The following is a 72089-nucleotide window of genomic DNA, read 5'->3' on the forward strand; positions in this document are numbered from 1 at the left end:
CAAGAGATGGCAAATGTCTGCCCTCCTATGCTTGCAAGAGGCAGCAGAGGATTTTTTGATAGATTTTATGAATGATGCTTATATTGCAGCTGCCCATGCACATCGAATTACATTAATGAATAAAGACTTTAGTATGGTTAGCAAACTTAGATATAGGTTTGACAAAGTTTTGAAGCCTCTTCCATTAATTGATCAAAAGGCATTTGAAATCCTCAATGTTCCACCCAGGAGAAAGTAGAAAGAGCCACCAGCACCTAAGATTGAAGAGGTTACCAATTTGTATCCTACAAGGGTTGCAAGTGAGCATGAATTTGTCATGGAGGAGAAAAGGAAAGAGGCAATAGAAAATGAGAATTTGATCTACAAGAGAAAGATTTTGAATCTTGGCCCAATGAACTACGAGAGGATGGGAAAAGTGTACGGCCAAATGGTCATGAATGTTTCTATTAGTCCTGAGAAAGAAGACTACCTCAGCATTTCTCCAGAGGATAAGATCCTATTTGAGAAAAAGGATACTCAACTTACAGATTCAGTAGTTTATTGTTGTTTGAGATAAGGTCTTTTGCTTCTCTTTATTTATAATGAATTTTTCCAAGGGTCCTTATGTTGTACTCATTTTCTTATTCAGTCTTTACTTTGTATACAGGGCATATGTTGCTTCTCTTAGCATTAATATTGCTAAGAGTATATTTGTTATTGATCCACTTCTCTCAGTGGATTTGTTTTCAAAATCTGATTCAAATATTTCAAGGTTTTTAAAGGACTTCAATAGTATCACAAACCATCATATTTTTTTTCCATATATTGAAAGGTACTTTCTTCAACATTCTATCTCTTGATGATGTGTCTTTAGGGTTATTATTGCTCATCACTGTGTTCTGGTTTGCAGAGGTCATTAGAGCCTAATCTATATCGATATTCCTGCAAGATAGGTCATTTGTATGAATTCTCTTTCAGGAATCCATGGCCAATCAAAGATGTACTGTCAATAAACACTCTTTATTTTATCTTTATTGGATAAAGTTTATAATATTCGCTAATAAGTTAATATGTGCAGTGTGCTAGACTTGTTACTACCCACTTGGACACTAGCTTTGAAAGCATTATTGATCCTCATCAAAGACCTTTCAAGTTTCTGCTTCAAGAGGTCCCATTGCAAAATGATGTACATAGTTGTGGCTGGAGAGTGGTTTCAAATGCTTCAAGGATAATAGATTCAAAGTTACTAAATGTAGAGGGGGTGAATGTAAGTCTCCTGTGCTTTATCCTTTTTATAGTGAAAGTCTCTTGCTACTTCAAATAACTTGTGTGCTTTGTTATAGTGCAGAGACTACCCTGAGGCATACATGTGGTGGATACGAGAGAGGTGTATTGAACTAGTTTTGGATAGGCCAATTATACCAGTGGACCCAGATTCCCCTCTCCCAACAGCTAAAAATTCCAAAGGACAAAGACAAGAAAATGGCAACCACCAAGAAAAAGAAGTCTCCAAGGTCCAAACAAAAGGGGCACAAAATGAAGGGCATGCCTAAGTTTTCCCATTGAAATTCAGTCCATCTCCTCTAAAGCCTAAGGAGAAAAGAGTGCCTAAGGTAATTAAGTTCTTCGAGCAACGAAAGAAAATACCTAAGAGGAAACTAGTGATGACGGATGAAGGAGAAAAGTCTTAAGGATGGAGAAGCTAAAGAATAGCCTTATAATTATCAATTTGTATATTTGTACTGAAGTAACATTCCCCTTGTATATACATCTATAGTGCAATATTCTGACCCAAAATGTAATGATATGTCATATTGATCTTACCCATGAAAGACGAATTTTTGTTCATAGAATCATAGAGAATTATAAAGCTTGTACCAAGTCTTTCCTATTAAATTGTACTGCAATTTTGTAACTCATGATATAATGAAATCATTTTGGTCCACAAACGACAATTTGTTATTCATAGAATCATTGCAAAGCTTATACTAAGTTTTTTTTTAATAGTACTTCTTAATGTGTATAATTCCATGTTTCTGGCAGCAATATTTTTTAGCAAAAGAAAGATTCTATTTGTACATGCATATTTATGGTCTGAAACTCACAACACTAAGAGGCAAATAGCTCATACATGATACAGAGCTCTCAGCTCTTTTTCCAATTATAGCACCATTTACCTTGAACTTATATCCAGGAGTAACATTATCTAGAAACTCCAAGGTGTCTCTTACATCCTTAAGACTCCACTTTGAAGTAATGTTCACCTCTTTTACTTCTTGTGCGGTAACTTGCAGTGTAAATTTCAATGTCTTACAATCAATATCTGAATCTAGAGGAACCCAAGCACCCAATCTAAGTTTGTATCTTCTATAATCAAAACCTATGATAAGAGATTGTCGAGATATATTATAGGATAAACCCAATGATTGAGGGCACACATTGCACCTTATAAAGTCACATTTTTGGTCAGTTTCCTTGACTTTCCAACATAGACCTAAAATTTTGTCCAAATCTTCCTCTGAAAATTTTCTACTTAGCCATGAAACCTTCGTCCATTCTAAACATGCTGTTTTAAAGCAAGCTACAAAAACATGCAAGGGTAAAAACCACGATAAGTGTACTCTTCTAGAGATCCTTCCAGGTGTCATAGCCTTTTGAATATCTTGAGCAATTTTGAGTTTAAAACTTTCCATTGTTGCTTCATCAGGCATCTCCCAATCCAAAGATGAGAGGCTTGATAACTGTAGATCTTCAAGGTATCCATACATACCTACTCTTGAAGGAACCACATATTGTGCATAATACACAAAAATTTCACTTTCATGAAAAAAACTCGTGGTCTGATTAGCATAAATAATGTCTACAAATTCTTTATGAATGGCATGGAATGTTCCACTGAGGCTCTCCATAGGTTGTCACTCGAAACTTGTTGATGGAAAGATATATACAACCAATAATCCATTATTTAACATATCCTTAAAATAAAACCATATACTCACGTATATTTTACAACTCAAACTTACAGTGTACTTGTTGGGAAAAACATTCCCGTGGAGCCAAGTGCATATCTCTAGCCATATAAACATGTTGCACCAAAGCAAACCAGCCTTGAGGCATGGTTTTGAAGGTAAAGATACGTCCCTTCCAATGATATTTGATATCCCCTTGTTTTGTTTTTTCACTCTGTGAGAACCCCTACAAGATGGTAGCATTATAGCCCAATCATTTATAGTAAATGTTTTGGGCTCCCATTCTCCATTTGCGCTCTTGCTATACATGGTGCAAGAGTTTATAGAATGAGAAGGACGTCTTGTGGACGCCATGTAAAAGACAATGAGTATGCAGACAATGTGCAAAGAAAGAAACCTAAAGAGAGAGGTCAAGGAGACAAATTAAAAATACTTCAAGCGCCAAGAACTTTGAAAATTCTCCCGAGAAGGATATCTTGTGGATGCCATGTAAAAGACAACGAGTATGCAGACAATGTGGAGAGAAAGAAACCTAAAGAGAGAGTTGTCAAGGAGACAGATTAAAAATACTACGAGTGCCAAGAACTTTGAAAATTCTCCCGAGAAGGACGTCTTGTGGATGCCATGTAAAAGACAACGAATATGCAGACAATGTGGAGAGGAAGAAACCTAAAGAGAGAGGTTAATGAGACATATTAAAAATACCACGAGCGCCAAGAACTTTGAAAATTCTCCCGATTCTCAAAATGGTCTTGCTTAATTTAACTTTTTCATGTCTTTGTCAGAGGTTTTGTCAGCTTTTATTAGTTAATAGGGGCTGTTGGGACTACCAAAACTTGTCAGGATTTGAAGATTTTGGCTAAATAGGAGGGGAGAACCACAAAATGAACTCTACTATCTCAAAAGCAGAGGAGACAAGAATACCATATTTTTGTCCATGTGGAAAAATCTCTTTGGCCCTTTCTTTAATCCACGGATTAACAAAAGTTTTGTTTTTAACGTTTTTCGGCCCTAATGACGGTTATTAATATTCTAATGGTTATGGTTCATGGTCCAAAGTATTGGGAATTGCCCATGCAATTATGCCATGTGGAATATTAGTTGTCACTAAGAATTGCTATAAAGAGGTTCTTGCATGAAGCAAGATACACTTAGTTTTAGGTTTCATTCTTTCTCTACCATTGGTCATGCATCACATTGGTAGAGATAGTGGAGTAGTTATCATGCTTTTCTTGATCTTTTTCCTCTCTTGGACATGGTGCTCCTTTTCCACCTAGTTTAACATAGCATCTACCTATGCACACTTTCAATCACTATCATCTACCTTTTCCTAGCACCATTATTTGATAGAGCCTCTACAAACCTATCTTTTACCTCCCATGGTATCTAGGATTCCTGAAGAGTCCACCATAGTTGAATTTCTTGATCCACAATGTCCATAATCAAAACAGATGTCATATATGAATACTACAATCATTATCGATCTTATGGTGAGATCTTATGGCCAATCTTTCCATAGTGAGGCCCTAAATAAAGCTTTGATCTAGAGAGCTAGCACTTCTTGGTACAATTATTTCTTACAATTAGATCCCCAAGCCACGTCTAGACCAAAATAGTGTGGAACTCGCTTGCTACATGCACAAAGAGTTTGTAGGCGTCCTGTTGGTATTTCATATCTTGGCCAAATCTAGTCATTTTGATACACATCAAACAAATCTAATAGTAATGCATATTCCTTTTCCTAGGTGCAAACTTGTTGCTATATTATGCTTTTGATTTAGAGTCCTTATTCTATTATTAGTTGTAGCTTTGTTACCTTTGAACACTTCCAGTCTTGGGATGCTACCCTTTAAGCCTTCCATCAACAAAGGCTAGATCAAAATTGCTAGTACAAGAGGTTTTGCCATGGCAGCCTTTTTACCATGCAATACAGATGGTTTATCCTAATCCATCCACAAATCTCAAAAAAGATTATGGTTTTCTTTCACATGTAGTAGTTATTAATCAAGCACCTTATAAGCCTAATGCAATGCAAATAACTCTCCAACTCATAGTCAAAAATGTTGTGGAAAACCAATGTCATCAAAATGCTCAATAGTAAGTGCTTCCTTTCATGTGACCTTGCATCACAGCTAGTTCTATACTTACCATAGTATTTTTGGTTCAATATGCCTAGGATATGACCACATATCTAATATTGTTAGCATATATGATGCATGTTTGTAGTTTTCCATTGGTGCTTCTTTTGTTCTCTATGTTGTATGTCATGTACTAGCTTAGACTCAAAGCCTTGTCTCTATAGGACAATTGGATGATGATGGGTATCATATTTCTTTTGGTGATTCTGCATGGAAAATCACTCGTGGTAACATCATTTTTGGTAGAGGTGCCAAGATTGGTAGTCTTTATTTGTTGCTTATCTCTAGATCCACTAATCATGTATTAGTTATTTTAATAAATATCCCTCACGTATCATTGTGGCATTATTGCCATGGGCACGTGCCTGACCCATTTGCATTATCTCTTGCCCCCCTTGGACTACTCATAGTTTAATTCTTGTGATCATTGTTTATATGGCAAGCAAATACATAACACTCATAAGGAGTTTGGTTTTACGTGCATGGCTACGCCCCTTGCCCTTATTCATTTGGATGTTTATGATCCCCATGCCGCCCTAACAATCCTCGAGTGGTGCTAAGTACTATGCCATGTTTATTTATGACTTTTCACATAAAATTTGAACATTTCCTATAAAGCAAAAGTTAGAGGGTTTGGCTATGTTTCAACACTTTGTTGCTTTGGTTCAAAACCAATCTAGATATGGGCTAAAATGCCTAAGATATGATAATGGGGGTGAGTATATGTCACATGATTTTGAGCAGATTTGGGGATGATCATGGTATTAGGCATCAATTGACCACCCCTTATACCCCACCCTAAAATAGTATTGTAGAGCATATGAATAAGACCATTCAAGAGAGGGTCCGTAGTATGCTTAGTCATTTAGACTTACCTCTCTGTGTTGAGGTAATTACTACTGCAATTCACTTGATTAATAGATCCCCATGCACTGCTCTTGGTGGTAGGATTATTGAGGAGATATGGTCTAGTAAAACTCCCTCACATGCACATTTGCGAGTCTTTTGATGTGAGGCATTCTGTCATATTCCAAAAGGCAAGCACAACAAGTTGGATCTAAAGTCTGTCAATGCATCTTTCTTGGATCCAGTAATGTATGTGACATGGGCTATTGTCTTTAGGATCCATACACTAAGAAAGTTATCCTGAGCAAGGATTGAGCTTGCATAGGGTGATCTTTTAGGAGGAGCCTCATGTTACCATATATCCAAACCTAGCTAGACAAATTGCATTTATTTTTTGTGCTCCAATGGCCTAGGATTAGCTTGTTGTGTAATATCATGTTGATGATCGACAAAGAGGACAGGATGATGTATCAGCTCCACAACTTGTCTTGCAATGCTCTACTAGAGCCTCACATCCTCCTGATCATTGTGAGTCTACTATGCATTATGTCATAGTGATAGACTCTAATGAGCCCTTACTTATGAGGAGGCTACACAGCACAAAGGTGATAGTTCTTCTTAGAAGAGGGTTATACAGTCTGAGTTTGACTCACTACATAAGAATTATACTTGGGATTTGGTTTCCTTACAAAATGCATGCATTGCCATGCAAGTGGGTGTATAAGCTGAAGAGCACCCCCGGTTGCTTTAAGCTTGAAGAGAGCAAGTCCTAAAGTGAAAGCACAGAGCAGAAGCAAGAGCCATGTTGAAAGGAGCAAGAGCAAGAAAGAGAGACATACAAGATGTGGGAACTCTAACAGTCACAATGTGTGATCGGCTTTTCCTTTATTCAAATGACTGAAAGAATAAAGAATGAAGTGATAGTGATGGGCTCTTGCCACCTGCAGTGTACAAGTGTATAAGTAACTAATATACAATGTGGCTATTGTCAGTGTAACTAATACATGGGTAGCTAAGCACAAGCGCCTTTACCCCCAACAACTTCCCACTTAAAGGCAAATGTGCCCCTAGTGAGGAGAGAATAAGAAAAAAGTGACAATGTACAAATGTACATAAGTACAGTAGGATGAGAAAAGACGTCATTTGATTCGATGACCATAAATTTCCTAAGGAAGGAAAAATGTTCCACTAAGAGACTTTTAGTGGGAAAATCCGCAAGATTTTGGTCAGTTGAGATCTTGACAAGCTCAATGGACTTGTCCTCAATGACCTCTCGAATAAAGTGATAACGCACCTCAATGTGCTTCATCTTCACATGGAAGACTGGATTCTTGGCCAACTAAATAGCACTCATAGAATCTAAATGCAATGTAGGGACCACATTAGTAATGCCAAGTTAGACGGCCTAACCAGAGAGCCTCCTTGCAAGCCTCAATGTGGCTGCAACATACTTTTCCTTTGTAGAGTAGATAGGGTTGTGCATGTTTGTGCCCTGGACATCCAAGAGACAGCATCTCCAAAAAAAGTGAAGATATAGCCAAAGGTGGACTTCCTATTGTCTGTATGTCCTACATAATCAAAGTTAGTGCATCCCACGACTCCTGTATCTTGGCCACCATAACAGATACACATAGCCATTGTGCCCTTCAGGTACCTCATGATACCCTTGATGGCATCTCAATGTCATCTACCAGCAGATATAGCCATATAGTGTGCCACAAATCCCACTACAAATGCTATGTCAATATGATTGGCTATTATGGCATATATCAAATTGCCCATTATGGATGCGTAAGGAATCTTGGCCATCTTGGCCTTCTACTCATCAAACTATGGACAATTGACCTAACTAACCTTCACATGAGAAGGTAAAGGATAGCCAATAGGCTTAACATCCTAAAGATGAAACTGCTCAAGGACCTTGTGGATGTACTCCTTTTGTGACAAGTAAAGCATCCCCTTAGAGTGATCACGTGTAGTGTACAACCCATAAAATATGTGAGTCCTATCCCATGTCCTTCATCTCAAAGTTCTTATTGAGATAGCCTTTCAGGGCATTCAACTCATCATGAGCACTCCCAAAATTAGCATATCATCCACATAGAGTATCAAAATCATAAGACTGCCATCATGAGCCTTCTTCATGTATAAACACGGATCCATATCACTATGGGAACATCCTTGTGAATGCATAAAAGTATCAAACTTGTGGTACCATTCTCTAGGTGCCTATTTAAGGCTATAAAGGATCTTTCTTAATTGACACATTAGGTGGTCCCTACTAGGTTCTCCAAACCCTAGGCTACTCCATGTAGATCTCATCATGCAAATCCCCATGAAGAAAAGTCATCTTGGCATCCATCTAATAAAGATCCAAGCCAAGCTAAGTAACCAAATCTAGTACCAAGCATAGGGTATTCATGTTTACAATAGGAGAAAAAACTTCATCAAAGTCTACACCATGTTGCCACTTGAAGCCCTTAGTAACTAATCTTGCCTCTTGTATGCCAGCTTGGGGTCTCCTGGGGGTACTTTTCAACTTGTACACCCACTTGCATGGCAAAGCACACTTTTCACCAGAAAAAGGAACCGAATCCCACTTATGATTTTTTTGTAGTGAGTCATACTCTGATTGCATGGTCCTCTCCCAAGAGAAACTATCACCTCTCTGCATGACCTCATCATCAGTAAGAGTCTCACCAACATTTGTCACCATAATATAATCCATAGAGGGAGCAAACCACTCAAGCTATTGTCTATCTCTAGTAGGCTACCTCAAAAAAAGCTATGGGGCCTATACATCATGTGGTGTATCAAGGACATGGGCTACTAGAGCATCAGTCATTGTTGTAGGCTATCTAGTTAGCTATACAATAGTAGGAGGATCCTCCTAAAATATCATCCTATATACCTCAACGACATGCTTAGGCTGCTTATGCATTTTCTTCTCATGGAAAACAATATCATGGCTACGAATAACATTTCGAGCCTATGGATCCTATAGGCGATAACCCATCTCACCTGCATCTCCATAACCAAGAAAGATGCATTTCATAAACTTAGGATCCACCTTATTGTACTTGTCCTTCAGAATATGGCAGCGATCCTCACACTCAAAGACACACAAATGAGCATATAAGGGAGGTTTTCCATACCATACCTCCTCTATAACCTAATAGTCAAGATCAGTACATGGGACTGATTAATTAAATGTACAGTAGTGGTAATTTCCTCAGTCCAAAAATGATGTTGTAAGCCTACCTAGCAAATCATACTACATACTCACACCTGAATTGTATTATTCATGCACTTAGCCATACCATTCTAGGGTGGGATGTATGGGGTGGTCAATTGACACTTAATACCCCTCTCATCATCACAAAGCCACTGGGAGGCTTTAGAGACATACTCACCCCCATTATCTGACCTTAGGCATTTCATCCCTATACCGAGATTGGTTCTCAACAAAAGCAAGCCAACGTTAAAATATAGCCACGACTTCTAATTTCTGCTTAATGGGGTATGCCCAAACCTTATGTGTATAGTCATCAATGAATGTAATGAAATACTTTGCACCTCCTAATGACTTGTAGGGCATGGGACTACATACATCCAAATGAATAAGATCCAAAGGCTCATCCATGCGTGTCATATTAGACTTTTTATGTGTATTACGTGTCGGTCTTCCATATAAACAATAATCACAAGACTCAAAAAACTTATAGTCAAGGAGTGGAAGATACTGCAAAATGGATAAGCATTTTTATTTCTTTCAAATCATGTGCCCAAGGCGAAAATGCCAAAGAGATACATGTGGAGCTACATCCACTGCCAAAACATGGTCAATTGACCTAGATACAAGCAAGGGGTAGAGAGTATTGGACTTAGCACCACGTGCAATGACAAAATTACCATTGGTAATCTTCCATGAGAAATCACCAAAGGAGACAACATAGCCTGCATCATCCAATGTGCCAACAAAGATAAGGCTCTTCATGAGAGAGCTGGTACATGACATATAGCATAAAGAATAAATATGATGGACATCACCAACACCAACTATCTCTAATGCTATGTCATTACCCAAATGGAAAAATCCAGTCATACTGTGATAGGAGTGAAACCACTCTGTACAAGGGGTCACATGAAAGGAAGCCCCTGGATCTATCAACCAACATTGAGCATATCTTAATAAGGTATCAATCAGATGTGAAGTATCAAAGAAGAAGTTGAAAGTATGAAATCATCATCAAAATCAGTCCACATGACATTAATTTCTTCAATTTTAACGCTAGACTTGCTAGGGGACAATGTTATGATCATCGTTTTTGTCTTATACTTTACCCTTGCCCTTTTCCTTGTGCTTGTCCTTACGTATTTTATGGCATTGTGGCCAAATATGTCTTTCTTTTCCACAGTTTCAACAAGTCAATGAGGACTTATGGCCACGGGACTTACTACAAGACTGTCCATGTGACTGAGAACGAGATTTTCCTCTTTCATGCAAAGGTCCATGAGTTGCTTCAGTTAGTACATTTGAGAAGCAAGGCTCTGCTTGTCATAGACATTCCAAATCTTATCCCATAAGTCCCATGCGGATTGCCCATCAAAGACAACATTATAAAAAACTTACTTAGAGAGGCACAATATGATTGTGGACTTACATAGCTCATTAATTTTAGCCCAATCATCTGCATCAATACGTTGAGCTTGACATCCTCATGTTTCAAAGGCTTAATTTCCATTTTCTGCACTAAAACTTGCCTTTGGGCCTTCCAATAACTGTAGTTGGTGCCATACAACTTGTTAATATTAAAGATAGCACTATCATTGGAACCACGAGCCATAATGGGACCAAGCAAGTACACAAAAGGGCAAAACAGGCCGTTGTAATAACCTACAACTCAGCCCCAAAACCACTACCAAATTAAGCTGAAAATTAAGGGATACTGGCCAAGTAATGAGTTGTCCACAAACTCAATGCAAAAGACTGTCAAATGGAGGTGACTGCTCGCATAAACAATGCAATAAACTACAATTATAGCATGCTAAAAATGAAGTACAATAGTAAGAAATCAATGCCAAAGAGGGGCAATCACTGATACAAGACAAATTGCAACTGCCAAGAAATAGCTACAACTAGCAATGAGTGAATATGTGACTCCCACCAAGAACTGTTAAAGGATCAACGTGTGAGACTGAGATACATCCCATATCATAACCATCATGCATAAAGTAGGTCTCATAGGTAGTAATAGAAGAGACCAACCAAAGGCACAACTGACTAAGCAATGTAACGAAAGCTCAATACATAGCCAACCAAGATGCATATACCACTGACAACAACATGACAAAGTTAGGTGCCGGTCCAAAAGCAATGTCAGATTAGGCCCCTAAGCATCAACTGCATACATAAAGCATGACGAGAGTATGTACATGTCACCAAGTCCCATAGTCTCACTATAAGACCCTCAAGCTCAATTACGTAACCAAATGCTCAATGTAACATCCAAGTGTCAATCGTGGCTCAATACATAAAGCCCATAGCTCCCACTACAACAAAAGTCGAATGCTAAACATGCAAACAAAGCTCAAAACCTCATGTGAGTAGCATCTATGCATCCAAGATCCATAGAGCATACATCTGGTAGCATAAAACCCAATATGTACTCTTCAAGCCCATAATAGCAAGGACAGAAGCAATGGAAGCATAAAACCAAGGTGCCAAAGCATCTAATGTGGCTCAAAAATGCGGCCTCAAATGTCACCATAGACATGTCCAAGCCCATACATCAATGCCAAATATGTACATTAGCATTTGTCAAACTCGAGAAGCATATAAGCCTTTAGCGCATAAAGCTTTCAAGTGAAATATTGTTGTCCACTATATATACAACAATGAACCTTGCTTCAAACTGAGCAAAAGAAAGCTCAAACCTATCCAAGAAGCATCTAAGACATGTAGCAAGCATCTCAATATCAGTGCATAAGTGTATGAGCATCAATGACGCTCAAATGATGAAGTAATGGTTGCACCTATTTGTATCATAGAAAACTATTCTGAATGTACAAGCAATGGCTGAGATATGCACTTGTGAAGGAGGCTCCAATGGATCCTAGACAATTCTAGAAGAGGTAGTAAACTTTTGTTAGATGTTGTAGGAGCTACAGGAGGTGCTAATATGTCTACAATAATGCTAGGGACAAGAGCTGAAAATTTGGCACAAATCACGTTGATGATACTGCTAGTCCTATTGCTTGCAATGATTGATACTGAGCACTTACTAAGGCTCAAGCAAGGGACTTGAAGCTCAAAAAACAAGCCTCAAGTGCAGGGAGTAACCGAGGAAGAAACGGGAGCAAGATTCATACATCAGGAAGAAGAGGGTTGAATTGCCAATGGAATCTTCAACTTGAAGCTTTTTTTTTCTCAATTGAAGCAAACTGAAGAGAAGAGCTCCTCAATGCAAGTGTAATGGCTCTAATACCAATTGAAGGGAGTGAGCCCTAAAGTGGAAGCACGGAGAGGAAGCAAGAGCTATGGTGGAAGGAGCAAGATTAAGAGAGAGAGAGAGAGAGAGAGAGAGAGAGAGAGAGAGACATGAGATGTGGGAACTCCAATGGTCACAATGTGTGGTTGGCCTTCCCTTTATTGAAACGTCATTGAAATAATAAATGATGAAGTGACAATGATGGGTATTTGCCACCTACAATGTGTACAAGCATATGAGTAATTAATACATGGTGCGGGTACTATCAATGTAACTAATACACTAGCAGCTAGGCATAAGTGCCTTTACCCCCCAACAAAGCTAGCATATAAGGCATGATTGATTGCAAAGGATTTTATACATGAGAAGGGAGTTGACTTTGATGAGATATTCTCTTGTGTGATCAAGATGACTACCCTTCACTTGGTTTTGGCCTTGATTGCATAATTAGATCTAAACTTGTACCAAATGGATGTTAAGACATATTTCTACATGGGGACTTACATGAGGACATCTATATGTGGCAACCTAAGGGCTTTGTGGAAAAGAGCAAGGAATACATAGTGTACAAACTGAGGAAGAGTCTTTATAGACTTAAGCAGACACTTAGGGAATGTTATCATAAATTTAATGCCTTCATGCATTCACAATCCTATATCTATAGTGCTATGGTTCCGTGTCTTTACGAACGAAAGAGGGCCTATTATGGTAGCCTTATTATGTTGGTATTACATGTTCATGATATGTTGATTGTTGGGAGTGCTCATGATGAGCTAGATGCTTTGAATACTCAACTCAAGAGGATCTATGAGATGAGGGCATGGAGCATGCTTCTCACATACTTGGCATGTGCATTACATGCAATCACTCTAAGTGCATTCTCTACTTATTGAAGGAGTACACCCACAAGGTACTTGAGTAGTTTCATATGCAAGGTGATAAGCCCAATGGCACCCCTTTATTTTTCCATATGACCCCAATCATGTGATGAGAGGGACCAAGATGGCTAAGATCATGTATGCATATGTAGTGGGAAAGTTGATGTATGCCATGAGGATAGCCAATAGACCTAACATAGCATTTGCAATGAGAGTTGTGGCTTGTTATATCGCAACACATGGTAGGCAACATTGGGAAGCCATGAAAGGCATCATGAGATACCTTAACGTCACTTCAGACTTGTGCCTTTACTATGGTAGCCATGATATTGGAGTTGTGGGTTACAGTGATACTCAGATTATGCTCAATCTTAATTATTTGTCTTAAAACTTCACTTAAAATATGTATATCAAAATCCATTATAATTTTCTCTTCCATGTTGTATTATGTATATTTGGTTGTGCAATTTCCTTAACAACAAGTTAAAAGTGTGTGTGCATAGATGTGTTTGAAAGTTCCGTGTGTGTATGTAAGTGAGTGAGTGAGTGAGTTTGTGTGCGTGTGCGTGCGCGTGCGCGTGCGCGTGTGTGTGCGTGTGCGCGTGTGCGTGTGTGTAATATAAAATTTTCCTCACATAAGAATGAATCATATAGGATTATTAAAATTTTAATAAATTAACACAATTTCAATCATTAATTCAAATATAAAAGTAAAAAGTACATATAAATTCAAAATTGAAGAGTTATTTATAATCAAACAAGTTCATTAGATTATAAAAAAAGTATAATTTGTCCTTTGGAATGTATAAAGTATCACAAGGTATACAAAAATTGTTGAACTTTGTCTAAAATGAGTCAATGTAGGTTTGAGTGCATAAAGAGTCTTAACTATTAACTGCATCCATACAAAGGATAAAGGTAAGACCCTAACACCTAATGCATATTGTAGGTGTCGATGTGGGACCCAATTGTGATCTCCATCACACCTACAAAGACAGTAGACATACTAAACCCTGATAATAAATATCAATTTTACATGGAAAAACAATGCAGCTTCAAGACATAGTTGATTATTCACAAAAGTTGATAAAATAACCACCACACAAGTTACCAACAAAAGCATCCACCATACCTATATGAAAATGCTACTCTAAGTACATATTGACTATGATAAGTCATTATTCTTTATAGTCAAGGTAGATATGTTAGTCTTACATATGTTGGGATAGTCACAAGGTGTTCCAATGAAATATCATATAGTTACAATATAAGTTATTATCCACCCTCAGCTACTTAATCATTTGGATCTAGTAGTGGGGAATTCAAATCTAGAAATCCTACTAAATTTGCAATATCATCATAACAACCACATGTGTAGGTACACTTATAATTTCAAACAAGCAATGTAGTCAAATATTGATACTAATATGACTCATGTAATTAGTGCTGCTATGTTTCATAATGACAAGAAAAACATCCAATTGTTGTAAGTACACTAATTCAAAGGAAACATAGTCCTTAGGCCCAAAGAAACTGCAATAAATTAAATTTATTGAGAAAATCATATCCCAAAGTATCATTTTCTAGTTTGTCATTGAACTAGCTATTCAAAGAGGTATTCATCAACGTAGGTTTATGTAGCAAAGCAAAACCATATATGAATACCTTAGAACATAGTTGATCTTATAGATTATAGTAGACATTGTCAGAGAAACCTATCTTTAGACTAAGGAAGCCATCAACACAATCTTAGTAGGTATACACAAGCATCAATGAGATATAGTTGGATCATTATGAGCCTTTTTAAGGGGAATGAGTAATACAATGTCTCTTAGCTTCAAGTCATCAAAACTAGTTTCAATTAAAATCAGCATAAAAGACCCCTTAATATAAGGTGAGCTCAATGTGTGTGTGTGTGTGTGTGTGTGTGTGTGTGTGTGTGTGTGTGTGTGTGTGTGTGTGTGTGTGTGTGTGTGTGTGTGTGTGTGTGTGTGTGTGTGTGTGTGTGTGTGTGTGTGTGTGTGTGTGTGTGTGTGTGTGTGTGTGTGTGGAGATGCCACAGAGTTGTGTGCTTCAATCCATATTCATGTTAGATGAAACAAATCATACCCAAGAAGTACATGATGTCAGTCTACTAATACGTTCAATAATTCTCACTAGTATGCTCATGCTAATATAATTCCCCTTTATTCATTAGTGATTGTTGTTTTTTGAGAGGACAAAGGTTATTGGAGCAACTTAGAAGGATTTTATATAGGGTGTATTTTACCCCATTAGAGTCATCATAAAGAAGTTAGAAGCTAGTATTAACACAATATTAGTGAGTTTGGGAATCTCCCAATTTCCATTTTTTGAATAATAAAAAGATGACACTCGGATAACATGCACATAAGTTTCTCAAAACCATATGATGTGACCTATCATTGGAAAGCGCTTGAAAAATGGAATCTATCGAGCTATAAAGCACTCGATTTGGAGTTATAGTGTTCAAGTTATGACAAATCCAAAGATTTGACCATGTGTCCCAAACTTATGGAAAATTCCCATTTTCCCTAATATGGTGTTTATTAAAGATTAAATAAATTTTCAAACTAATGTGATGAGCTCCCATTAGCTATAATCCTAAAAAACGAGCTACTAAATGATGCCAAACCCTATGGGCTAAACAAATCCTTAAACTTGAGTTCTAAAAGAAAGTTAAGCATTAAACAATTTTAATTTAAAAGGGTCAAAAAATATACTTCTTAAGAAAGGGAAAACTAATATACTTAAGCTAGGAGTTTAGGAAAAACACAAAGGGATCAAGCATTGTTAGTATGCTCTTTACATTAACTATGTTCTTATTCCATATATTAAAACTGAAGGTGGAATACAACAATTGTAATCATGTCGACCAATCATTCATATCTTTTCCCCTCTCTCTCAAAACCAGATATAAAAATCATATTAGTACATTGATTCAGTGCTCCATCCTCAAGGATAGTAATCAAACGTCTAGGTCCTACTTATTGTTGGCACATATGGTATGCAATCACATATGCTTCTAGATGGCATGGCTAGCCATAACAAATGACTAGAGTAGCACTGCGACATTATTCAATTTTGCTACTATTACAGGAGATAAGATGTCAATCTAGCTGACTACCAAGATCCATGCTTACCACCACTAATTTTGGCATATTATTTCTCATATTTTGGATTTAATAATTACCTAGCTTCATAATTGCAAGGCATGAACTCACACTCACAAACATGGAGCATGGATTATCCAACATATACGAGCCATGTGAGAATCATTTAGCAGGCACTAAGGTATATAATACTACTCAATTCATGATAAGCGTAATAATGCCAAAAAGGCTAGCAACTCAAAACCAATGCAAATCATGCACCTGTCAAACAAACATATCGAGAACATCACTCAATAGCAATATGGAAATTCATTCAAGTCTAAGAAGGGAGAGCTCATTTTGCAAGTAATCCATATACTAGAAGCTAACCCTTACAAATGCAATCACCTGTAGAGGGAATCCCTAATCTGGTGGCAGGAAGAGATGGAAAATTTCCATGAATAAAGGCAGGAATCTTGCCCTTGACTCAAGGCCTTTACATGGCAAAAACACAATTATTACAATGTTATGACGTGGAGTATCTATAAAAGGTATAGGTAGTAGAATAATGCGAAAATAGCTTGATTTATGAAATTCCAAATTCATCAATCAATCCTATGAGTGGACATGCTTCTAGTAACCCTCATTTTTTTGGGTCTAATTACACTCATTGAACCAGTGGAAAGCAAGTAGGCCCATCCTAAGTCAACAAAATTTGGCTCCACTGACCAAGAGCAATGGGATCTGCATAATTTCAAGATACTCAAAAAACAAGAAGAAGACAAGGAAATCCATCAAGTGGCTTATCAAAGTATAGTATTTAATACTTTCTGTGTAGGTATAGGCATGCATGTACATGCAAGATTCGTGGCAATTACACTGCAAAGCTTGGATAACAATAATGTGAGATTCATAGCAGCTTATATGCTCCTTGCGAATCATGCTAGTTGTGAGCTAGAAAACATACTCAAAATTACAAGGGGGTAGGGCACTATAAAATTTTGGATATATATATATATATATATATATATATATATATATATATATATATATATATATATATATATATATATATATATATATATATATAGAGAGAGAGAGAGAGAGAGTGTGTGTGTGTGTGTGTGTGTGTGAAATATATAAAGTTGTAGATATTTATGCATATGGATAGATGTGCTTATGCATGCATGCAAACAAAATATTTACTAAACTATCAATGGGGTCTAAAAATGTCCAAAAAACATTATATATCTTAATGGTTAAATTTGTGAGAAGGTATAGTAAAATAGCACTTATAAACTTTTTAAAATATGATGCAAACCTAGAGAGAGACAGAGACATAGAGGTACAAACTATAAAAACTCTTAAATATGACATGGAGAAATTCATCATTTTAAATGATGTATATATTGAACCAATAAGATCTTTGAAACTATTTGAGTTTAAGAATAAGCTGCGCTTAGTGAAAAATAAGAAACCCAAGAATGAACACAATGGCCTAGGCTTTCGCAAGCCAAAAAAGACTATGAAATCCTATGCATTTACTAGAACATGTACAAAGTCTTTTGCATCATCATGTATGCAAATTGTAGATATAGTACAAATAAACTCAAGTCATGTAGTAACCACATCACAAGAATTTGTGGTACATTAGATGGACCAAAACCCAATTCAATGTAGAAATGGAACAAATGAGTTTTGAGTGAGATTCTGTCAACTTGAGGCATACTTCATAATAAATGTGCATAATTAGTACCCCCATATATTGTTACAAGTTTATATACCTTGCAAATCAAATGTGATGTCTACTTAGCCACGTGGCAAGTTAGAAGAAGAAAACATTTAGAGCTCATATGAAGCAATAGATATAGAAAGAAGATGTGTCTTTTGTATGCATATAGCACACATGACACAATGACTAGGGGTTACTTGGAGTACACCACCATGTGCTACTATGAGGCAAGAATCCAATCTAAGCTGGTTAGAAGACCAAAGCCTATCATGAAAGCACACCTCCATGTATTATCATAAGCCAAGAATCCAATCTAAATCGGTTAGACCAAAGACTATCATGATAGCAAAAGTTATGCCATCATATCTATAGTATTCTATGCCACCATTTTTATCTCTACATGACCACTCCTTGATAGCTTTCTTATGACTATCTTTTATCCTCCCTAATATTACGATAGATCTCATTGGTTAAACACACCATAGAAAAATATCACAATTGGTGAGAACATCCATGTAGATTGATTGCTAAACTCGAATGATGGTAGTTGATTGTATCATGCTATACTTATGTTGTAGAAGAAATCTCTCTTGAGGTTGTTGGAAGTAAGTGGTTTCCATTGAACATATGATGGGACAAAGAGGGTGACATAAATGGTGCAAATTCATCAATCTTTCCATAGACCTCATCTAGACAATTTGGATGGTGCACATATGTGCATACTAGGTTGCTCAACATCAAAGACAATCTCTCAACTATAAGAGTTCATGTCATTAAATCTTTGGCAAAGAATGAAAGGGGATACCACATTGAAGGGAGCCTAAAGTGAAGAAAAGATTGATTTACATGTAAGGACAAAAGGGCTAAGCAAAGGCCAAAATCCTAAAGAAGATATAAAGTCTTTATGTGAAGTGTTGTAAAGTGAAGGGACACCCTTCATACATGGAGAGTAGAGAAGGTGCTATTGGGGAAAGCTATAATTTGTAAACATCATAGTGGAAATAGAGTTTATAAAGCAACATCAAAATTATAGACTACCAAACTATACATGGGACATATCATAAAGGCCACGATTGCTTTTACAATTGTACAAGAATATATTTTCTTAATGGCTAAGGGATGGTCATTTCCATAGTTATATATTATTGTTATCCACCACCATGCTATAAGTCTCTCATGATCTTGAAGGGCACTAGATGACAAGGAGGGAGACCCAAAGAGTGTCACTAGCACTATTATGGCTCAAGCATAAAGAGAGATAATGCTCACCTCCTCCTCTAGTGTTGGGTATGCTGTAACTCATTTATTTTCAAGATCACAGGAGATACTAGTTATAAATGGGGATAAAATAGGGTTGGTATGAACATCACCACCACTTTCAAAGAGTGATTATTAGATATCCAAGTCAAATTATTAAAAACCATGTTTAGGTATTTGGAGAGCCTTTGCCCTACTACCTTTACTTGTTGCACACATATAAAATAGGGATCGTATTTTCTTGGTATACCTAGTATGTTGATAGGCACTTGAGGGATCAATTATCTCCTTGGTCCTATAAGAAATAGCTTTCACTAATTTTATCATTTTGTAAGAGATATAAGTAGTCTAAGGTTACCTTATGAGTCCTTAGTCTAATTGAGGGTGTTGATCAACAAATTATGGTGCTTTTTGTTGATTTCCTTACTTGAGCAAGAATGCTTGTTTTTTTGGAGATTGCAGACTAGTAATTTGCATTGGGCGCATACGATCAACAGTACTATGGTGCTTTGGTAATTACCTTGGCTAGAAGGAGAACAAGTATATTGTACAAACGAGTTTGGCCAAGTAGAGAGCATTGAATGTTCATGTTATGCATAAGCTATAAAAATCAAAAGCATGTTTTATGCTTCTTAATGGTGAAACATCTTGTCAATAAGAGGGGTTTCGCTCGTCGCACAATTGGAGTTTCCCATGAATCTAAAAATTGTGCATAGCATTTTGCAATTGCACCAAATGTGGAACAATTATACAATAGAGGTATAGTTTGCTGTGTAAAGGTATGAAAAGAGAAATTCTTAAAGGGTTTAGGACATTTTTTGTCATTAATGTATAAGAGGCCCTATAATGCTTGTCAATAATGTGTAAATGGCCAAATAATGCACTTTACTAGTCCATGCAAGTGCCATTGCCTGATTGACACACATTTGTAGTATCTATCTTGCAAATAAATGGCTTGGTTGGAAATGGCAAGTCCTATTATGCTATTTATAAACTCGTGTTAAAGAGTTGACATGTGTAGCTTGGAAGTAGTTCCTATAGCTACCATGTGCACTTTAGGTAGTCCATTTTGTAGCTCCTCCGACATTATTTTGTGAAGGGAAATTCAAACAAGTGGTGGAGAATTGGAAGGGCATGTAATATGTTCCTTTTGCGTGGTACATTCCTACCATTCCAATTGAAAAACTAAAGGGAGCAATGAAAGTAGATACTAAAATGAGAAACCTAATCAAATGACTCGTGCCTTTGAAGGTGTTTGGTGTCTTACCTTTGTAACAAGCCATTTGGTAATGTTTCTAGTGATGATTTCATTACAAATTTTATGTGATGTGTCCATAAGTATCCCAAGTACAACATATTATGAGGCAAGATGCCCTCGAATGCACTTTAGTTGTCCATGCAAGCATCATTGCTTGATTGATACACATTTGTAGTGTTGGCTTGCAAAAAATGGCTTGATTGGCAATAGCAAATCCTATGCTATTTATGAGCTAGTTTTGTTGAAGAGTTGACCTATGCAACTTGGAAGTAGTTCCTCAAGCGTATGCACTTTAGGTGGTCCATTTTGTAGCTCCTCCCCCGTTATATTGTGCAAGGAAATTCAATAAAGTAATGGAGAATTTGAAGGGCACGCAATATGTTCCTCTTGCATGGTACACTCCTACCATTTTGATTGAAAAAATAAAGAGAGCAATGAAAGTAGATACTACCTAAAATGAGAAACCTAATCAAATGAATCCCACGCCTTTAAATGATTGGTGTCTTATCTTCATGAATCAATCATGCAGATACTCCTTTTGAAAATGAAGAGGACAAAGAAGATTAGGATCATTAATAATAGTAATTATCATTCCTAATAAATGCTAATTGTCATTGTAGACTACTACAAGGCAACCACATACAATAAGTTGACAACTAATTTCTAAAATATTGCCACCTCCATTAATGCCACAAGCAACTAAGATGTCACACAACATGCAAAACATTTGGAGAGTAAGATGAATGCATATGATGTTCATATTTCATTATTATGTCTTGCCAACAATAGTGATGGCGTACGGGTCAGTGTGCAACTTGAGATTATGACCTATATCTAGCTAGAAATGGAAAATGTTTTAAATGATGTGTATGTGTGTGTATGCGAGCTAGAAATGGAAAATGCTTTACACAATGTGTATGTGTGTGTATGCGAGCTAGAAATGGAAAATGCTTTAAATGATGTGTATGCAAGTGTGTATGCTAAAGCAAAGTCTCCCATCTACATCAACCCAATGAACTGCAATTTACGTGCGCGCGCGCGCGTGTGTGTGTGTGAGTGAGAGCGAGGGAGGGAGATTCCAACGAGTTTGTTGGCGATCTGAAGGGACTAACAAGGATGGAACTGGTGAAAACTACCACTTGGAGAGATTTTAATATTGTAATATAGAACGTGCAAATATTTTTTCTTATTCAAGGAAAATTTACACCCAATGTGTTCACTATGGGATACAGCATATGCCCAAAGTTATAACAGTAGGGCACAAAACTTGGTGTTTCTACTAGTTGGCTCCCTCTGGCTCAGGATTAACAAGTATTTGTGGTGCCGAGCCAATACTTCCTACTTAATAGGATAGCTACAAACCAAAATTCACAAAGTTAGATCAGCTAGGGCCATCTTGAGGACTACTCATTACATGATTATGAGATTAAGGAGGAGGCACCAATTGGTGTGTGTTTTTCACCAGCCCCATCCTGAGATGTGGGTTTTAGAGAGGGTAGATCTTCAGCACTGGCAATATGAAGAGGGAACAATGTGACCGCTCAAACATTGGTTTTTCTTCACATCATTTGCTTGCATATCTCTACACATTTGAGATCGTGCAGTCCATGGTCTGTATTATAATTTCTGGCATTGAGCCATCAGAACTGCATATCTTTACCATCTCAGTATGTGCAGCATTAATCAATAGTTTGGGCACAAGGACGGTGGAGTCACAAATAAGATTGGCTACACCACCACCACAATGGGCATGGTAACTGCAGCAGGTAAACAGCCTAGCTGATGAGATCTAAGGCTGGTCAAAGGTGGTAACGTTCTCATCTTTACATGGCTTCTCTTGTGCAATGGCCTAGCTTCCACTGGGCCTCCATCACCACATCCTGCCGGTCCACTGATGATCATTCCTTACTGCCCCCATCATGATTGACAATAAACTCTTTCTATATTACATGCGTGCATTATTTACAATCATGTAAGCCGTCGGATTTACGCACTCGTATATCCATGTTCCATTGTTACATCTTGAGTTGTGACATGTGATTTCATCTTGGTATCATCCTTCAAAATTGCCCAAGCTAAACATGTAACTAGTTGAATGTTGCAAAAAGGAAACACACAACATCAATATACATCAACAGAATCAGCACCCTAACTAGATATACCATTATCATACACAAACTGCTCTCATAAATACCAAATACCATATGTATGAAGAATGGACCTCCACAGAATGTACAGCTAGAAATTGGTTCCCTATTTACAAGTGTAAGTCCAAATATAGGATCTCTGGCTCAGAGCTTAGCAAGTATACAGACAATAGCATGATATGAGCCGGAGGAACAATCACCAATCTATTCAGAAAATTTTAATTTGACAGTTGCCCATTTGGATCAAATCATTTCTTACAACAAGATCCATTTGGATGTCAAAGCATCCATTGCACATTTTATTGAACAGTTGAAATTGAATAGAGAAAAAATGGCCAGTGGGAAAAATGTAGGGATTTGAATTGATCCCTCTATCTCCTGCATAAAACATATGGTCTTCTTAGAAAATTAACTTACCAAAGAGAAACCTAACTTCTCAGATAGAATTAAGAGAAACCTGCTGAGAACTGAAACATTTGAGTATGTTACAACAGCGATATCCATGTATGGTTATCTGCAAAAAAAGAACAGCAATAGATGCCTTTATAACACCTGCCTCAAAACTAACAAACAGAGAGATAAAAACCCACAAAATACAGAATACTTATGTCTACCTGGCTTAATAATCTATACCCTTGCCTCCACACCAAGGATTGACAAGTGATATGGAAGCTATTCTTAGTGATAGATGCCCTAGTTGCCGTTGTTCCTGTGCATTCATTGCAAGATAATCTTGCATTCGTCTCCTTTCGTCCCAATCTGTATTCAACCTCCTCGCAAACTCTTCAACTTCTCTGCAGTTGTATTGCATACTATGTTAGATATGCATACTACTAACACAGCAACCAACGGATTAATATACTCACCTATCAAGTGCCTCCCTCATCGAAGGGTCGAGATCATCATCTTCATCGAACTCACTATCAAAATGTTCATCAAATAAACAAGGACCTGGCTTCTGAAGCTCCAAATTAGAAGACAAGCAGGTCCTTGTAACATCAAAGTCATCACACATCTGCTCAACAGCAAGTAGCAGTATGAACACAGAATTAAGCTTATCTTGACTACACAAAGGTACCCTATGCCAAATTGACTAAGACCATCTCGTGATCAATAACTGAAATGAGAAAGCCTAACTTACAACCTTACTGTCTGAGGAGGTCTCGGCAGCCACATCCTTTGCTGGTTCTTTCTTCTTCTTATTGCGCTTTTTCTTACTTTTTTGCTTGGAGCCTTTAAAGTACACAAACCCGCTACATTGTCAAATGAAGGCTTTCAAGAATAACATTAAAGGAATGGCTCAATTTAAACATTATACATTCATTTCAGACATGTGTGGCATCTCCATTTACAGATCAAGACGCAGAAGGACAGCTTTGTTAGTAAGATCTATCATAGCACACCTAAAAGCTCGGTGTTATCAACAAAATACCATTTTTCCTCGGACCCTACTAATAGAATTCCCTTGGATGGTAAGAATCCTGATTTGAGTAAAATTTCTATTTACTATAGCCAACAATCACTGACATCATTAAGAGAGACCTGAAATTTAGTAGACTATAGAGTGTAGACCCTAACTTGTCACCATAACAGATTAAATGTTAGGGGGGTACCCCACATCAAAAGATAAGGCCCTGCACCAACTGTAATCAAATACAGTTGGAAAGGCTTCCAAGTAGTACAGGACGCACTAACTGGGAAGAGGAATTTAATATTGTCAATGAGTATCCCCAGGGATCATCTTTCTCAACTTGAGATGGACAAGGGGGAATAGATGTAAAAGCCCCTCTAATACCACCAAATTAGATAAACATCCAGTACCTAATAAATCTGACCTGCGTGAATAAGTCTGAAGTGATAAGCTGAACCTCAGAATTATACTCCATAAAACCTGCTTCATACAAGACCGCATTTATGGCCAACAAGTTTGGAATTGCAAGAATTCATTATTGTAGAACTGGAAAAATTCTGGAGCAAGCAATAATAGAGAATGAACATGTAAAAAAGCAAACACAATGGGAATACAAGCTTGTACACTGGCCTATTAGAGATTTGGTCACACCTTCAGTATGGGCATAAGCATGTACAAGGCAGATTAGGGCAGTTTACGCAGTCATACCCTGTTCAGGGCAGGTCCGGCAGAGTTTTGCAGTCACCATCAGTTTAGGGAGCGATTTGGGCAGGATGATCAGGGTGGACAGGTCGGATAGTTTTGCCATGAGGCAGGTGTCAGAGATTGGCATTCCCTGAACACATAGATTCAGATCTAAGCAGTTTCTCCAAGCAGTCCACTTGCCAGTCAGTCCGTACAGCAAGTGGCGGGGAGTGCAGGTGCCACGTGACAGAGTCGGTCAGGTTTGTTGCAGTCGAACAGTGTAGGTCAGACCAACTGCTGTCCAGTCGGCTGCATGAAATGCAGATTAAATGCAGCCGACCTGCAATATCTTTGGCATTTTTCCTAGCCTATTTATTGGCCCTGATTTCAGCAGTCTTCAACAGTTGTTTTCACAGATTTCAGGCTGCAGACCGTGGAGACTACTCTCGGGGCTGATGGAGACTGAGATCTTCGAGGTGGAGACATACACAAATATTCTCTTTGCACCCATGTATATTTCTGCAACCTTACACAGCATTCCTCACCGCAGATTTTCTACATTTCAATGTCTCTTTCTCTCTCTCTATTCTCTCTCTGTTCACTCTTTGTCTTGGTCATTTGCTTCCACATTGCCTCACTCTGACAGCAGGCAGCATTTTCGCAGCAGTTTTTTTATTATTTTATTGTCTATAGCAGTCGGCCCGATCACAGCCGCAGTTGGCCAGTTTTTACTCGCAACTTGATCATTTTTTATTATTTTTCACAGCCTATATAGGTTGGCTTGCTCCTGGTCACACATACTTCAGTTTTCATGCAAACTGAGAGAGATCTCTAGCTGCTTATACGCAAACAGCCCTTTGTTCATTCTTTGCAATATTGAGCATTCTACTCTCTTTCTCTCTCTTTTTTCCATGTTCACTTCTTTCTTTCAATCCGATCGTAGGCTTTTGCATTCGCTGCATTCTAACAAGGTATTAGAGCAACATTGAAGAGCTGATCAATAGCGGCCAGATCTAAAGAGCAAGTTTCGACACAACACCAAGGCTGCATTTTCAACATTCAAGGGTGAGTGAAATGTCCCTCTCCAATCCAACCTGCACACGAGACACAACACAAGCCAAACTCACCATAAATGGGACTGGATATCAGACTCACCTCCCAACCATAGAGCCAAACCGGCTCACCTCGAGCCTAGGAGCTAGCAACACTCTGGACCGCAACCACATCCCAAGGATTGGCGTCTCATACCACCAGCCCACACCATCTTGGCATACGGATGCATCAGCAAACAAGCCAAGAGTCCAAGAGTGGTGATCAAACAAACAATAGGGCCTAGCCCCAAGGTTCCCTTAGAGCATTTGCACTAAGTCGTTGCATGACCATTGTGACCAGTGCTACTAGCACCCATCCAGATGTCGAGGGACATAACACTTCCCCCATTATGAATTATTGTTGTCCTCAACACATAGTAACAAGGGACACCCGTCCCGGGCCCCCGAGACGCAAAAACGCCGTCCCGAGATGGGACGCCTGTGCGGGACGTGGAGGTGGAACGGGGGACATCCCCGTTCAGAAGCGTCACAAGGGGACGGCCGTCCCCCTGTCTTGGGGACATGTTGCCTGTCGGAGACAGAGGACAGTCACCATCCCCCGCTTTTTGGTTGTCTTGCCTCCCGTGCACTCCTGCCAGGCCGCCTCTCGCATCTCTCGCCGGACTCGCGGCTCCTCCAACACCTGCTCCAGCTACCAACTCCCACTCCCCCCGCAGCCCGCCTTACTGCCCGCCCTGCAACCTGGCCCACAACCCTTCTTCTTCTTCTTCTTCTTCTTCTTGTCTCCTCCTCCTCCTCCTCTTCTTCATTATCATCATCGTCATCTTCTCTTCCTTCTTGCTCTTTGCAGCTTGGGCTCCTAGCCTCCCTACATCGCGCACCGGATCTCGCAGTGAGCAACTAAGCAACCAGCATGGCTTCTTCACGACCGGCTCGTCGGGTCGGAGGGAGAGGTAGACGCACCGACACATGGTAATGATGGGATGACGTAAATGCTAAACGCCCATCAAGTGGAGGCGGATCACGCCCTTGGTCATGCAAGCTATGTCCATATCGGCGTACGAGTGGCGCAAATAAAGTAAGGGCCCATTTATTGCATGAGCCAAGATTGGAAGTGCAATTTTGTCCCAATGTCACGCCGGAGAAGAGAAGGGAGCTTCTAGATCGTGTGGCTGGACAAGAGACTCTATTTGCATCGAGGCGTGCACGAGTGGGGTCGATCCAGCTACACTTGCGGCAGCAGCGGTGGCAGCAGCTGATAGGCCTAGAGCTTCATCTACAGTAGCGAGTGTGGCATCCACAACACATGGAGTCGCAAGATTGAGTCCATATTCACCATCAGTGCCTTCGTCCTCAACCATTAGATGCCAAACTACTCTCGAGGGAAGTTGGAACCCAATTAGAAAAGAGGAGACAGATTCAGCAGTGGCTCGTTTCTTCTACCATGACCATATTGCATTTCATACAACCAAGTTTTGAGTCCTAACAAATTGATATGCTCGAATCTTTACTATTTACATTTTTTTCCCTTAAATAATATAATTTTTAAATTTATAACTTGGTTATAACTTATATAATGTAAACTTATAACTTTTTCTAAAATCATGTCATCATGATAGTTATTGTGTTTATTGTTTTATGTCCCTAGGTCGGAGTACTTTAGAGCCATATTGAAGAAGATTGGAGAGTATGGACCTAACTATGTGCCTCCCTCTTCTAAGACTTTACGCACTACCTTGCTCGATAAGGAAAAGCATGTTGTGGAGCAAGCTGCAACAAACGTAAAGAGAGGTTGGTAGGAAAATGGCATCACACTTATTGCTAATTGGTGGAGTGGCACAAGAAAGAGGTCTATCCATGGCATTGTAGCTTATTCTCGAGGGGAGATGTATTTTATGTCAACCCGTGATGCTTCAGGGACTAGGAAGTCCGCAGATCAACTTGCAGTAGAGTGGATCTCTACCATTGAGATTGTTGGGTCACATTTTGTGGTTGGTTTTGTGGCTAATGGTGAGCCCACAAATAGGCAGCAGGTGCCATTGTTAAGGGAGTATATAAGCATATCACATTTTCTTATTGTATAGCGCATTGCTTGAATAACCTTTTGAAAAATATTGGTGAGTTATCATGGGTTCTCCCTGTGATACATGATGCAAATCAAATGGTTACTTTTATTTTAAATCACCAATACCTTCGCTATGAGTTTACAAAAAGGTCAAAAAAGATATTGTTGAAGTATTCAGACACATGGTTTGCCTACAACGTTTTGATGTTGGGACACCTCACACAATGCATGGGTGTAGTGAGACAGTTGTTTGTCAATGATGAGTTTAGTACTTCTTCATTGGCAGTCACTCCTGTGGGCATGACATGCAGAGAAAATGCAGAGAGCAATGAATTTTAGGATAATGTAAAAAAAATTTATGCAATGGTTGTGCCTATTGTACAATTGTTGAGACTCGATGGTATGCAGCCATGTATTGGCAAAGTGTACGAGGGAATGGATAGGATGATTGAAAAGTTAAAAGACTTAGTGCCTGATGCTGAGCAATATGAGGAGATACATATTTTGTGTATTGAGAGGTGAAATGCCTATAGCTCACCTCTGCATTCAGCTACATTTGTTTTGGACCCTGAGTTTCAAGGTAAGAATCAAGAAAATGATGCTGAGGTCAATCTCCATTGGAGGCAAATTCTTGAGCACATGGTGCTTGATGTAGACACCAGGCGCAAAATTAGAGATCAGCTTGCTCTCTATAGGAGAGCAAAAACTCTTATGGCTATGCGGATGCTCTACATGACTAATGCAAGGTTTAGGCACCTTTGTGGTGGGAGGATTTTGGATCAAATAGGCCAGAGTTGCAGAAGTTGGATGTTCGTATCTTAAGTCAAGCAATAAGCTTCTCTTGCTTGGATCAATTATGGAGCATCTACAGTCATGTTGCTTCAAAGAAGAGGAAATGATTTGGTCTTTGTTAGTGTCAACTTGAGAATGCTTTGTAGAAGTGTTACATCACAAGCTGATCCATTTACCCAGTGGGAGATGGAGCAGGAGGAGAAGCATACTCGTTATATGGAGACTATGCATGGCACCCATGATCATGAGACTAGCACTTTAAGAGCTGCAGATGCGCATTTTGCTGGAGATGATAATGATTCCCTCTAGATTTGGCCTTATTCCTTGCTAGAGTTCATTTTGTATGTTGGTTCTAGGTTTATGGCTGGTTATAGCTTGGTATCTAGCTGCCTATATGATGTCATGACCTATTGCCACATGGCACAGCTTGTAGATGCTCATTTTGTTACAAATGATGATAATTGTTAATTTCCTTTAGATTTGGACTAATTCAATGCTAAAGTTCATTTTGTATATTGCCTTATTGGTGATTACAGCCTAGCAGTCAACTGGCTGCTGCCTACGCCCTAGGACCTACATGATGTCATGAATGATAAAGCTACTTTAGGCTTTCGTCTTTTACTACTCAATGTTGACTCTTTTTCTCCTTGAACATTTGTTTTTAGTTCCTATCTTTGAAGTTTCAAGTTAAGCTTTCATGTCACATTAACAATGACAGGTCACAGTGGAGTTTGGACGCATGCTCTTTTGTAATACATTGATTGTTAAAGTTTATCCATACGGTTTGTATTTGTCATTTGCTCATCTCATGTTCGTTATGCGATATGCCAATAAAATTCAATGAAAAATGATGTTTTTAAAGCTCAAACTATGCTTGTTTATATATTTCATTCTAGTAGAGTCCAATGTGATGAGCTGAAAACTGTTTTATATGTGAAAATGCATTTTTTTAATATGTCGTCCCCCCCCCCGATCTCGGTTTCCTGGTTTTGGCCGACCCCCATCCCCGACTCCGACCTCGTCCCTCGTCCCTTGTTTCTATACCTCAGCAATATCCTCGGGAACAAAGTGAGGAAAATAACTCTTCAATGAATATACTAACTCCTCAGTAGCCTCCACCTCAAGGCGGTTTTTCCACTTGATCAAATACTCAAGATAAACGGTCCAACAAGATCGTTTAATCCTAGGGTCAATAACCCATTTGGGTTCAAGTGAAATGTAGCGGGCAGTACCCTCAAGCCACGAGACTTCCTCAATCAAAACAATCTGCTTACCTTGTTCCAATCGTTCTTTCGAACGACTCATGTGGAACACAGGATAAACTCGGACTTTGATGGTAAATCCAACTCATAGAATATGCTACTTATCTTCTTGGTAATTTGAAAAGGACCGCGATGCCTCGAAGATAATTATAGCACTTGCTAGTAGTCATTGAATCGGAGTCTTTTGGGACTTTAAGATAGACCCACATATCTTTCTGGAGTTCTCTAAGAATACGATGTGGTTAGTATGGTGGCCTTCGCATAGTGAAGGTTCGATGTTTAGCAATGGCAATGGTTGAGAGAAAGAGAGAGAATGTGTGCGTGTATGTGTTTTTGTGTAAGCGAGTGAGATGCACGACGTGTGGATACAAAGAGTTGTACCTCTTTTAGGTTTTTGTGATAGTTATATGTAAAGTACTAAAGTACAAGTACTAAAGGTGTGTTCATACCCGAGCACGTATAAAAAGCACGATGGCCCTTTATTCCCAACAACCTTCTACCTAAAGGCAACATGCCTTATGATTAAGAAAAGAATCAACTAAATCTTAAGTGTATACAAAGCTGAAGTACAAATACTTTCCAACTCCCATCATCTGTTGGCAATGAGCAAACCACTCTGCTGGAAGACCCTTCATGAGAAGATCTACAAGATTATCATCTGTATGTACCGGACAAGCTCAATGCTTTTGTGGTGAAGTGCATCCCTGATAACGTGATACTTCACCTATGTGTGCTTTGCCTTTGCATGAAAGACAAGATCTTGTGTTAGCATGATCGTACTTTAACTATCACAATGAAGGACAAGAGTCTCAGTAATACGAAGCTCTCCCATCAGACCTGAAAGCCATAAAGCCTCCTTACATGCCTTAGTGGCAGCCACATACTTTGCCTCTGTAGTAAACAATGCAACACGCTTCCGTAGCTTGGAGATCCAAGAAATTACTCCCCTTGTAAAGCTGAAAATATAGCCTGAAGTAGACTTCATGCAATCAGTATAACCAACATATTCTATATCTATAAAGCCAACAACAAATGCTTCTGCTTTCCAAAGCAAATGTCCAAATCCTTTGTACCCTTAAGATATCTCATGATACCTTTCACTGCTTCCTAATGCTTTTAACCAAGATGTGTCATATACCTGCTAACCACTCCCATTGTAAACGCTATGTGTAACCTGCATTCCTTCCGTTGATGGATGGTTAATCCTTGATTACAACTTAATTACAGCAGCAAACAATTAGTGCAAATCTGAAAATACAAATTTACCTACTGATCTTGGACAATGCACAGCCAATTGGCACCCCTTTCAATATTTCTTTAACTTTATTGAAGAAAAAATTCATTTACAATGGGATTCTCCCAATCCCTTTCGGTACTCCCCTTGCTGTTCAAAATCACCAACAAGTCTTTAATCTGATTTGCCCCTTGATTTCAAGCAATCAATTGGCCTTCACCCGCTTTGATGGAGATGGAAAAATGCCCCAAATTCAATTATTTGCTGGTCCCTTCACTTGAACAAACTTTTTTTAAAAAAACTTCACCCCTGTTGAATCTAAGTCTTGGAGCTTCTAATTTCTAGTACGCTTCCGGAGGTTGTTTCTAAACCCTAATTTCTGTTGCATATTAGGATTTACATTAGAGAAATCTAAAATTTTTCATCAATCTCCAAAGGTCCAAATGCTGAGATCTTCAGAGCAAGACTGTGAAATGGTTGGGAGATGAGAGGGAAAGCTATAAAGAGAAAATTCAAAGTTTTGTCGCGAAGAATGACTGAAAATCAATCAAATGCACCTGTTGCCCTGCCACAATAAAATGTAGATACAAAGAACTAAAGAAAATCAGTCATTTACTGCTACTGCCCTATCTCAACAGCCTGTAGATGCTATCACCTGCTATTGATTGGTCTTCTTCTGCCCCTTGCTGCATCAGAAGGGCCTCCAATGGCTGCAAATCAGACCGGCAGACTCTCCTCCTCTCTCTCTTACAGGCTGAATCATAAAAATGCCTCTCTCCAACCTCTAAAGGCGTTTTTCAGTCTTCCATGGGCAATTTGACAAGTGTCAACCTTCCCAAATGATTTTTTCAGCATTTTTCATAATTAAATATTAATTTTTAGTCTTAAAATACTGAAAATTAATCTAATAACTATTTCAATGCCCTGAAAAACAATCTAACTAGCCAATAATTAAATTGGATAGGCAACTTCCATTCTCGAGTGTCTTTGCGCCATCTTTGACCATCAGATTGCCATTAGGTACCTGTGAAGAAAACTGCTAGGTTTTACGCTGAGGACACACAGAGTGTACGACCACGATAGAAACACAAAGAAATAGACACAAACATAGAGGGCAAAACTCAAACACAAAAACTCAAACACAAACAGAAGAAGGTAGAGAGAGAACACAACTATGAAGTGAACGAATATTGTAAATGAATGTAAGAGTATACACTGTGCTCAAGGGCAAAGCAATGTCGAGGTGTGACGTCCACCGGAGACGGATCCCAAGTCTGTGACCACAAATCGAAGTATAGGAGTGCTAAATAGTGAATGGCAGCAGACTGGTCACCAAAACGCAGTAGTCTGGAGGCTGAAAACTGGTAAACGCAGCAATGTACCACCGATCAGAGGCTGAAAACTGCGCAAAGTCTACTGTAAACAACAAGCTGAAACAGTGTCTGATGTGGCTGGTGATGACTAGATGGTCAAATCGCAGCAAATGATGATATCGCCAGCAGCTGACGTCAGCATGGATAAAGGCACCAGTACCAGGAGCAAACACGGATGGAGTGGCAGCAGCCTCGAGGACTAGACAGCCACGTGGGAGGAGGCTGATGGCTGAAATCTGCACGTGGAGTGAGAAACTTGCACAAATGAAATAAGGCTGAATGGGGGCAGCCTGTCCATTCATAGATATGGAAGGATGCCCTAAAAATTAGGGTTTCCACTGAACTCCCTCGAACCGCTCCCCGTTTTAAAATTTCCACTCAACCCTCTCGAACCACTCCCCGTTTCAAGGTTTTTACTCTAAAAGAGCATTTTTTTGTGTATTTTAGGATTGTTTAAGAGGCTAATCGACAAGTAATGCATATTTTAGCTCAACGCCCCCTCTTAGGCCCAAAACCGAGCCAAACACTGTGATGTTTATTTACCCCAAGGCGTCTCACCCCAAAGCAACCAAGGCATTAGACAAAGGGTGCATGTCAGCTGCCCAAGGGCCTACCAAGACTACAAAGGCGATGGGTATCTTACCAAGGGAATCCAAGTAGTGACTCTAGAGAGGATAGGGCATCGGACAAAGGGTGTACGATGGCTGCCCAAAGGCCTACCAAGCCCTGCGGATGGAACCACATGGAACTTTTTTTTTTGAAATAAGTGAGGGGAATTTTATGGTGTGCGGCCGATTGAGTAATAGTGACCCAGAAGATAGAATTAGGGAGGGTACACCCAACACATCACAAAACAATGCAAACCCATCTAATCAAGGTGTCGATGATGAGGGAAAATAGGTGATGAGGTATCCATGTGATGGAGGATGGTGGTGCGGTGACAAAAACCGCCGGTGGAAACACCTTAATGAGATGCAAAGTATGCTACATACTCAAGAATGCTCATTTAACAGGTGCAACTTGAACAATGTTCCTCATGGGGAAATTGTTCTCTTACCCAAGCGCCCTAGTACAAAGATGATGAAATCATGCAATGCAAAGGACAAGGTACAACAGGGGAAAGAAGCCGATATCGAAGACGAAGTGCTGAAGCCTATAGAATACCAAGAAGGGTAGGAACCCCCTCTCAACTTGGATGTAAATACCAAAGAAGGAAGAGGAGCCTGAAGTCGATCTTTGGATAGTCTCAAGAACCATAAGAAATAAAAGCAGATGAAGTGGATGAAGCACCCCGTTAGAAGAGCAAGGTAGAAGACACTACCGTAATAGCATCGAGAGAGATGCTGCACAATCCACCTCGAGAAGGCAAACCGCCATGCTAGAAGAAGAGCAAGCACTCCTAGGATGATGAAACCGTGAAAGAAACAGTATGCATCTCCACATCTCTAGCCCAGGTAGGACCAAAGCAATCTGCAAGTTAGCCCTACACAGAAAGACAAAACCCTACAAAAGAGATGAGAATTTGCAAACACAGAGGCTAATGATGAGATGCTCCAAAGCAAAACATAACAGAAAGAAAATCTAACTCAAAATAAATCAATGAATGTGTATGTGTGTGAGTAAATGCAGCGGAAGTCAAAAGAATGAAAAAGCTAAGGACAATGAATCCTATGGGCCCGACTCTAAGAGTGCGAAAAATGAATGCTAGACTAACCTAGGGTATCCGAAAGGACCTAGAGACATGCTAGTCTAAGAAGATGGCTCCCATTGCGTACATCCAATAGCAGGGCGCTGCCAAGGGAGCGCCTTACGAGGTGGAGAGAAAGGTGAGATAGATGCATGAAGTGCAACGAGATCGGAACCTGCAGACCAATCAACCAGTCCCTCAAGGGTAGTGAAAGAGATGCGCTGCTAAGGCTGTACTCAAGCCACATGTCCAATAGCAACAACGGGTGCTGAAGGAGTAGACGAAGCAGGAGCGGAAGACGTAGCCCCATTGGACTGTGTGGTCGCAGTAGTCTGCAAAGTCTTTTTAGGTAAAAGACCTTGGGCCTTGGAGCGATACTCCTCATCCACATGGCCTGCTCTCTGACAGTGTGTGCAAAACCGGTTTTTCTTAGGGAGTTGCTACCAGATAGATCTAGATTCTTTGGTTCCATCTAAGGAAGAGAGGGCTTATGTGCTTCAGCCTCACGGAAGGCAAAACACCCCTCTTGTCATGTTGTTGGCTGTCACACCAAATACAGCGCCTCTTAAAGCCTTCTCTCATGGTTCTTTGAGTTGATGAACATCCTCGTTCTTCAACTTTGACATCCAGCTTCTCCACCTTGGAACTAATTTCTATAAGATTCAGATGACAATCACCCATGCTATTAATGAGTTCATCCATAACATCATTTTTAGAAGGAACAGAAGAAGAAAGAGTTGGTTGATTAGTGAAAGGAATAGGGGATTTTGAAGGTGGAGCAAGCTCCACCAATGGAGTTGTTGAAGTTGAAGTAGAGCTTAATCTTAGTCGCATCCGCTCTCCTTGAGCAATCCTATTAACTGCATCAGTAACATTTGTCCATGCAGTCTTAACTCCTGATTCGGAGGTAGCATCTTCTAGGCAATTAGAAAACTTCTCTTGTAGAATGGGATTTGCAGCCTTATGGAATAATTAAATCTTCTGACCTTCCATACTTTGTTGGTAATCCATGGTCTTTTCCAGCAAGATGCGGATTGGGCTGCATTCAAAAAAAGTGCTACGCAATGAATTCATCTTAGAAGACTTTGGCCTAATGACAAAGAAAAGGTTCACTAATTGGGTTGAGAAACCCAATAAAGGTTTAGCTGCAATATCTTTATACCATGAATTTAAAAGTAAATTTGGACAACTTGATGTTGAAGAGTTACCCTTTGATTGGCTTACCTTCGCATCTTGCGAGTTCTTGCCACTGGTGATTTTCCCTCTTGAAGAAGAGGCAACCAACCCCCTCGACTCTGAATAAGGCTGTGATGAGGATTTCTTGTGGACTTGATCATGCAACCTCGTGTATCACAAGAACTGGCACTCAAACTCATAGAAGGTTGGCAATCTAGGGGAGATGATGTATTGAATGAAATTGAAGTACTTTTCGCGCAACTTATTCAAGAAGAATGTAACCTGATTATCATCTGACTTTGGAGAGCTAGTGGTGGCAAACTCGGCAAGTAACCGCCTATATTCAGCCGGCTTGACTTTCACATCATCCCCTTCCTTAATAGAGAACTCTTGAAGCTCAAAGTCAAGATTGATGCGCCGAGTACGATCACGAGCCGCATAGCAATCGAGAAGGTGACTCCAACGCTCTGACGCTAGCGGAAAGTGCTGCAACTAAGAGTGAAACTCAAGAAGCAATCCCTACATCAGCTCAACATTGGATGTGGCATTGCGGGCTTTCCATCGACAAAAGTAATCAAGGTGAGCTAGTCGAGGGTCCGGCATAGGCTTAGACCAATGATGAGTTCCCAAAGACCTTGAGACTCAAGCACTTGTTACATGAAATTAGACCAAGTGGTGAAATTTAACCCGTTAAAACGTGTCTTATCCATGAAGGCATTCTTGGCTGTTGCAACAAGCGTGGTAGTGCTCGAAAATGGATAGTGTGAGAAAGTGTAGTGGGGGTAGGATGGGGGAGTGGAGTACACTTGGGAATGGGCCCCAGAGTGCCCATCAAGCATGCCGGTAGTGTGCAAGGTGAATCCATAGGTCGGGATGGGCTGACTAGGCATAGGCATGGTAGCCACATGAGAAACCCAAGGAGATAGGATGGGAACACGGGGAGCAAAAGATGGGAATCCCTGCGTAGATGTAACCTAAGGAGAGTGTGAAGATGCGCCATAAGCTAAGGATGGAAACCCATGCGTATGAGTGGTCATGGGAGATGTGAAGCTAGGGATAGTGAGGGGAGTGCCCATCACAGTCTACCCAAGAGTTATGGGTGTGCTCATTTGCTGAAAGGTGAGAGGCACTGTGTTAAAGGGTGGCATCCCCCCTAACGAAGTACCATTGTGCAAAGAGATAGAGAATGGGGTGAAAAAGGAAAAGGTGCTAAGAGCGGAGATGGAAGATCCAACCCCTAGGGTGTGTAATGCAGATCTAGAGTGTAATCCAAGGTTTTGAAAAGATGATGAGAGGTAATCAAAGTGTAATATAGAAAAGGATGGGATGGGAGGGAAGTGAGAAATGTGTGTAATATGCTCAAATGAAACAAAAGTTGTACATGTACCTAAATTCCATCTGCTTCGTGAGCCTCCTCTATTGAAGTTCACATACGCAAAGCCATCCAAATCCTGTACCTCAAGAAGAAACAGGCGAGAGTTTTGATTCATGCAACATAAAAGAATTGTACAAACCTAACATTGGACCTGGCTAAGATGATGAAGATGGATCGCTGGACGTTCCGAATGTCGTATGTCCTCCATGATCGGAGAGCTGGCCAGCCTCACCAACCGGTCCGAATGTGATAGCAAAACTAGTAATAAGGGTGTAAACATCACCTTATTTGTTGCGATAGTACTCCTCAAAGTCCTCCTCCGTCATGTTAGTGAAATTTGGTGAGGTGGAGTGTCGTCCTCCTCACCAAGTCCATAATGCCGTCTTAGGGCCTCCAATGATGGAGAAACCTGATAAGACATCATAGGAACTGGAGAAGAAGGTGTCTGGGACATTGTGATTCGGTTACAAGTTGCATTGTGTGCCTCGCACAAAGACTAGCTCTCCACAATATCTGTAAGATACTATTTACAAGAACACCGGCTCTAATACCATATAAAGAAAACTGCTAGGATTTGCACTGAGAACACACAGAGTGTACGACCACGACAGAAACACAAAGAGATAGACACAAAGACAAAGGGCAAAACTCAAACCCTAAACACAAAACTCAAAACTCAAACACAAACAGAAGAAGGGAGAAAGAGAGAACACGACTCTGAAGTGAATGAATGTTGTAAATGAATGTAAGAGTCTACAGTGTACTCAAGGGCAGAGCAATGTCAGAGTGTGACATCCACCGGAGACAAATCCCAAGTCTATGACCACTAGTCAAAGTGTAGGAGTGTTGAATAGTAAATGGCAGCAAGCTGGTCACCAAAACGCAGCAATCTCGCGGCTGGAAACTGGTAAACGCAGCAATATACCACTGATCAAAGGCTGAAAACTGTGCACTATCTACTATAAACAGCAAGCTGAAACAGTGTCCGATATGGCTGGCGATGACTAGATGATCAGATTGCAGCAAATGATAATGTCGCCAGCAGCTGGCATCAGCAGCAAGAGCAAACACGGATGGAGTGGCAACAGTCTGGAGGGCTGGACAGCCACGTGGGAGGAGGCTGATGGATAAAATCTGCACGTGGAGTGAGAAACCTGCACAGACGGAATGAGGCTGAATGGGGACAGCCTGTCTATTTATAGATATGGAAGGGCGCCCCAAAAATTAGGATTTCCACTAAACTCTATAGAACCGCTCCCCGATTTAGAATTTCCACTCAACTCTCTTGAACTGCTCCCCGTTTTAGGGTTTTTACTCTAAAAGAGCATTTTTTAGTGTGTTTTGAAACTGTTTAAGAGGCTAAACAACAAATAATGCATATTTTAGCTCAACACCATTAAACGCCGCTTCTCTAGTGTCACCAACTGACACTTATGGCCAAATGAACGACCTAGGCCAACAACTGGCACCAGATACCACCAAGTACATGTGCGACATAACTTATAGCAACTTTTGCCTTTGACATCCTGTGATTTCTTCGAGTCTCGAGCTTGTAAATTTACTTTAACCCTAGTTGCACCTCACATGTGCAACATTTACTTAATCATGTGATTAAAAATTAATCCACATGTTAAGTGAAGTTTCAAAAATACATGTCCTCATGACAACCTTTCCTTAGATCGGGCAACACAAGCACAAGACATGAAGTCATCTTTTCCTTCAACTTTTCAAATGCTGAAATTTCCACTGTTGTCCATCTAAATGGCACATCCTTCTTCTGCAAGGCGTGCAATGGAGATGCAATTTCAGCAAATCTGCGTACATACTTCCGAAGGTAAAAACATAAATCCAAGAAGCTACGGATCTCATGCACATTCCTCGAAGGTGGCCATGATCGTATTGCTTCAACCTTTGCAAGGTCCATGCAAAAACCATCAGTCGATACAATATGCCTCAAAAAGTGGATTTCATGCAAGAAGAATTCACTTTTCTTGTCATTGATAACCAGCCTATGGTCACGCAGTTCATTGAAAACATTATCCAAGTGTCTTCTATGCTCTGCCTCGTTCTTTGAATAGACAATCATGTCATCAAAGAAAGTGCCCACAAATGCTCTATGTGGTCTGAAGATACGATCCATCATCCAATTAAAAGTGGTAGGAGCATTCATAAGTCCAAAAGGCATAACAAGAAACTCATACAATCCAAAAGATGTCCTAAAAGCTGTCTTTGGCACATCTTCTGGTCTAATGCGTATCTGAAGATACCCACTTTTCAAATCTGTAAGGCTAAATATGGCTGCCCCTTGCAATCTATCCACAACATCATCGATCCGAGGAATCGAAAAGCGATTCTTTATTGTAATCTTGTTCAAAGCATGATAATCAATACACATACGCCATAAACCATCCTTTTTCTGCACCAAAAGCACTGGAGGAAAAAAAGGAGATAAGCTGGGCTAAATCAATCCTTTTTCTAACAGCTCATTTACCTGACTCATAATCTCCTCCTATTGGGTTACACTGACTCAGTAGGATGGCTTATTAGGTGGGCTACTTCCAAGGATAAGATCTATGCCATGATCTTCTAGTCTTTCAGACAGTAGCTACCCTAGAAGTGACTGAGAGAAGCAATTAGCATACATTTTCATAAATGACATGCGATCCTTCTTTGACTTAGAGATGTTCCCAACATTCTCACTATCATCTTTATCCTTAGTAAAAACCAAGTACGCTGAAAGATAATTTTTCATTACTTTAGAAACGACAACTGTAGATACAACAGGGACAAATTCACCAAGTGTGAGTACCTTACCCTTATGCTGAATAGTAATCTTTTTTACACGAGAATCAATCGCTACATGCATACACTGACACCATGGCATACCAAGCAATACATCACAACCCTCAAGTGGAGCAATGAAAAACTCTTTGTTGTCCATATATCCTTGTATGTGCAACTAGAGCTTTCAAATGAGCAGTGTGATGGGCTCTACATGGCCTTTATATGCCATTCCAACTTCCCCCATGGGTTCCACTCATCCTCCTTGATCCCTAGACAAGCGGCCATATCAACAGAGATGAAGTTGGCTCATGCACCATTGTCAAAGAAAATCAATGCATGCTGATCCCTAATTTTGCCCCATGCTCTGCACAACTCAGTAGCATCATCATTGGACTGATCACTAATAACATCGGGCGTCAATCCCACTAATGTTTTAGGCTTCTTTCCTTTAGAATCTCCCTGATTTTCTGATTTTCCATCTTGCTGCCTATTGGGATAGTCCCTTGCAATGTGACCCTCCTGTTCACAAATAAAACATTTATCTGCAGCCATCAATTCTCTACTTTGTGCCAATGTTTTCGAGTTCTTTCTTCGTTGTTTTGGCCTTTTTTCAGACCGATTTTCAGATCTGCCCCTTTTCTCAGCCTTAAGCAACTTTTTATTCAACTTCTCCCCACTCTCTAGGAAGCCCGAATCCTTCCCACGCAACAAAGCATCGGCTGTAGCAGCAACCTCTATAAGCTGAGACATGCTAAACACAATGGATTTAATGCAAAAATCCTTGATTCCTTTGGGCAGCCCACAAACATATTTTTCCACTTACTCATGAAGGGGTACGGGGCAATAAGAAGTAACAAGCAACAACGCAACCCAAAACTTCCTATTATATTGCTCCAAATTCTTACATTCCTTAGCATCTAGCTTATTCCAATCATGATGTCCACCTCAAAGGTACTTGTCAACCAATTCAATGCAAACATTTGCTTGAATTGTACTCACGTTGACGGTGCTCTACCTTGCATCAAAAGAATGAACCACCATTGTAATGCATTCCCTTTCAAGAAAGTGGCTGCCTTTCGAATCTTTGAGGACTCCGTGAAGTTCCCCCCTGAATAGGCTGCATTAAACTACTAAATGAAAGTCAAAGCTTTCAGCCTATCTTGTACCCCACTAAAGGACTCAAACTTCGCTCCTTTTCCACCCTCATCATAGACTTTTGATGCCCCTTTGGGTGTCAAGTTGTCATACACTTGCTACTGCAAAAAGAGTACATTTGCTGAATTTACATCAAAACCAACGCCAAACGGAGCATTTGCATGACCAACATTCATTCCTTGAGCCCCATAAGCATTCGGGGGTGCAGATACAGTATCAAACATGCTACTTTGTGCCCCAAGCATCAAGCCAATGCTGGCATACATAGGGTTTTGCATATTTCCAGCCATACCCGTATACATTGGGCCTTGCACTCCATGCACTAGTTGCTGCATACCATAGGGATTTGTGCCATACATTCCCATATGCGGTCCTTGTCCAACCATAGTATGAAAAATCGTGCTTCCACCAAAATATCCTGGCTGCCCCATCATAGCATAAACGCCTGGCTGTCCAAAATCCATTGGATTGGCACTTCTGTGATGGCCTTGCATTTGCATTCCTTGCCCCATGGATACCAACTATTTTATTTCATTAACATCTATAGGAGCTTCAAATGAAGGGTTTGGCGTTATCTTCGGTACATCATCTTCTTGCCTTTGCTGTCCTTCTTTGGAGCATTCAAAAATTGGGTAAATGGAGAATCCTTTGCCAATTCAGTAAAGAGATTTGTTGATGTCCTCATCTAATTCTTAAACTGGTTATCAAATTTCTCTTCACTTTGCTGGTCATCAACCTCCTTATGCCCTGAAGGCCGTGTATCTTGCCCAACAGCAACATTATCAGCTTGCTGTCCATAATCTGAGCCTTGTCCAAGGTCAAGCATTGCATTTCCTTCATTCCCATGTGAACATTTATACTAAGAGGCATCATCATTGCTTGAGTCCATCTCACTATATGAAGACATATTGCCGTAATTTCTCAGCTGAGAGTAAAAATCAGCACTAGCACAAAGCTTTGGCTTGCAATCAAGTGCCTTGAGCCCACCTAATCAAGGGATTGAGTGGTATCCCAGCAATGGAACCATGTAACCAATCTTCCTTCCATGGATGGATGGTAAATCCCTGATTACAACTTAGTTACAACAGCAAACAATTAGTGCAAATCTGAAAATACAAATTTACCTACTGATCTTGGACGATGCACACCCGATTGGCGCCAATATTGGTGCCACTTTCAGTATTTCTTTGGCTTTATTAAATAAGAAGTTCATTTACAAACTCCCTTTCAGTATTCCAACTCCCCTAGCTATTCAAAATCACCAACAAGTCTTTAATCTGATTTGCCCCTTGATTTCGGGCAATCAATTGGCCTTCACCCGCTTTGATGGAGATGGAAAAATGCCTCAAATTCAATTATTTGCTGGTCCCTCCACTTGAATAGGCTTTAAAAAAATACTTCAACCCTGTTGAATCCAAGTCTAAGAGCTTCTAATTTTTTTGGCACGCTTCTCAAGGCTGCTGCTAAACCCTAATTTCTGCTTTGCAGATTAGGGTTTACAACAAAGAAATCTGAAATTTCCCAACCTCCAAGAATCGAAATGCTGAGATCTTCGGAGCAAGGCTATGAAATGGCTGGGAGATGAGAGGGAAAGCTATAGAGAGAGAAAATTCAGAGTTTTGTTGCGAAGAATGACTGAAAATCAGTCAAATGCAGCTGTTACCCTGCCACAACAGAATGTAAATGCAAAGAACTGAAGAAAATCAGTCATTTACTACCGCTACCCTATCTCAACAGCCTATAGATGCTATCACCTGCTGTTGATTGGTCTTCTTTTGCCCCTGCTCCCTCAGAAAGCCCTTCAATGGCTGCAAATCAGACCAGCAGCCTCTCCTCCTCTCTCTCTCTTGCAGGCTGAATCATAAAAATGCCTCTCTCCAATCTCTAAAGACGTTTTTCAATCTTCCATGGGCAATTTTGACAAGTATCAACCTTTCCAAATGGTTTTTCCAGCATTTTTCATAATTAAATATTAATTTTCAGTCTTAAAAATACTGAAAATTAATCTAATAATTATTTCGATGCCCTAAAAAATAATCTGACTGGCTAATAATTAAATTGGTGAGGCAACTTTCATTCCTGAATATCTCTGCGCCATCCTTGACAATCAGATTGGCGTTAGGTACCATTAAATGCCACTTCTTTAGTGTCACCAACTGACACTTATGGACAAATGAATGACCTAGCCCACCAACTGGCACCACATACCACCAAGTACATGTACGGCATAACTCATAGCAACTTTTGCCTTTGACATCCCGTGATTTCTTCGAGTCCCGAGCTTGTAAATTTACGTTAACCCGAGTTGCACCTCACATGTGCAACATTTACTTAATCATGTGATTAAAAATTAATCCACATGTTAAGTGAGGTTTCAAAAATACATTCCTCATGACACTATGTCAGGATGTATAGCAATCATTGCATACATTAAGCTATCCACAGTTGAAGCATACAAGATTTTGGTCATTTCAACATTTTCATTATCAAATGTAGAGTTGTCCTCTACACCGAGTTTCACATATGGAGGCAATGATACACCAAATTGCGTTCTCCCCCTCCACATTGAAACGCTACAAAATATTTGATACATACTCCTAATGTAACAAATAAAAAAGACCTTTCGATCTGTTCTTAAGTATATGCATGCCAAGAATATGATTTGCTTCACCAAGATCCTTCATATCAAAGCTGCTATGTAGGTTCTGCTTCAATGTGTCTAATGCCACATGAACATCCCTACCACCAATCAACATATCATCCACATACAAAATCAATATAATAAGGCTATCATCTGCTATCTTCTTGGTATACAAGCAATGATCCACTTGACTTCTCTTAAATCCTTGAGATTGCATGAATGTATCAGACTTATGATACCATTCGTGCAATGCCTATTTCAACACACACAGGCTTTTGTAGAGTTTACATACCATCTTTTCTTGCCGCTTAGCCACAAAACCTTTTGGTTATTGCATATATATTTCCTCACACAGATCACCATGTAAAACAGCAATCTTTATATCTATTTGTATGAGTTTCATATAACCACATGCAACCAAGCCCAATATGGTTCAAAAAGTAGTCATTTTGACAACAAGAGAAAAGATCTCATCGAAGTCAATCCCATGTTTCTACTTGTATCCTTTGGCAACAAGCCAGGGTTTGTACTTTGGCAAGGAACCAAAGGTAATCTTCACCTTGTAAACCCATTTGCATGGTAGGATTTCTATCCCTTAGGCAAACACACCAAATCCCAAGTACCACTTTTCTTTAGAAATTCCATCTCTAACAACATAGCTTTAAGCCATTTCTTGTTGTTCTCTCTATCCATTGCTTCCTTGAAGCATGATGGTTAACCACAATCTATCAACATGACAATCAGCAACATAACTCGCACCAAGAACAAACCTATCTGGCTGTTTGGTTTTCTGGTCGGCCTGTAGATCCAATGATCACTGTTTACTAGTTATTCAACCTGCAAATCTGCATAAACAACTAGCTGTTCAAAAGGTTCAGCATGCTGTCCTACCTATTCCACTTGTTCCAATGGCACATTTTCTTGCTAAAACTATGATATATCGTGGGCAACTTCTTGTTGATCAATTTCAGCATCATTCCTTACATTTATAGGGTCATTTACAGCAAGTATTTGCTGTTGTACAGCGGGCACTCTTTGCTGTCCTACAAGTATTTCTTCTCAAAACACAACCCTTCTCACTTCCTCTACCTTTTCAAGTTGTTTATACATGCGATCTTCAAAGAAGATTACATCATTGAGACCAACAATTTTCCTTTTTTTGGAATCCCATAGCTTATACCCCATTTCTCCCTCATTACCATATCCTAGAAAAATGCATTTATAGGACTTTGGCTCCTTTTGGGACACTATACAAGAATATTGTTTCCCTCCCTACGATCATGTTCAATGGCAAGATAAACTCCCAAAGTAAAGAGGAGTTGTGTATATGCAAACCCTACTTTAACAATGCAAAGTAAATCTTCAGAAGGCATAAGATCACACAAAGCTTTATGTTGATGAGAGAAGAAGACATTTGGAATTCCAAGAGAGAGCTAGTTCTATTGAAAGTGCCTAAGTCCCATTACTACACTCTCAAGGAGGGTAGCAGTAACAAGTTAGCCTATCATTTCTATGGGCTTCTTGAGGGATTCTCCCCCACCAAAGACCTATTTGCAACCGATTTATCAAGTGTACGGCTATCAAAACAGCCTCTGCCCAAAATCCATGAGATAATGCAGCATGAGACAGCATGGTATTCTCCTCAATAGTAATATTCATACTCTACTACACCATTTTGGGACGGATTATTAGAGGCAATGAGCTCCCTTTTTATCCCTTTACTATCATAAAAGGCCTGAAAGGCTTTGGACACATATTCCCCACCATTGTCAGAGCAAAGACCCTTTAATGTCTTGCTAATCATATTTTCAGCAAGTGCCAAGAATTTTTTAAACTTATCCAAAGTCTCATCTTTACAACAGATCGAATAAACCCATACTTTGCATATGGCATCATCAATAAAAGTGATAAAATATTTTTTTTCCCCTAGAGACAACCCTAGCATCTCACATACATTTGAATGTACCAACTGTTAGCAGATCAGATCCTGACCAGGTGCAGTCAGACAGATTTGTCCAGGTGCAGTCGGACTGCCACGTGGCAGTCTGACCTGTCCTATCAGTCGGCTGCATTTAATGCAGCCGACAGGTCTTTTTCTAGCACCCAAATTCTGGCTATTTATAGCCGAGTTTTCCAACAGTCTCCCACACTTTTCTGCTCGCAGATTACAGACTGGTGGCACGCGCAGATTCCGTCTCTGTTCGCAGATTTCTGACAGGAGACAGTGCAGACTGCAGCGGACTTCGAGGTGAACAGCAAGTTGCATCGTCGAGGTGGAGACACGCAGTTCAGCGCACTGCACCCGTGTACATATCTGCATATCTTTGTATACAGCACACTTTATACAGCAGATCTTCATCTTCCACTGTCTCTTTCTCTCTCTTCTCTCTCTGCATTCTCTCTCTCAATCCTACACTTCTGCACCGCTGCACTCTGACATGGTATCAGAGCAGTGTTGAAGGGCTGATTGAGTGCAGAACCAACCTGAAGAGGAGTTTCTATCGCGACACAAGGCTGCGTTTTCAGCGTTTGAGGGCAGGCAGGAGGGCTGCACCTCGAAACAAGGCTGAAGCAAGCGTGGGCGCGCAGGAAAGGAGTCCAGGTGGTGGATTTGCTGCTGTTTACTATTGTTTGACGAGGAGGAAGTTTGAGTTTTCAGCTTTCAAGTGCAGGTTTTGCTTTTTCATCGCCTCCGGCGGGTGAAGAAGTTTCAGGACGCGGAAGAGCCCTAGCAGGCTGAGTTTTCACAGTCAGAGGGGGCTGCTTTTGCGTTTGTGAAGGCATTACAAGTGAAGATGTCTACAGAGATTGACTTGGAGTTCCAGACGATTATGGACCGGAAGGTGCCTGTCTTACCAGCTCTTCCCACAGATCAGAAGCTCGATGGCGACAACTACTGCATCTGGCGCGTCATGATGTTGGCCATCCTTGAGTCCTATGATTTGGCGGAGCTTGTACAGGAGATCGACCGGTCCTCGGTAAGAGATGAGTCCAAACTCTCTTCTGATGCTCATGCGGAGTTGGCCAAGGCCCAGTCTCACTGGGACAAACTGAATGCCAGGATTCGTTCCTTTCTTTTTCTGTCTTGTACTACAGCCGTGATAGCTCCCATTGAGCATTTGACGGTGGCTCGGGAGATATGGCTTGAGCTTAATCAGATGTATAACCGGATGACCCTAATGAAGTGGGTTTCTTTGGAGGTTCAGATGCGGACCTTGTCCGTGAATAAGTCTTCTTCGTTGCGGGAGCACATCAACAAGCTTAGACAGCTTCAGATGCAGGTTCAAAATGCGGGGAAGCTGATTTCCTCCCAAGACATGGCGATCACACTCTTATCCCAGTTGCCGCCACGATTCGGTACTTTCTACTCCGCCCTTATTGCTTCAGGGCGGGAGTCCACTCTTCGGTGGGAAGAGTTGGTTCCTATGGTCTTGGACCAAGAGGAACAACTTAAGGGACAAAATGCTTCCAAGTCGGAGGCACTGACAGGTCAAGCCTCTCAGAAGAAGGGGAAGGACCAAAAGAAGAAGAAGGGGGATAACAAGTCAAAGAAGGACAAGGACAAGGACAAGGACAAAGAATCCACATGCCATATTTGTGGAAAGACTGGCCATTGGAAGAAGGATTGCCCTGACAAAGACAAGAAGGACACCAACAAGAAGGACACGAAGGATTCTGGAGCGGTGGTTGCACCCTCATCAGCTGCATTTCTTCATCTAGCTGTCATTGAGGACTCTGTCAGAGTGCAGCGGTGCGGAAGCGTAGGACTCAGAGAGACGAGGGGAGGTCCGGCCTCCTCCTCGTTGGGCCCGTGACACACTCTGTGATTCAGCGATCGAGGGAGTTCCTGAGGAGTGGGGACCACAGGATGGTCCGCGGCGGTCACGAAGGCACCAGGCACATTCTACGGAGCTTGTTTGCTCTAACTATTGTTTGATAACCCGTCTTATGCAGGATCGAGACCCCACCTCCGTGAAGGAGGCTTTACAGTCCGCACCATGGAAGAAAGCTATGGAAGCCGAGCTGGAGGCTATTGAGAGGAATGGCACTTGGTCACTCGTGCCACGCCCCCCGAATAAAAAGGTGATTGGCGTCAAATGGGTCTTCAAGACCAAATACCTTAGCGTTGGTTCTTTGGACAAGCACAAGGCTCGCCTTATTGCTAAAGGTTTTGCACAGCGCCCAGGGATTGATTGTCATGATACTTTTGCCCCCACTACTCGTATGGCGACTATTCGAGCTGTTCTTGCCTTGGCTGGCCGTAGGCGATGGCCTGTCTACCAGTTGGATGTGAAGTCGGCCTTCCTCAATGGTGATTTGATGGAGGAGATCTATGTCGAGCAACCTCCTGGCTTTGGATCTTCAGATGGGAAAGTCTACAGGTTGAAGAAGGCCTTGTATGGCCTCAAGCAGGCTCCGCGTGCATGGAACAAGAAGATTGATTCATTCCTTCAGTCACAGTTGGGATATCGGCGTTCAAAGGCCGATCCGCAGTTTTATGTTCACACTTCCGCGGATGGTTGTGTGCTTTTTGTGTTGTATGTTGATGATTTGATTGTCACAGGTGATCATGCACAGCAGGTCCAAGAGACGAAGTCAGCTTTACATCGGACGTTCGAGATGACGGATTTGGGTCTACTTCATTTCTTTTTGGGCCATGAGATTTATCAGTCTCAGAGGGGGATCTTCATCTCTCAGCAGAGATATGTATAGGAGCTCTTGGTTTCTTTTGCGATGGAGGATTGTCGGACCCTTTCTACTCCTATGGATCCGAACTGGAAGGCCACTTCCCATTCGGCTTCTCCCATGGCGGATACTTCCCGCTATCGTCAGTTGATTGGATCATTGATTTGGCTCCTCAACACTCATGTTGATCTTTGTTTTGCTGTTGGACTCTTGGCAAGGTTCATGAGTGAACCTCAGACGGTGCATTGGCAGGCTGCTCAGAGGATACTTCGGTATTTGCAGGGGATGTCTGATTTAGGGATTCATTATCCAGCAGGGACAGATGGTTCAGATCTTGTACTTGTAGGTTGGAGCGACTCGGATTGGGCCGATGATGTGGACCACAGGCAGTCTACTACAGGTTACTGTTTTACCTTGGGTGCAGGTGTTATCTCATGGAGTAGCAAGAAGCAGCCCACGGTAGCCCTTTCGTCTTACTGAGGCGGAGTATCGGGCCGCGTCTTCCACCACATGTGAGGATGTGTGGCTTCGGAGATTGTTGGAGGAGCTTGGCTGCCCCCAGACTCGTCCTACTTTGCTGCAATGTGACAATGAGAGTTGCATTGCCTTGGCACGGAATCCTGTTTTTCATGCCCGGACGAAGCACATAGAGATCCAATACCACTTCATCCGAGAGAAGCTTCTGGATAAGACCATCACTGTGGAGTACTGCAAGACGGAGGACAATCTTGCAGATTTGTTTACGAAGGTACTTCCCCAAGCTCTACTTCGGAGACATTCCAGATCCCTCAGGCTTCTGCCCCGCCCAGGCTCTGAGAGGGGGTGTTAGCAGATCAGATCCTGACCAGGTGCAGTCGGACAGATTTGTCCAGGTGCAGTCGCAATGCACGGTCGGACTGCCACGTGGCAGTCCAACCTGTCCTGTCAGTCGGCTGCAGGTCTTTTTCTGGCGCCCAGATTCTGGCTATTTATAGCCGAGTTTTTCAGCAGTCTCCCACACTTTTCTGCTCGCAGATTACAGACTGGTGGCACACGCAGATTCCGTCTCTGTTCGCAAATTTCTGACAGGAGACAGTGCAAACTGCAGCGGACTTCGAGGTGAACAGCAGGTTGCATCGTCGAGGTGGAGACACGCAGTCGAGCGCACTGCGCCCGTGTACATATCTGCATATCTTTGTATACAGCACACTTTATACAGCAGATCTTCATCTTCCACTGTCTCTTTCTCTCTTCTCTCTCTGCGTTCTCTCTCTCTCAATCCTACGCTTCCGCACCGCTGCACTCTGACACCAACAAGGTAAAGATTTTAATAAAAGAGACTTTTCATGTGATGTTTAAGCATGCTTGCCAAAAATACGATGATCATAATGGTCAAAATCAGCATGTCTCAAACCCAAACGAAAAAGGGCTTTCATTCCAATTTGACTCATATGCCCCAACCGGCTACGCCACAAAGACACACTTGGTTACTCACTTATAGCGACAACATAATCACGCACACTAGTTACATATAATGGATACAAAGTATCACTTTTAGAGCCTTTAGCAACAATCCTAGAGCCCTTACATATCTTCCATTTGTTATCCCCAAAAGTGGTATGATAGCCTTCATCATCTAGTTGCCCTGTGCTTATCAAGCTCTTCTTGAGTTGGGATACATGCCTTACAATATGTAAAGTAAACATTGAACCATGCAAAAATACCAACTACACACTACTAATCCTTGCAATGTAACATGCATAATTGTCCTCGAAGTGAACAATTCCATGTCTACCACCACTGTAATCAAAGCCATTCACGATGTGGTGTTGCATGGAATGAAGCAACTGAATCAAGAATCCATGTGTGCATGTCATCATCAAAATCTACATCGATGACTATGCACTAAAAGAAGAGGCAAAGAGTATATAACTGCCACTATCACTCTATCTTCACACTGCTCTTCTTTCCATGCTGGCTATCCTTTTTCTGGTCTTTATTATCATCAATGTTTTTGCCTTTGGCCTTTTCTTTCTTCCACTTAAAACAATCCTGCTTGAAGTCTCCTTTCTTGCCACAATGATGGCACTCCACATTTTTACCACAAGACTTGCTACATGCTTTGTTGTCAAAGTTGCCCTTCTACTGGAATCTACCTCTAGTATGCAATGCATTGGAAGACTTGCTTGCTGAAATATTTTGCCTATTGAGCACCTCCATGAGTAAAGAACTCTCCACATCTAAATATAGTAACATAGCATTAGAATTACCCATTGCTATCCTAAAAGTGTCCCAACTTTCAAGCAACATGCATAGCAAAAAGGTTGCCTTGAACTCCTCATCAATGTAAAATTCCAAAGCAATCAGCTGGCTGAAAATAGAGTTTAACTCATTCAAACGTACAGACATGGCTGTACCCTCCTTCATATGAAAGTCCATCAAATTTTTCAACCAATAAACCTTGTTGCCTGCACTTTTCTAAGCATATAACTCCTCAAGTTGTTGCCACATATCATAAGCCGATTTCAATTCCTCTATGTTGAAGAGTAAAGTGTCTGACATTGGAAGCTCTATGGTAGACCATGCAAGCTCATCTTACTCGTCCCACTCATTTGGATCCATGGTTGCTGGTTTTACCCCTTTTGTCTTTATAGGCTTCACCTGTTTCTCTACTCAGAGGAAAATGCAAGATGTATTTAACACTTATGTGAGTTGCCCAAAAATTCTTCATACAAGATCCATTCAGGTTTCAATTCTCAACATTCATTCTTGATTATGCATCTTGAGTAGATAACCTAAGTGGTTCTACAAATGTCCCCCTTGATTCCTCCTAATAATCAATTCTAAGGATTGGCTTGACTGTTATCCACACATGAACACATGCACACCTCCCCTCCCCCCTTCTTCACATTACTTCAAGATCTATCCCCGAATTATTGGTGCTTCTATGCTTGTACCCTACCAAAAATGCTAAGTGATCCTTGATTTTGGACAATGTTTGAGTGTCTTTCATACATATTAGATGTTCCCTAACTTGACTTGGTCATAGATACACATTGCTTTGAGATCTAGCCCTAGATTCCTATGCATTATGTACCCAAGATCCTAAGTGGCTTTCCTTGGATCGTATTAATTATGAGTAACTAGTTTCAACAAGGCATTCTTATGCATCCCACCTACACTAGACATTAGATCAATCCCCTCCACCCTTAACACCAAAATCCCACCTACACAATGCTACTTTATCACTCACAAGGTCCGTGATGGGATTGACACGCTCCAAGTTGGAAGATAGCAAGATCATGATGATTTGGTGGCAAAGCACTTTGTCCACGCACAAGACATATTGGCAGCACTCTTGGCAAACATGTTCAATAGCATTATATGTGAAGTCCCTACTCATTGGTTGACCAATAGCATTGTGCAACATCTTGAACGCTTGAGACCCCATGGAGTCAAGGAACTATACGATTATCATGTTTGGATGTGCGTGCGCTATGCTTCATGGCTTCATTTGGAGCACAAGCTCAACATCTAGACTAACAAAAGGGACTAACAGCCAGGGTGTGGTCTAGTTTCTTTCAAAAGGATTCTCTACCCTTGATCACATCTTCACCCTTAGGAGTGTCATCAAGGAGGGTAAGGAAAATGGGATGAGGATCTACTATTGCTTTGTCAACTTCCACAAAGCGTTTGACACCAAGGGCCAAACTTGTGAGGTAAAATGGGAATCCCCTAAATGAGATCTTCTACCTCCCTACGTGATGGCATTCTTAAACATTGATTTTGCATACCCGAATAGTTTCTTGGACTTGATGCCAACGCATATGCAATCTTGGGAAAACCTACCAATCACGAATACAAATGGAAGACCAAAATGTACCAATAATGGCAAGAATGGTTTGTACAATGAGCAACATCATCATATAAAATGACATGTGAAGACATGTCAATGTGTGATATTTTCCTCTAGTAGTATCTCGAGTAATGGGTACAAAACAATAGGATGTGTATCTATTCAGATGAGAGAGAAGTGTAAGCAATGCAAAGGATTCCTGGTTTCAATGAAGTGAGGGCATCTCTTGCCTTCGAATGGATTGGTTGTAGCACTTTGAGAACATCTAAGGTTGAGAGATGGAAGAGAAAGGGCCTACAATAGGACCTACAAAGGTCGAGTGCAATGGAAGGCCACAAAGAGGCTGAAGATGGGCTGAAGGTCATGCACTAGAAGGTTAAAGACAGCCTTGACGAGAGGGTTGTTCGAGGGCAATGGAAGGGTGAAGACAAAAATGGATGGGAAGAAGTAGATGAAAGGAAAAGATGGTAAGCACAGTGAGAGGATGCTGAGTGGCAGTGCTGCTAAGATGACACTAAGAGCAAGGGTGCTGAAAATTAACTGGGAAAACGAGGGCTCCAATGTTAACAGTAATTTCCTAACCTCCTTGTACATGAGACATAACGACCATTAGTGGTGTGGCAGACATGGCAGGTGCTGCATGACTGTCACATTTACCTCGTGTGCAATCTATATGAGAGTCATTAATATAATCTCTCTCTCTCTCTCTCTCTCTCTCTCTCTCTCTCTCTCTCTCTCTCTCTCTCTCTCTCAGAGTATTCAGTTCACTATCGCCCACATCAAAAATTGCCCTTTTGTTATTGTCAAAACAAACAAGGCAGACACGCACACTGATTGAACTAACCGCTGCTGTAAAGATGTTGAATCTTCCCTAGGTATCAAACAAACCAAAAACTACAGAGGAGCTTGCCTTCCTTGCCTCCATTAATAAAGGAGAGTAATTCCTCCAAAGGGCGTTCATCCTGCAAGCCCTCTTCTTGGTCTGGAGTCTGTTACAAAACTCTTTGTCAACAACTAGCATTAAGCATCCAAGAAAAAATATTTAGGTCAATCAGCATACCTTTGTCTTCTCTCCATCCAGCAGAACTTTTCTCTTCTTCGCATACAGCCGATTGAGCAGTCGAATACGAGGATCATCCGCTGTATTTTTCAAAGGTTCCAATTTCTCTTCCTGAAACATTAGCTGCTAAATATATGCTCTGAGTTTATATAAGACAGAGCATAAAGTAATCATCTTAACAAATTACCTCGGTAAGGTCATCTGGCAAATTGAAAGTTTCTCGAATCTCCTCGGCACTCTTACCCTCTATCAATCGAGCAAGAGCTCTGCTAGTCAAGTCAACCAGTGCTTTCATATGAAGACTATCAGCAGCGGAAGTGAGCTCACATAGCCTTCTAGTACTTAGCCTGACAAATTTATCATCGAATAATTTGCACTCCTGAACACAAGAGAGATAATCAACCAGCATACCTAAAACATATTTGCCCACAGAAGCCATTGAAGACCTAGACTGTTACCTTGTTTGACCTTCCTGGAAGATGATGAAACCTACAATACTCCAAGATTAACTTCAGTACATTTGAATGCACTTGTGGAGGGAGAACAATGGCCGAGTTCCTAGAGCTTCCTTTTCCATTTTCTAACACCTCCTGGCATATGAAAGGACTTATCATAGCCACCTGTTGTTCAACCTCCTCTTGTACCCCGTCACTTGTTTCTAACCAAATAAAAGAACCACTAGTCTGTAAGGAGCTTAGAGATTTCCTGCTCCTGACCAGCATTTTTGTCCCCTGGTTGCAGAGAATGCAAGCATCTCAATCAGAATCAAAATAATGTGCACCTTGTTCTAACATATGTAAATTCATCCATGCATGTACGTAGCACTATAGATGTGTCTGCATGTACGCATGTATCTATGTGTGTGTATGTTCACATCCATGCGCAGTGTGTATGTATGTACATATGCATGTGTGTGTGTGTGTGTGTGTGTGTGTGTGTGTGTGTGTGTGAAAGAGAGAAAGAGACATACTGCATATGCAGGTGACGTGTGTGTGTGTGTGTGTGTGTGTGTGTGTGTGTGTGTGTGTGTGTGTGTGTGTGAGAGAGAGAGAGAGAGACATACTGCATATGCAGGTGACTTGTGCGTGCACACAAGAATATGTGCATAAATGTACATACAGGACACAGACATCTTTAGAAGGGTGTGTGTGCATTGTCTGCATTTAACACTGCGCACAGTCAGTAGCTAGGAATACAGCTGGTAAAACTTAGAACACCCTTATACTTTACATGCATGAAACAGAGGGACCAGTGTGAGAATCCATGTGGTGCGTCGGAGAGGCAACCTGGTGTTTATCGATGGCCATGAGATTAACCGGAAGCCAGCATCCAATCGAAACGTGACTGAAGCCACCTGTGTCTGCGTCTTCTTCCTGAATTTTCGAATACGCGCAAAACGGGGGGGTCCGCACCAATCGACAAGCGTCTTATTCCCTTTATTCCTTATCGGAAAACGCAAGGAAACACCACAGATCGGGAAGGCTGGAGACCTCAGAAACAAGAACAAGATCTGCAGTAGTCCATAGACGAGGACTGCATACGGCGTTGCGGATTCTGCGCCCGATTGCACGCTCGATTCTGTGGTTTAGGGTTGTCGAAGGTGACGCAGCAGCAACGGCGAACAAAAACCAATGTCCCCCCCCTTTCACGATCGGAGATTTATACATACAGGAAAAGCTTAATTTGGAGATTGCGATTGGCAGGCAAATAAACACACAAAGCGAAGTTTTGTAACGCGGCCAATGTATTAATGGTGAGAAATAATAAGAACAATGTGCAGCATCCTATTGCATGGTACCCCAAAACCTAGAGAGGCTTTTAGCAGCGACCTTAGCTGGGTTCACACGAGCAGAGGCGAGAGATGCTTGCAGGGGCGTGTTCTGTGCATAGTAGCATCTCTCTCTCTCTCTCTCTCTCTCTCTCTCTCTCTCTCTCTCTCTATTGGCAACCCACCCCCAAAAAACCCACCTCTAACACTCCCTTTTCAACAACAAACGCGGAGTGATGTCAATCTTGCCAATAGTTACTGCTCACACGCATCCATCAACACCCTACCTTCTTGTCTCTGCCATTGTGTGTGAACTTGCAAGATTGAAGACACAAAAAGGATTTGTCTTGCCTCCATTTCTATCGGAATCCACCCTAGGGTCATGTCACACCTCATCCACTCTAGTTTGTAATAGTCTTGCATATAAGGTCAATATGGTGTGATGTGTTCTTTTGCCTCCTTGCTTAAAATTGGCTACCTTTACTTTGAAAGTCTAGCTAGGACTTTAGGTGTGACACCGCCCTTCTATCATGCTCTTCAATTCTTCTCGGTACATTAAAAAACCTTTTCACCTCCTTGAGACACTTGCCAGGACCACTCTTCAAATCATCCTTGCAAAAAATTTAGCTCCCCGTCTCATCCTATAATTCCTTATTATCAACCACACATTCTTCATGACAACTCATCCTATAATTCCTTATTATCAACCATGCATTCTTCATGACAACTCATCTTATCGCAACCCACAGCCCCAACTTTCACAATTCATGCTAGCCATATCTCTTAGTAAGGCCTGTTTACACGTAATGTTGTTTTGAAAACCAACTTTATCCTTATCTTTTCAACACCCTTCATAATTATCCTGACATGCTTGCATGCTTAAGACATATGGTATACATCCTCCTCCTCCTTATAGCCATAAAAAGACACACCATGTTTACCTATTTAAACTTCCCAACCATTCTTATGTGGGAATTTTTTGAAACAAACCCTCCAAAGGAAAGTATTTGGCTTGTTGGAAGGCAAGGAGCACCAAGTTATAGAGCATCTCCTGGCCCATATATGATTGTATCATTCAAGAACCTTTTTATCCCAACTTGCCTTAAGCTTTAGTATGTAGCACATGTCCCGTTGCCTAAAGGCTCCCCTACACTTTAGCATGTGTAGTCAGAATGCTTTATGCATAACCAAATAGAACAAGGTTTTCCCCTTCTTGACTACTTGCATTGTTGGCCATCCATCCTTTTTCTTAGGCAACACAATCCTCATCCACTTCGCCTCATTGTCTACAAGCTTGAATTCTTGCTTGATCCTTGTTTTATTATTCAATAGCATATCCCATGGGTCCCATGGGTCCACCACACTCTAATGCCTTTCTTGGCAATCATGGTTCCCTATTTTGATTTGTTGTGCATGGGGAGATAGGTGTTCTCATAGGCTTCATACATATTAGAAACCAACTAGAGCAAGCAATAATCGCATCTTTCGCCCCCCCCACAACTTCACTTGCCCAATGATTTCCCACTCACTAATGGATCTAATTACATCCAAGGCGATCCTTGCAAGAAGAAGGTAAAGATGGCAACTGATGAAGCACCTACAAGTAAGCAATTACAAGCTCAATTGACAGAGTATCGTAGCTTGTTGGAGATTCCCAAAGTACGTCAATTGATTGACAGCTTAAGGGCAAGGGAAAACGTTACTTATGAAGGACCGAATCCAAAAGATGGTGATATTGGAGGAAACACCATTGCACCAATTGATGGTGAAGATGCAAAGCATCCAATTGCTGAGAAGCTTCCTAGAAGGAAGAAGGATTCTCGAGTCAATAAGAGTAAAAAGACCTCACCTCAAGTGCGGCGGATAAAAAGGGAGTCATCTCCCTCAACAACCAGCTACTCCCTTGATTACTCAAGTTCCTCCTCCTCATCTTCTAGTTTCTACTCTCTTGGTTCTAAGTCTCGTGCAATCCGCAAACGGACAAAGAGGGACCATAAGAGGAGCAAGCTTAATAAGACTAAGACTTTCAAGTCTGGGGATAAGGACATAAATTTTGACTCTTACTCCGATAAGAGAGATCCTGTTAAGGCGTTAGCCTTTGTCAAGCAATTTGAAGTTGCTTTTTCTGATGGTAATTTCTCAGAAAAGTCTAAGCTAAGGCATGTAGGCATGCACTTGAAAGACACCGCTACCAATTGGTGGTTGACTCTCATTTTGGAGGGAAGGAAACCTACGACTTGGGAAAAGTTCAAGAATAAGTTTTATGCTCAGTGCTTGCCTCCTGATTTTGAGAATGATGTCAAGAAGGAGTGGGACTGGCTAGGCTAGAAAGAGCATGAAAAGGTCACTAGTTATGTGGACAAGTTTTGGTCTACTCTTCTCAAGGTTACTCCTTTCATGGAGATCGGTGATGAAGAGAAGAAAAGGAAGTTTGAAGCTAGCCTACTCCCTCATTTACATAGAACCATGAAGGTGTATCCACATGAAACCTTATTTCGCATGATGGAGTCTACCATCATAGCTGAAAGTTTGCATACGCCTGGTACATCTTGAAAGTTGGAGATAAGTTCTTATAGAGCTAGACAAGAGTAGCTCTATGATCAACCAAGAGATAGGACTAATCAAATAAGCTACCTTTACCCATGACCAATATTCAAAGCCAGAGGGTAACAAGAAGAAGCGCAAGTATCTCTCACCCTTTGAGATACAAAAGTACAAAGAGGAAGGAAGGTGCTTTCTTTGTGGTGAGTTAGGGCATATGAAGCCTGATTGTCCTCACAAAAGGAAGGAAACAAATATGGTTAAAGATCCTCCTCCACCATCCTCAAATTCTGTTCCGGATGTGCAAGCTAACACTCATTCAAATGAGAAGAAAAGACAACTCTTAAAGGGTTGGGGGACACTCAACAATCAACGAGTTTTGATACTCTTTGATCGAGGGTCCACAGATAATTTTGTATCAGCAGATATTGTTGAAAGGCTACAAATTCCACCGGATCGATTGGGAACACCAATTGGATCAGGTTCGGCATTTGAAGGACTTACAACCAATTCTACTCCTATTCAAGGGAAGTTGAATCTTAGAATTGGAGATTACTGCGACCAAGAATCTTTTCTACTTGCACCCATAGGTAGCTATGATGTTATCTTAGGCATGCCTTGGCATTACAAGATTAGACCTCTTCTCGATTTTGTTAAGAAGACCCTTGCATTTCAATTCAAGGGTCGAAACATAGTATGCATTGCTGATGCTGGAGATTGGCCTGTGCCAATGGTTAGTCATGTTAGCATTTCTAAAGAAATGAAGAAACCTATGTATGCATACATGATTTTTGTGAGAGAGTCAAAAGAAACTAATGATTCAAGGGCACTTGGTGCCTCTAATGAACACACAATATCAACTAATGCTTCTAAGTCTCAGACTTTAAAAGAACCCCTCTCTTTAATTGGTCAAGCTAGACATGATTTTGTTAAACAATATGAAGATTGTTTTAGTGATTCACTCCCAGGAGAGTTATCTCCTAAGTGCCCAGAAGATTACACAATTGATCTTATCCCAGGCACTTCACCACCTAACCAACCGCCTTACCGAGTAAGTGCAAGTCAGCAAGAGGAGATCCTAACACAAGTAAACGAATTGTTGGAAAAAGGGTTAGTTCAACCAAGCTCTTCTCCATACTGCTCTCCAGTCTTACTTGTTCAAAAGAAAGATGATTCTTTCCGTATGTGCATAGACTACAGATCTTTGAACAAGATCATAATCAAGAATCGTTTTCCTATCCCAAGGATAGATGATATCTTGGATAAGCTGCAAGGGGCTAGTATCTTTAGTTGCATTGATCTCAAGAGTGGCTATCACACCAAATATGGATAGCACTTGAAGATGTTCATAAGACAACTTTTCGTACGACATTTGGACTATACGAGTTCTTAGTCATGCCATTTGGTTTGACTAATGCACCCACCACATTCAATCGAATGATAGAGAGAATTTTCAGACCTCACTCAAAGTTCACATGTGTCTTCTTTGATGACATTCTAATATTTTCACGGTCTGAAGAAGAGCATAGAAAACATACATCTATTGTTTTTCCAAGGCTTCGCAAGCATAGATTACATGTCAATGCTAAGAAGAGTGAAATTTTCCTTTCGGAAATTCATTACTTAGGCCATACTATTTCTCACAATGATAGGAGCAAAACATTGGAGCAAACAGTAGGGTTTTTTGTTGCTGTATAACACGCTGAAACAGGGAAAAGAAGGACAAGAAATGAAATTTTGGGTTAAATGTTAGTAAGGGAAGCAAGATTGAGGTGAGTGTAAGCCTGGATAGGGTGATAAGGGGCCAAGTGTGGCAAGAAAGGGCACATTGTGCATTGCAGGGTTTCAGGAGAGCAGGAGAGAGGAAGAAACCTTCGTTGAGTGGATCCGTTTCGATCTTGCCATCCGGGAGATAATTTACCCAGATGAGGTAATTCTACACCTTCCCCTATATGAGTAGGTTGGATCTGGAGCTGCTCGACCAGTGGGAAGGCCTCCAACACTCGGCGCGGCGAATTTGGTGAAGTTCACCAAAAAAAAAGTGCTGCGCTTGACGTGTCCGAGTGACGGCGATTCTGGGCCGAGTCCCAGAATCGGCCCTCGAACCGCTCGACCATTCGGCCCTCGGCCCACTACCACTCGGACCACTTGACTTGGCCCACTCGACTCAGACACCCACTGCTCGGCCCGTCCGAATCGACCATTCGGACTAACTTTGAATTTTGGCCCTCGGCCCACTCGGACAACCAGACTCGGACTGGCCGAATTTGACATTCGGACCAATTACATTCGGCCCTCAGCTCTCAGACAGGCCGAATCGAGCATTCGGCCCCTGCAATTCGGACCTGTTAGGTCGAATTTGGATTTTTTCATATTTTTACATGTAGACCCTGAAACTAACTGAGAGACCATATAGAGTCGAACCCACCTCATAGATCGATCACTGGGCTGAAATCTAGAAGCAAGTAGTTCAAAATTGTCTGTAGACGGTCCTTCAAATCACATATGGCATTTACCGTAACGGTCCTGTGGGCCGAGGGGGACTGCTCCCCTCGGACCCCCGCAGAGGGCTCTGCCCCCTTCGCACCTCCCCCGAGTAGGTTGGAGAGGAAATACGCGCCGTGATAGGTCCTCCAAAATAGACCCTAGTGTAGTAATGGCTCTACACGAGCATGGATTCTCACTTGCAAAAGAGCAATCAAAACATGTACCCGAACAGAGACAAACAGAGACTCTAGAACCTCAATGGGCCAATCTAGCCAACAAGGGCAAAAAGGCCACACTGCAAAAACACACACATGTTGCATTCGGACTGCATCTAGTCAAAGCGAAAAGCAACAACATCAAGCTACAATATCGAGAATGACTAGATATGACAGTCCTGACGATAGATGCTCCTTGAATAGCACTGCACTGACGATCCAAGACATCAGTGGAGAATCCACATCTGGTCGTGCAGTTGGGGACTCAAGGGCATTTGTCAGAAGGCTTAAATTTACAAGCCAAGACCTGGAAGACGAAGACATAGTACCCTATGAATCATGGACCCTACTAGGCCAACCAGAGCTCACATCGACCAATACAACTCTTAGCCCTTACGGGGAACACCCACAAGCACTCATAGGGAAGTGCAAAATCCTTGCGATAATTGAAATTGAAAGCTTGCCCATCCTATTTCATGTTCCTCCAAATAGTGTTAATTACGGGAAGGAAACCCTCCTAGGAAGATCCTTCAATTGAAACTGAAAGCTTGCCTATCCTATTTCATGTTCCTCCAAATAGTGTTAATTACGGGAAGGAAACCCTCCTAGGAAGATCCTTCAAAAGGGCGACCAAGTGTGAGGCCGACTATGTAGCACAGAGGATATACTTGACACTACCGGGTGTGAGGATAGTCACAACCTTGAGCAAGGGTGACCTCATCGAACCTCAAGGGAAAGGCAAGGAAGGTGCTGACATAACAGTCAGGCCTACTAACAAGGGCAAGGACTTGTTTGAAGAGTTGATACAAGCACAAGTCGAACAACGAGAACTAGTGAGTGAGGCCATGTCTGAAACAAAAAGGTCAGGAGACAATGCCAAGGACGGGCTTTGGACTTACAAATATTGTAAAAGACCCCAAAAGAAGCCCAAGCCTTATAGACGAAGGCATCGATGGAGAGTCAACACAACACCGCAATGGATATCCAAAGCATTGCTACATGCTCAAGGGTATTACGTAGGTAACCGATAGATTTGGGTGCCACAACCCCTTGCTAAACCTCCTTTGTCGACTGAAGGCTAGATCGTATCAAGAGCAAGAGTAGGAGGAGATCCAAATGAAAGACCAAGTCTCGAGTCAAAAACATTGGAGTGATCGAGCCCCTCACGGTCGAAATCAAGAAACCAAACGGGACTAATCGGAGGGTAGATCCTCAGCCTAGTGTGCTTGACAAGTAGATATCAGATGTAATCGTTGAGAGTACACAAAAGCCACTAGTGCCCAATGAGCCTTTGATTCCTCAAGAGGATAATAAGCATCATATGCACAACATTGCTCATGGCAATTATAAATGCTCAATAAAGCAAATGGCACAATCATCTATAGCCTGAAGCCCAAGTCCACCTAAGAGTCCTAGATCTCCTACACACTCTTTTCCCAAACGGACACAGGAAGCACAACAGCAGTCGTCAAGGGCGGCTGCTCAATCCCAATCTCTATCTCCATCTAAGCTTCCAAATGTCCAAGAGGTGGGACATAACACCAGCCGTAGCTCTCGGCTCAAGGATATGCCTATGCAACCTAATGTGACTAGATCAACTCATGCTCGATCTACACAGGTGAATGTTCAAAGGGCAACAAAAGACACGACCACTTCCGATCACCCTAGGGACTTGACACCGCAATCCACCAAGAGTAGCCATTCCACTGGACTAGCCGCTACTACTTCCAATCAGGGATCACAGCAGTCACAACCCTTGGCCGTGACAACGCCCCTTGCGGAACGTGTCCTTAGCAGTTCACCTATGGAGGAGGTGCCACAACCAGCATCCTTGACAACTCCAACACTTCCAAGGTGCTTAAAGCCTAAGCCAGAGGAGTTAAACAAAAGGAAATTGACTGAAGAGCTAGACTCTCTAAAAAAAGAGGCAGTTGTACCCTCACAACCTAGTGAGGCTATTCAGCAGGCCACGGCTATGCCCCATGAGGACACACCAAAGAAAGAGAATGCTGAGGCCTAGCCAAGCACATCAACAAAACTAACCTAGTTCAAGGTCCCGAGTCTTCAAGAAATACACCTCGATTGCCTAAGAAAACGAAGAGAAAAGAAAGAAAACAACAACGGCAGTTGCAAGTGGCTGTAGACCCCAAGAAGATTGAAACCAATAGTGCCGAAGAGCTAAGGAATAAAGCATCAAGACCATCCAGTAATGAACCCATTGATGTCTCTCCTAATAGCGGTGAAATCTCAGACACATCCGTGTGCTCTGAAAAATCAAAGCAGTCATTACCATCAATGGTTGCTTTTAACACTCAATCCACCGATAATAGAACTCGCATTGACCAATCAAGAGTGGATACAACGCTGTCACAACAGGGTGACAAATTTATACCAGTCACATCCAAGGAGAACCATGACGCAATAACAAAGCCTCAGGAGAAACATGGAAACCTCGAGAGTATAAGAAATCCTAGCATCGATCAATCTTGCTCATTTAGGCCTGAGCCCCCCGCTATGCTAAAGCCTAAGCAAACTCCTAGAACCTTGCATGAGATAGCAACCGAGCAAGCCCTTGTTGAACATAGAAGTGTCGCAGAATGCTTAACTAAGTTGGATGCTAAGCTCAAGGTGTTCGCACGTGTCTACGTCCTTGTGGACATGGGCGCATTCCCTAAGGAGCAGCTTGGAGAATACTTGCCATTTTTCCTATCCTGGGAAGAGCAAGAACATCTTAATGAGCACTATGACAGGCTCCTGCATGAACGCATGCGACTCACCTCTGACGAGGAAGCCGACGAACTACACTTAACTGTAACATTCAATGATGTGCTCTGCCAATCAAATCTCTTAGAGATAGAGCAGTTAAACCGACAATCAGAGGGTCGAAGTCAATTTGAAAAACATTGGTTTGAAATCCGAGTTGCAATGGTCGAACTAGGAGCCCAGATTATGACAGTCTCAGAGGAGCGGTTGGCCAAATGGCGGTCTCAAAGAGACCCAACTTATGTGGCACCAACTTCCTTTCGAGTGCTGACTGCCATTCGGGGTACGAACTTAGCTAGAACTAGCCAAGAGAACTCTCTGGCTAATAAGGTTCTCACTGAGTAGGAGTCACATGTTGCCAGTAGACTCGAACAAGGTTCCATGCTACTTGATGTTGCAAAATATCTATCAGTATTGAGTAAGATGCCACGAGTACTAGATGCGTGTGTCACACTTTACTACAATCCGGAGTTCTACAATTGGCTTTTATCCTCATGAAGTGACATGGATTCGTAAATATGTATATAAATAAACAATGACTTTTGTGACCCTATATAGACAATATCAACACACACAAGTAATGATAGTCAAGCATAGGGAGAAGAGGTGGGTTTGACAGGCTAAGCTCCTCAGGTCCTCCTCTCATCACACATTTAGAACTCGTATGACCATTGCCACCTCCAAGTGGAGGGCATGCAACCCTCATTACCGCCATAGGAAGCCTTGACCAACAACTTTGATGGTGTAGACGAGGTACAGTCCCTTTCTATACACCTTTCCCCCTTTCCGATCCATCCTTCTGAGGATGAGCCCTGCCCCACTCCAGGCAACTTAGCATAAGCTAAGATCTGCAAATGACTGGAGGCAAAACAAACATCATCATGGGGACCATCCCTCTATAACAAACATTGCATGCCTCACCTCTCTCCTCCTCATCATATGCTCTTGATAACCCACTGTATAATCCCTTCCATGCGAATAATTTTATCATGCCTCAAGGCCTAATCCTTGCTTTGCATTTTGCAGGTCCCCCTACGGTAGTCGACATGGAGCACCCGGTGCAGCTGGCTTGCAAGGACGCTATGTGCCGTCGAAGGGAGCATGCAGCATAAGCTCCTCCGTCGGAACGCTACATACCTATCCTTAAAAGGTATGCAAAGAAACGAGGCCCCAAGTGACACCGTCTAGGACGTAGGCCGAAAAATCCCTAGGCCAGGGGAATAGAAGCTCGAGGGAGCACATGGGACATGGCAACACCGGTCGTGCAGGCTCCCACCAGACGCTCAGGCACCAAGTGCTCAAAAGAGGAGAGGGAAGCTTGAGACAAGCAGGAATTTGACACATTGTTTAAAAGCATTCTAGAAACAGTTGCGGCCAGGGACTACACCATTTAGGTCTCGGCCGACATTTTCCCTGCCCAGCCTCATAGAAGCCCCTCACCAGCACAGCCTCAGTTGCTCGATCACCCAGACTTGCCTCGCCTCGTACAAATAGAGTAGCCCCATGTTGTATAAAAGGCTTATCAAATGCTACATGGCCATGACTTTTTGTCTTTAAATGGTTAAGTGCTGACACGTTCTCCAATTGTATAGACTTTTCATATTTGCGTTTAATATATTTTACGTCTTTAGCAAAAGAAAAAGCTAATCAAGCACAGGTGATAAGTATCTAAGCCAACACCGTGGAATTCAGATAAGTGATGTCTCCTTGCGTTGCACTGGTTTATTATAGTTGTGGCATATGCTGTGCATGTACTCTCATGAAGTGACAAGTGGATGCAGGATGACGCAGGTCTTTGTGCAAAAGTGTTCAATGCCCAAGTCACCGCAAGACCACCGACCCCACAAAGAACCACGACAAAGCCACGCTGCCGAAAGCAAAAATCAACTGTGCGAGTGTCCACGTCGCATTTCCCAAAGCATGATCTTAACCACTTTCTCTTTCTGGGTTACATTCTGCGTCGAGCACTCATGGCAGCTATTACCCCAATTGTACCAACATCGCACGTTCCAAAGAGGGTTGCAATATCTCAAGTGTATCTCCCCATCTCAACGACTGCTTTTCTAACAATGAGGCTAGGGCACAATCATCACTGTAATATCCATTTCCTGAGTCTTCAAAGCTTGATATTTCCCAACCCATTGAAAGGCTGATAGCCTCAACATATTGCAATGGTTGTACACAGGCAAGTCAAAAAAAAAAGAGAGGAAAAGAAAGAAAGAAAGAAAGAAAGAAAGAAAGAAAAAAGAATAAGAAAAGGAAACGAAAAAGAGAACGGAAAAGAATAAAAAAGAAAAAAACGAAAAGATACGAAGCACCCACGATCACAGCACGGCACCTAGGGGTCCTCAAGTTAGGTACGTCTAGTGACCTTGGCCGGTTGGCTCCGTCCCTAGTCCCCTAGCCCTTTAGCATCACCCACAATTGTTCAGGGCACATTAAGGGCAGGACATACCTAGGGAGCTTGTCTCGCCTATGGTTAGACCTGTCACCCTGACCCATGTGCATGATTCCCTCTTGCACTCTGCCTTAATACCATTGCAATCAATTGTGGTAAGCACCACACGAATGGCCATGAAAAGTACACCGTCCTCATCAAGCAAGTCCAATAGCTCCCAGCTACCGAAAGCATGGTGTCCCTGTGTTTAATTCTGCTACGTCGTGCAGTCACAATGCAAAGGATGTCTCAAATACCTTCACGTGTACTTCTTCTCAACATGGGCAACTTTGCTTCATCCACACATTGTTACGAGAAACCAGCCCGCGGTCTTCTAACTACGTAATATCTAAGTATGCACGAGCACTCACATAATATCTCCACCGAAATATATACACAGTTTGGGTTCTTAAGAGCAGGACAATACTCTCAGCTTGCTTAGAGTTCGACCTGTCTTCCAAACTAATTGAACTATGTCTTGTGCACGATAGAGAAGACTAGCACTACCCCTAGGGAGAGACCATCTATGAGAGATTTTCAATTACAAGTATTGAAGACTCCAACGAAAGTGTCGTTCGCTCTTCAACTGGTGCACAAATTGGTCGCCATATGTGCGCATAGTGAGCGTCAGAAGGTCCCCAAGAACAAAAGAACTCTACTTTTTGCACACAAATCCATGTAGAAAGCTTGCACGACATGAACAAGAGACCAATTAGATGCAATCTTTCCCCCATGCCTTGTGTGAGCGCTCCACAAAGCATGTATTTCGTATATTATTCATCTTCAAGCTCAAATAATAGCCCAAATTACAAAATAGCACGCTTTAGCTTTTGAGTTTGCTTTTGTGCCAAATAGAATTAAAGCTAATGGACTCCCAAGAAGTCAGACATACCCAAATACAATGTCCAATACAAATATCTAAATCGTGCGCCCATGCGCATACAAAAATAATAAATAAATATCAAGTACCTTGATAAATAAGCACGACAAAATATAGGCTCCATGCCTAAGATACGCGCCCATCAAAATATTGACGATAATTTGAATACACGCTATCCTCCAATGCTTTCCACTGCCACCGCTGCTTGCTCTACACATCAACTAAAGCATTCACAATTGTTAGAAAAATAATACAATTAAACCGACAAAAGTGAATACCTAACAGTCTTCAGCTACATAAATAAATTGGTTAGAAATCAATCCTAACCTTAATTTATCACGAGTGCACACTCTAAACTCATAAACGTTTATTAATTTAAATATGTATTTTGTGGAATCACCCATGTACACATAAAATTAACAAAATGCCTGAAAAGGATAGGCGTCCCCATCAACTTCTTGCACAAAGAATCCACTTTGTGTATGAGCCCCGGTAATAAAAGTTTACGGAATCCATCGCAAAACCTCACGGAATCCACCGTGTAATATGCCTCCTGGCATCATACCCCTGGGGTGGGATAGCAATTGTCCTCAATTGCTATTAGCTCAATGTGGAGCTAATAGAGTGGGGAAAGCATTTAAGTCTCTAGCGTGCATCCATTGGGCATCTTCGAGAGGATGATTTTTAAACTTGACCAAATATCTAGAATATCTACGGCCAGTTCTAGTGGTCATAAAGTCAGTATCTATAATAGTTTCAGGCTCAAGGATTTCAGTCTCATCATCTAATAAATGAGGGTTTTCATAAACAAGATGTACATGTAATTGGCCTCTAAAGGGTCGTAATAAATTGATATGAAAGGTGTTGTGGATTTTCCAATGTTGTGGTAGTTCTAGTTTAAATGCATTGTCATTGATTTTGTGTATGATCTTGAATGGTCCATAGAATCTAGGTGCTAATTTCACAACTGGGTGTTTATCTACACTTTGTAATCTACGTTTTTCTATGCGTAACTAAACATAATCATTAACTTTAAAATTCATAGCCTGTCTTTTCTTATTTGCTTGTTTTGTATATGATTGCTGGGCTTTGGCAATCATGTCTTTAACTTCATCAAAGATAGTGGCATGCATGTTAGCAATATCATCAGCAGTTTGAATTTTGTTTGATAATGATGCAACAGGTGTAGACAATCTATATCCATAAATAGCTTCAAATGGTGCTTTCTTTGTAGCTGTATGTGGTGTATTATTATATCAAACTGAAGTAAATGTAGATGTGTATCCCATGTGTATGGTTTTGAAATAGTGTAAGCACGTAAAAGATCTAAAATAGTACTGTTAGTAGCTTCTGTTTGACCATTTGTTTCAGGATGAAATGCAGATGAAAAATCAATCTTTGTTCCTAAGTTAGCAAACAAAGTAATCCAAAAATTATTATAGAATCTAGAATCACGATCAAAAATAATAACTTTTGGTAAACCATGGTTAGTGAAAACAGTTTTTAAAAACAATTGAGCAACTTGAGATGTAGTTAAAGTTTTCTTACATGGAATGAAATATGCTTGTTTGCTAAACCTATCTACAATAGTCCAAATCATATCATGGTTAGCTTTAGTATTAGGTAAACCAGTGATAAAATCCATTGAAATTTGTTCCCATGGTTGTGATGGAATAGATAATGGCATTAGTAAACCATACTGTTTGCCATGGTGTCTTTTAACTCGTTGACAGACTAAACATTCAGATACAAAGTTAGATACATCAGTGTGTCCATATGTGGCCAATAAAAATCCTCAGTTAATGTACGCAAAGTAGATATAATATCTCTATGACCTTGATATAGAGGACAATGAATCTCATGCAAAACAAATGATCGAAATGGAATTGTAACACATAATCTTTTTTCATAAAACATGAATCCATTATTGTAAGACAGTGAATCAATAGGAATCCAATTATTTGCAACTAATTTATTCCAATCATATCACAGAAATATTATGAATTGTCGGTCTTCTACTTAAAGCGTCAGCTACAACATTCTCTTTTCCTGGTTGATATTGTATAAGGGGATGAAAATTTTGAATGAAAGCGGCCCATTTAATGTGTCGATCAGATATTTGTGGTTGACTAAGGAGATGTCTAATGCTTTGTTGGTCAGTTTTGATCATAAATTAAGATCCCATTAAATAATGTTTCTATTGACATAAGGCTTGTACTACAGCTAGCAAATCTTTATCATATGTAGAATATTTAAGTTCAGATGGTTTGAGTTTATAGCTAGAGTAGGCTATGGGATGATTATCTTGCATAAGGATTGCTCCTATTCCAGATCCACTAGCGTCAATAACTACTAAGAAGAATGGTCTATTGAAATCAAGTAGTTGTAATACAGGAGCATGGGTTAAAGCATGTTTCAATAAATCAAAATTTTTTTGTTGATTATGAGACCAGTTATAAACAATACCCTTCTTTAAAAGTTTAGTCAAAGGTAATGCAAGTAATGAAAAATTCCTCACAAACTTTCTGTGAAAACTTGCAAGACCTAGAAAAGAATGTAACTCATGCACATTTTTGGGTATGGGCCAATTTAAAATTGCTTCTATCTTTAATACCTTTTGATGAAACAATATGTCCTAGATATTCAATTTCTGTTTGAAAGAATTCACTCTTTTCTGGATTAGCATACAATTGATTGTCTTTTAACAACTTGAAAACTAAAGACAAATGTTCATAATGCTCATTCTCATTTTTACTGAATACTAATATATCATCAAATAATACTATGACACAATGCTGATGTTTCAGAAATATGCGATTCATCATACGACTAAATGTGGCTGGTGCATTAGTTAGACCAAAAGGCATAACTAGGAATTCATAGTGTCCAAATTGTGTTCTAAATACAGTTTTGAATATATCAGATTTATCCAATCCTACTTGATGATAACCAGATTTAAGATCTATCTTACTGAATATGGCAAATCCTTGTAGCTTATCCATAAGATCATCTACCCTAGGAATTGGATATCTATTCTTAACAATAATTTTATTTAGAGCACGATAATCAATGCACATGCGATAAGTATTATTATTCTTCTTTACTAATAAAATAGGTGCGCCAAATGGAGAACTACTAGGTCTAATTAATCCTCTGTTAAGCAATTTCTCTATTTGATTTTGAATTTCTTTCTGTTCAATTTGGTCATGCCTATATGGTGCTTTACATGGTGGTTGCGTTCCATATGATCTTCAGGTCATGAAGGTGGTAGTCCAGGTGGTAAATCAACAGCAAAACAATCTTGAAATTGGGCAAGAAATTGTGTATACCTAGGATGCATTTGTTTTTCTTTAGCTTGAAGTTCATTCACCCATATTAAATAAGATTTGCTACTTTTACGTAATGCACGTTTAGCCTGAGTATGAGTAAGCAGTGGAAAATTACTAGAAGCGTGCATACCATGCAATGTGATTTGTTTTCCTTGAAAATAAATTTTAATTGAATGCGTATAATAATCTATGACAGGATTATACTGATGACGCCAAGGCATTCCTAAGATAATGTCACTAGACTACAAAGGTACAACTAGAAAATTTCTTCGTTCAGTATATTCACCAATTTTAATTTCTAAATTATGCACCTCTTGTGTTCCATTATATCTTGTGCCTAGGAATGTAGCTTTGATGCGATAATTTGTAGAAATAGTTTGTAAATTTACTAACTTTGCAGAAATAAAGTCATGTGTGCTACCATCATCATGTAAAATAGTCTTTTCTTTACCATGCACAAAACATTTCATTGTTAACAAAGAATGGAGAGTTGGCATACCTGGCAAAGTGTCCGAAGTAGTACCAATGTCGTCATCATCTTCCGTAAAGTCAGGCATTTCCTCACGTTCTTCTTCTTTCATTGCTCCAAGATAATTGATATGGACAGGTGGCTTTTTAGTTTGGCAATTGGCTCTGCTAGATGTCCAGGTTGATGGCATTTGTAACAAACTATGGGTTTGGCTTTAGATACATTATTAGTAATGGCAAGAAGTCTAGGAATGTTGGGATTTGGCTGTAGGATGGCTTAGGGTTTGAATTGGTGTTTGATAGCAAAGCAAGTGGTCGTGTCCAAGACTTACGGAATGAAGATGGAAGAAAATGACTTTGATTGAATCTTCGAAAATTTGAATTGAATTGTTTGGAACCATAGTTACCATTAGTTTGAAATTGTTGTGGTTGCTTGTCTCTTCTGCGAATCTTGTCTTCAGTGTCATGAGCCAAGGAAATTGCATCGTCAAGGGTTGTTGGCTTGAACATATTGACTTCAGCATAGAAATATCTAAGTAGGCTAGACATAAATTTGCGTTTGTGAGTCGCTTCAGGTACATCTTCGAGCATGCGTAGTTGCAGTAGAGCATTCCAGAAACATTCAGTGTATTGGGAAATAGGTTCACGTTTTCTTTACTGTAGAAGATCCCATTGCCTGATGGCTTTTTCATGGAACTGAGGAGAGAGAAAATTCCGCAAAAACTTCTTTTGGAAAGTCTCCCAAGTAGTAGGATAATCAGCACTCTTGCGGACCACAGTCCACCATAAGGATGCTCGATCAACTAAATGGTTAGTGACGCATTTAATTTTGCCTTTCTCAGCATATGTTTCTTCATGGAAGTAATCATCAAATTGACTGATAAATGCAAGTATAGTCTTTCCATCTCGTGATCCATTGAAAGTACGAAATTTGAAGTTTCTTTTACTTATCTTTGTTTCTTTGCAGATGGATTGGGCTTCAAGTGTTGCATCGATGGTACATCATATAAGATCTTCGGCTTGCGGTCCATCTTGGTCGGTGGTAGATCATTGCAGATTGGCCAATTGAGCTTGCAAAGCTTGTCGAGCTCTTCGTTCTTCTTCGAGCTGCATCATGATCAAATCCAACTTTTGCTCCATCGTTGGTTCGGGTAAATCACCTTCACCCATAAAATCGTCCATGTTTTGTTCAGTCATCTTGTAAAATCCAAAAGACCTCACACTCTCAAAATCTGATTACCGGGATGAGCGTAGCTCAAAGGCGAGTATACAAGGCTTAAATATTTTTGTTTGGCTTTTATGGTCTTTGTCCTTTGCGACTGCGGTATTCGTTGTCACAACCGTCTTCGTAGAAACAACGTATAATCTTCATATGACCTGCGTATGACCTTCTGCGTTTGCTGAAACTGGTTCAGCAAGTCTATAGGTGTGAACATAGTCTAGCAGAGAGCAATAGACTAGTTCATAAGCTTCTGCATGTGAACTGTCCCTTTGAGAGTTGTTGAGTAAGTCTTTTATGACCTTTGTAGCTTGGGTAACTTGCAGAACTTGTATAACTTGGAGTTTTAAGACTTAGGTAGCTAAGCTGAATTTCGTGTATTTGAGGACCTCGTCAACGGATTCGGCAAGCCGTCAGTTCATACTAACGCTGCTGACGAAAAAAATCGTGGGGCTAAGCTTTTATTAATAAGCTTATTACTAAGCTTACTAAGCTTTAAGATAAAGCTTTTAAATTTTTTTGGCTATGGAGGCTTATCTCTTTGTTTGAAGACGACTTGAAGTAGGAGCTATCCACGTGGTCCTTCGCCTCCACAGGCTAGTCCTTCGCAATCAGAGAGTGTAGAAGGGGTTCTTGACCACCAGGAACACGTTGGTATCGACCGTTTGCGACAAAACTGACTATAGAGCTTGATCGTTCCAGGAGCTCTGCCTTCGCGCAAGATGGTAAGCGATTGGAAGCTCTCGATCTCAGCTTCACTCTGATATCATTGATGCACAGATCGGTCGCCGTATGCACGCGTAGTGAGTGTCAAAAGGTCCCCAAGAACAAAAGAACTCTACTTTTTGCACACAAATCTATGTAGAAAGCTTGCACGACATGAACAAGAGACCAATTAGGTGTAA

General features: G+C 40.8%; 1 protein-coding gene across 4 annotated transcripts; it reads right to left on the bottom strand.

Moving 5' to 3' along the window:
- Positions 1 to 21854: 21854 nt before the first annotated feature.
- On the bottom strand, positions 21855 to 54806 carry LOC148020005 (SKP1-like protein 21). Of its 4 annotated transcripts, none has more exons than XM_087700255.1 (10): positions 54364 to 54802; positions 53536 to 53808; positions 53265 to 53456; positions 53078 to 53200; positions 52937 to 53006; positions 23950 to 24038; positions 23672 to 23820; positions 23420 to 23599; positions 23263 to 23319; positions 21855 to 23183 (listed from the first exon to the last, which is right to left on the bottom strand). In XM_087700255.1, the coding sequence occupies exons 1-8, from the start codon at positions 54382 to 54384 to the stop codon at positions 23425 to 23427; spliced, it is 1092 nt and encodes a 363-aa protein (XP_087556381.1). In that variant the 5' UTR covers positions 54385 to 54802; the 3' UTR covers positions 21855 to 23183; positions 23263 to 23319; positions 23420 to 23424. The 4 variants fall into 4 exon arrangements, with proteins under 4 accessions (XP_087556381.1, XP_087556380.1, XP_087556382.1 ...); XM_087700254.1 differs by having other exon boundaries at positions 21856 to 23183; positions 52928 to 53006; positions 54364 to 54800; XM_087700256.1 differs by having other exon boundaries at positions 21860 to 23183; positions 52928 to 53006; positions 53078 to 53188; positions 54364 to 54796.
- Between the last annotated feature and the right edge of the window lie 17283 nt (positions 54807 to 72089).

This window comes from Lygodium microphyllum, chromosome 19 (assembly GCF_053477565.2).
Source record: "Lygodium microphyllum isolate KBCC chromosome 19, Lygodium_microphyllum_v1.1.10, whole genome shotgun sequence".
Taxonomy (NCBI): Eukaryota; Viridiplantae; Streptophyta; class Polypodiopsida; order Schizaeales; family Lygodiaceae; genus Lygodium; species Lygodium microphyllum.

Excerpts from the sequence above, each read along its gene's own strand:
- LOC148020005 (XM_087700254.1), bottom strand. The coding sequence starts at position 54,384 with ATGGCCATCGATAAACACCAG. Across the intron at positions 53,457-53,535 it reads TTCCAGGAAGGTCAAACAAG|GAGTGCAAATTATTCGATGA; the intron begins GTAACAGTCTAG and ends TCTTGTGTTCAG. Across the intron at positions 23,821-23,949 it reads AGACCTCCTCAGACAGTAAG|ATGTGTGATGACTTTGATGT; the intron begins GTTGTAAGTTAG and ends GCTGTTGAGCAG.